This window comes from Pseudophryne corroboree, chromosome 2 (genome assembly GCF_028390025.1).
Source record: "Pseudophryne corroboree isolate aPseCor3 chromosome 2, aPseCor3.hap2, whole genome shotgun sequence".
In the NCBI taxonomy this organism is placed as follows: Eukaryota; Metazoa; Chordata; class Amphibia; order Anura; family Myobatrachidae; genus Pseudophryne; species Pseudophryne corroboree.
In genome coordinates this window covers 997,339,970-997,412,058 of record NC_086445.1, presented here as the reverse complement: position 1 = coordinate 997,412,058, position 72,089 = coordinate 997,339,970, and positions in this window count along the sequence as shown.

Genomic DNA, 72,089 nt, shown 5'->3' with positions numbered 1-72,089 from the left:
TGCTACCAGATCGTTTTCTGATACTCGCCTTTGCTTGGTGATTATGTTGTTCTTGGAAATCTACGCCTCCATCTCTGTCATCAGAACCCATTCCAGAACCCCTCTCGACCTCCATGGTACTCTCGCCGGAACAGACTGCTCTGGTCAACATCATGGTCAACAGGAAAATCCGGATCACAGTCTCTTGGGGCAAGTCCATCTTATAGGAGGAAATGGAGAAAAATGAGAAGGGGGAAAGAAATAATTGAGGGAGATGGGATGGGAGGTGGAGAAAAACAATAAAAGGGAACAGGGGATCGACAACTGCCTCCGATCTTATTATTCTCAATGCTCAGGTGCCGTCTCAATCTTCCTGAAACAGACACTCCAGTGATACAACTTCCTCTACCGTCTGTTCTTTATCACGAGACCTCTCTGGATCAGCAACCTTCTTACAATGGGACGAGTGAACCCAAGTCTCTCTCTCGGCAACCTTCAATGCTGTTGTGCTAATCAATAAGACTTGGTATGGTCCTTCCCATCTGTCAATGAGGCAACCTGAGCGTAGAAAATTCTGTATCATTACATAATCCCCAGGTTCAATGTCATGACAATTACTATCTGGCAGATCAGGAATCACCAACTTCAAATTATCATTCTGATTCCTTAGCTGTTTACTCATCTTAACCAAGTAATTTACAGTCACTTCATTGTTACACTTCAAATCATCCTGAGGGTTAATCATAACATGCGGTTGTCGACCAAACAGAATTTCAAAGGGGGACAGATTAAGAGGGGACCTGGGAGTGGTTCTGATGCTGTATAGTACAATGGGTAAAGCTTCTGGCCATGTCAATCCTGTTTCTGCCATAACTTTGCTCAATTTATTTTTAATAGTGCTGTTCACTCTTTCTACCTTCGCACTCGCCTGGGGGCGGTACGGAGTGTGCAGCTTACTATTAATTCCCATCAACTTACACATTCCTTGAAAGACATCACCTGTAAAATGGGTACCCCTATCACTTTCAATTATTCTAGGGATACCGTATCTACACACAAATTCCTGCACAATTTTCTTAGCAGTAAACATAGCGGTATTTGTGGCCGCAGGAAATGCTTCGACCCAATTTGAAAAAAAATCTATACAAACTAGTACATACTTCAAATTTCGACAAGGGGGTAATAGTATGAAATCAATCTGTATTACTTGAAAAGGGCCGTCTGTTGGTGGGATATGAGATGGTTCTGTTGGTATTGCTTTCCCGATATTCTTCCTCAAGCAGGTGAGGCATGTCATTGCTTTCTTACCTGCATGGGAAGAAAATCCTGGGGCGCACCAATAAGCTCTTACTAGCTTACACATCCCTTCTTTGCCCAGATGAGTCAGCCCGTGTGCTGCTTCCGCTAGACTTGGAAGGTATGCTCTTGGTGCCACTGGTTTACCCTGTCCATCTGTCTAGAGTCCTGAGGACTCCTGGCCATATCCTTTTAACCTCCAGACTGCCTTTTCCTGTGGGGAACACAAATTTTGCATTTCACACAATTTCTGTGTGTTAACAGTATTAAATACCATCAGTTGTGTGATGTCTGTCTGTATGGGGGTACCAGCTGCTAACTTAGCAGCTTCGTCTGCTCGGCTGTTACCAAGTGATACCGGGTCTTGGCTATATGTATGTGCTTTACACTTGATAACAGCCACTCTGTCGGGTTCCTGTATCGCTGTTAGAAGCCTTTTGATGTGAGCTGCATGCGCTACCGGTGTACCAGCTGCCGTCATGAAATTTCTGAGGCGCCATAGGGCTCCGAAATCATGGACTACCCCGAAGGCGTATCTAGAATCGGTATAGATATTGGCTGACTTTCCCTTAGCCAATTCACATGCTCTGGTTAGGGCAACCAGTTCAGCAACCTGGGCTGAGTGAGGTGGGCCTAGCGGTTCTGCTTCTATGGTGCCTTGGTCATCTACGACTGCGTATCCAGTACACAAGTCTCCCGAGTCCGTCTGTCTGTGACAACTACCGTCAGTGTAGAAAGTAAAATCTACATCTTCTAGTGGGTTGTCACTGATGTCAGGCCTTGCCGTGAAATTTTGGGTCAAATATTCCATACAATCATGCATGTCTTTTCCTGTGCTAAATCCTCCTTCACCATTACTCTCATCCTCCACCCTTTGTGCCTGTCCAGGCACACCTGGGAGATACGTTGCAGGATTTAATGCGCTGCATCTCTTTATGGTGATGTTTACGGGGGCCATCAATGCCAATTCCCATCTTGTAAACCGCGCTGATGAGACGTGTCTGGTTTGGGCAGAATTTAGCAAGGCTGACACTGCATGTGGCGTGTGGATTGTGAGGTTGTGTCCTAGCACTACATCTTCGCTTTTTGTTACTAGCAATGCTATCGCAGCAACACTTCGCAAGCATGTGGGGAGGGATCGCGCTACCGTGTCTAGCTGAGCGCTGTAGTATGCTACCGGCCTGCTGGCATCACCGTGCTTTTGGGTTAGGACGCCTGTCGCGCAACCAGCACTTTCTGTTCCGTACAGCTCAAAGGGTTTCCCATAGTCTGGCATACCTAATGCTGGTGCCTGCGTTAGGCACTGTTTAAGTCTCTCAAATGCCATCTCAGATTCGTCTGTATGCGAAATCCAATCAGGTTTGTTTGATGAGACCATCTCCTGTAAAGGTAAGGCCAGTATGGAAAAACCTGGGATCCAGTTACGGCAATACCCACACATTCCTAAAAACGTTCTGATCTGTTGCTGGGTTTGTGGCAGAGTCATGTCTCGAATTGCTTGAATTCTATCAGCGGTCAGGTGTCTCAGTCCTTGTGTCAGACAGTGTCCCAAATATTTTACCTTAGTCTGGCATAATTGCAACTTATCTTTTGAAACCTTGTGTCCGGTTTCTGAGAGATGAATCAGGAGTTGTTTCGTATCTCTCAGGGACGATTCGAGTGAATCAGAACACAGAAGTAGATCGTCTACATACTGTATTAATATTGATCCACTCTCAGGTTGAAAAGACTGTAAACAATCATGTAAGGCTTGTGAGAAAATACTTGGACTGTCAATGAAACCTTGTGGTAAGCGAGTCCAGGTGTATTGAACTCCTCTGTATGTGAACGCAAACAAATATTGGCTGTCAGGGTGCAGAGGTACCGAGAAGAAGGCGGAGCAGAGGTCAATTACAGTGAAAAATTTCGCAGTGGGAGGGATTTGCATAAGGATGACAGCTGGATTTGGCACTACGGGGAACTGACTCTCAACTATTTTGTTAATCCCCCTTAGATCCAGCACTAGCCTGTAACCCCTCCCCCCACTCTTTTTAACAGGGAAGATGGGACTATTGGCAGTGCTGGATGTTCTTACCAGAATGCCCTGTTGTAGCAAGCGCTCTATTACGGGGTACACTCCTAACTCCACCTCTGGCTTCAGAGGGTATTGTGGGATTTTTGGAGCTATCCTACCATCTTTTACTTGCACAACTACTGGAGCTACGTTTGCCATTAATCCAGTGTCTTGTCCATCTTTAGTCCAAAGTGACTCTGGTATTTGGGATGTCATTTCTTCTACCTGGGATGGACTCCTATTTATCATAACAGTATGTGACATTAATTTTGATGGGGAGTCTAGCATATCTTGTACTTCCTGAGCGTGGTTCTCAGGTATGTCTAGGAATACACCTTCAGGAGTACAATATATGACGCACCCCATTTTACACAATAAATCTCTTCCCAGGAGATTAGTTGGTGCCGATGCAGCCAGCAAAAAGGAATGCTTGGTATGCAAAGGCCCTATTGTAATCTCTGCTGGTTTGCTAACAGGGTAGTGCTGTACTACTCCCGTTACTCCCATGGCTGGAATTGTCTTACCAGTGGTTCTCATGCCCACTGTCGAATTTATCACTGATTTGGCCGCCCCCGTATCTACAAGGAAATTTAATGGTTTACCAGCTACATCAATTGTGACCTCGGGTTCACTTCCAAGACTCGCAATTAATTTCACTGGCTGCAGATTACAGGTATGGCCACACCCCTATTGGGTATGGTGACCCCCCTGAATCGCACTGGCAGCAATTACTTGTGGTGGGGGTAGATGGGAACTATCAGAGATTTGCCAGTCTCTTCTTGGGGGATACCTTTTTGTTTCCCCTGCATGTGGCTCATAGCTCCGCCTCTGCGGTCCTTGATCCCAATGTCTCGTATCAGGTCGTTGTCTAGGGGGTTGATATGAATTTTGTATTTGTCTTGTTTTACAATCACGTGCCATGTGTCCCTCTCTGTGGCAACCATAACATTTTATACCTCTTGACTTACCCACAGGGGTCACAGTTCTGGGCTGAGGTGGTGGCCCAGTAGTAAGAGCCTGTATGCTTACAGCCATTAACTTATCACTCTGTGACTCCCTGTGTCTGATAATATTCCGATCATGCCCAGCAGCAGCCTCTCCCAATGCATCCACCGACATACCTCTCCAATCAGGCCTAGTGGTTTGTATTCTATTCCTTAAAACCTCTTTTAACCCATCCATTAATACAGAGACAGCTACTTCCCTGTGGTGTACATTAGTTTTAATGTCATCTATACCAGTGTACCTAGCCATATCCTGCAGAGCCCGGTGAAAATACTCTGGTGTGGATTCACCTTCTTTTTGTTTTATTGTAAAGATTTTATTCCACTTTACTACTGCAGGAAAATATACTCCTAACTGTAAGTTGATTCTCTTTACATTATCCTGATTATACTCGTCTGTTAGTGGTACTTCCTCATCTAACTTGCAATCAGCGATAAACTTTAACGAATCAACATTGGGGGGTAAACATGCCCTCAAAACTGTCCTCCAGTCTTTGTTATTTGGCTCTGCAGAATTTCCTAGCTCTCTAATATACTTTTGACATGCAACTAAATCTTTCCTAGGATCAGGGAATTCAGATATCATTGATCTTAATTCTGCTCGGGAAAAGGGACAGTGCATGGCGATGTTCCTGACAGGAGTTGCTCCTGAAGTGTCAGTTTTCCCATTTGGCACTGCTATTACCCTAACTGGATTAAGTCCCACAACATCATTCTGAGTAGATTCTACAACATGTGGTGAAATGGTTTCAGCATAGTGTATGGTGCCGTACTTACCAGTCGATACGATATCACCTGTCCCTCCGCTAGGGGCCTTTGATACTAATCTTACGGGTTGGGTCGTGCCCACGGTTGTTTCTGCTATGGTGGCTGCTAGGGAGAGTGCTGATATTGTTGTGGGCTCATCCTCTTGGTCACAATCCTGGGGAGAGTTCAAAATGGGGTACAACTTGCACGGATTAGTTTTAGCATTAATTACTTTGGTTACATTATCTTTAACTTCTATACATTTATCATAACCCTGTGTGCCATTCTCTGCAACCAATTTCTCTCCAGGTATGTATGGTGGTGGGGGTGCAGTGGCTATCAGTTTCCTGATAGGGTTAGATCCAGTGGCTTGCGCCAACCCCCTTTGTATTTCACCTTCCTGTTGCCACAATGTTAAATAGTCATAATGTCTAATACGCCTTTTTGAAGATTTAATCAGGCAAACTCTTCTCCTTAAATTCTGTAATACTTCTGGGTTAAAACTACCTACCCGGGGAAACTTCTCCCCGTCATGCACAGTCATCCTTTCCCATTCATTGCACAACATCTCTGTGTGATGACCATATTTCTCACACATGATATACCTTGCCGACCCGATTGGTCGGTTTACCAAATCAACCTGAACCTCGGTTGATCGCCCCTTACCTGAACAACTGGCCCCCATCTTTGCAGGTGCTGCTTTCACTACCTCTGACTTCAAATCAGGGTCTTCGGCAACCCTTACAAAAACCAAGATGTCCGGGGTAAGGCTGCGGTGGGGGTTTTGCCTCGAGGTCCGCCCACTTAACTCCGCCCACGCTGGCCAATACGGCGACCAAAGTTCCCAGAGGTTCCGTACCCAACCTAGGGCACCTATGAACGTCTACTTGCTCGGGCGTGTGGGAGTATGTTACCCTCCCCAGCAAGTATCAGTCGTTGGAATGTCCCTGAGTGATCAGGCTAATTCCCTTAAAATAAAAAAATTACACAAATCACGTTAACAATGTGCAAGTAGCGTTCTTATGAATATTCAAGACACGCTAATGCACACAATCACATGCGGTACAATCGTATCTGCACACAAGCAACTAATCTTATGTGCGGAACGATCAGTGGAATCGAAAATTTCGGCTGCGAATTCCTTCAGCAATGAGCTTTGTTGGCCTATATGGGTCTCGCACCAACCCTCTTCGGTTGTGCTCTCTACTTCTAGTCTGCTGTACCTGAACCTCCTGGTCCTTGACCTCCTGGTCTGTTATGTACAGCAGACTCTACTGCTCATTATATGTCGAGACTAACAAGGGACGCCTCCCAAGCCACCCCACGCTATCACTCTCGCTGGTGTACCTCTTTCTAATGGCCTATGGTTCCCACGTCCGTAAAAAGAGAGAAATCTTATATATACACACTCTTACATTCGAACACTCTTATTTCTGTACAGAATTCCTTTCATTCGGTATTAGCCTAACCCAGAAGAATTGCAACAGAGAAGGTTTTTCTTTTAACTTTAACTTTTTTTGGGGGATTTGAGGTAGATTTGCGTTATTATCGCGTTACTTCCTTATCGCCTACTAAAACAATACTATCGTGCGGTTTGTATTATGTGGGCGTATCCGTACGCTCCGTTGCGTAATATACGCTCCGTGCGTCGACCCTTGCGTTGCGTACGCCCTGCCCTTGTAAGGACACGTGTACACAGACCAAGTACGTCCACAGTAACACACTACACGTTTATCAATGTAAATGATCTTTAACTGTAATCATTCACTGGACACCACCCAAATCTCCCTTGTATTTCTAGGCGAGACTGTGTGCGTGCCTTTTACAATTATTCCCTTAAATATTATCTTTTAACTATTAATAACAACAAATCTCTCAGCACGTTATCACAGGTATGTGGCAATCAGGTTAATGATATACGGACAAATACTACTAAACAAGAAATACAGGTGTGTGTGCTTATGCGTACGTACGCAAAACAGAAACTAAACAGTTTTAAAAGACAATAACGTACTGTTCTTACCTTCCGGTTCCGGATTCACTCAGCACTCCTTACTAAGCGAAGCAGACGCTTATCTGGTCAGCACTACGAGGGATACCACCTTCCCGCCCTTTGCTGACCGATAATGTCTGCTAAAGTTACTTAGTGCAGATATGTGAAGAGCGGAGGAGCCCCCAATTGATAAAGCCTATAGATTTACCCTATATTAAACACTATAAAAGGTTAAGAGACACAGTACGCAATTGGCGCACGAGGTAACGTAAGGGTACGCCCTTAGCGTAGCGGACGCTGTATCGGGAGCGAGCCGCTCGAGCGACACAAACGCTCGCGAGAATACGCTGTTGGTATCAAGCACACCATAGGCTGCCGATTACCGTAATGATACGCTACCAGCGTAGCGGACGCTCGAGACCACGAGGAGATCACAAGCGGCGCTGACGCTCACAGAATTAAACCTTAATAACTATACCTTAAAGAATGTACTTATACTGTAAACCTTTATGCAGTGATAATGTGTAGATGCAACGCAATGTAACCTTGTTAGTTTAAAAGCTGTATGAGCGACTGAGATGCTCAGAGAACCCTTAGAAATATAATAAACACTCAAATACCGGTCTAAGGTTCTAACACCTTTAAGAGAGAGAATGAACGTTCAATTGCAAAAGAATATACAGTACAGTTTATACACTACCAGGCTAACATAAATATCTAACAGAATTACTACACGTTAAAATACAATAGCAACACTATTACATTTAAGGGGAAGGAGAGAGAGAATGGCTTACAACAAATAGGAGGTAAAATGGCTGCAGAGAACTTACGCACAAGGGGAAACAATCGCAAGCGCCTTCCTGGATATCCAGCTCCCGATTATCAGTGATGAGAACCGTTGAGAAGAGTAGAGTGGAGCTGGCCCAGGTCGGCTTGTCTTTATATACACTTACACACAGTACAGTACAATGGTCCCTACATTCTTATTGTTCATTGGACACAGGAATCCGTCTCCGCATTATAACAAAAGGTCATAGGTTGGTTCATACAGGTGGGCTGTGACTATTTCAAACTGCTCAGGTGGGAGGGGAACTCAGGTTTCCCGCCGCATGGGTAATAAACTGCAAATATAGTAAATGTCCATAAACTTCTTATAGTCATAACTATACGCACGAGCGATTAATCCGTTTCTAACCAACACCGGAATATTGCTAATTATATACCCTTCCGATGGATACTAAACACCACTGTGTAACCACTGTCTGACCCTTCGTATCAAACAAAGAGGGATCTCTTTGTCTCTGAACATACTACATTAACTAAACTTTCAGATTCTATCAACGGGACCATAATCTACAAAATACATTATATGACTAAAATATGTAACGATTAAGTCGCCCGCTAGACGCACACAAACTCTACCATAAATGCACATACCGTGCGCCTGCGAGTGCACGCGACTGCGAGTATATGCACGCACGGGAGGGCTCATGCACGTGCAGCGGGCACACGCATGAGGTGCATATATGGCAATGTGCAGCGTGATATTTTTCTGACTTTGACACGTTCTATTGTTATCATGTTACGTTCTATTGTTATTATGTGACATTCTATTGTTATCATGTGACGTTCTCTTGTTATCTTGCTATGCACTCTTGTTATCTTGCTACGTTCTCTTGATTTCATGTGACGTTCTATTGATATCATGCTACATTCTATTGTTATCAGGGCCGGCTCCAGGCCTACTAGCACCCTGAGCGAGAAAATGTAAAAGCGCCCCCCCCCCCCCCCCATGCGCGCGTCGAAGGCGCGCGCGCTCCCGGAAAAGTGGGTGTGGCCTCTGGAAAAGTGGGCGTGGCCTCGTAACTTCATATCATCAAACTATAAACATATTTTCACACAATTAGCAGCCTTACACATAGCCACAGTAGTGTTCCTTACACACAATGTCTCCAGTATAGTGCCAGATACACATAATGTGCAGTGCCAGCTACACACGACATGCCCCGCAGCAGTGCCAGCTGCACACGACATGCCCCGCAGCAGTGCCAGCTACACATGACATGCCCCGCAGCAGTGCCAGCTACACATGACATGCCACGCAGCAGTGCCAGCTACACATGACATGCCCCCCAGCAGTGCCAGATACACATGATAGTGTTCACTTTTTAGGGCATGGTGCTGATCACAGGGAGGGCACATTTTTAAGTTAGGAGGGCAAAATGATGTACATAATGCTTGTTGTTCCCATACCTATATGTCAAAGCATGGACAGTGCGCGCCGAAGGTGCGCAGCAAAAATTAAGGGGAGTTACTTCGTGGGGAAGGTACGTGGCCACATAATAGTGGCAATTTGCATTACACCACACAGTAGTGCAGCTAATACACACTGCACCAGGTAGAACCTCCTATACACTTTGCGCCAGGCACAGCACTGAGACACATTGCACCAGGGAGATAACTGAGACACATTGCCTAGCCACAGACGCCTAGCGGGAACACTACATAACATGCTCTCCAGCAGTGCCAGCTACACGTGACATGCCCCCCAGCAGTGCCAGCTACACGTGACATGCCCCCCAGCAGTGCCAGCTACACGTGACATGCCCCCCAGCAGTGCCAGCTACACGCGACATGCCCCCCAGCAGTGCCAGCTACACGCGACATGCCCCCCAGCAGTGCCAGCTACACGCGACATGCTCCCAGCAGTGCCAGCTACACGCGACATGCCCCCCCCAGCAGTGCCAGCTACATGTGACATGCCCCCCCCAGCAGTGCCAGCTAAATAAATGGCCACACAGTGCCAGATATGCACCCACAGTTCAGATACATAAATGCCCCCAAAGTGCCAGATACATAAATGCCTCCACAGTGCAGATATGCCCCCCACAGTGCCAGATACATAAATGCCTCCACAGTGCAGATATGCCCCCCACAGTGCCAGATACATAAGTGCCCACACAGTGCCAGATACATAAGTGCCCCCACAGTGCCAGATATAAAAATGCCCACACAGTGCCAGATATGTCCCCACAGTGCCATATATAAAAATGCCCCCACAGTGCCAGATATGCCCCCACAGGGCCAGATACATAAATGCCCCCAGTGCTAGATACATAAATGCACACACATTGCCAGATGCATAAATGCCCCCAGTGCCAGATGCATAAGTGCCCACACAGTGCCAGATGCATTATTGCCCCCCACAGTGTCAGATACATTAATGCCCCCACAGTGCCAGATACATTAATGCCCCCAGTGCCAGATATGCCCCCACAGTGCCAGATAAATAAATGCCCCCCACAGTGCCAGATAAATAAATGCCCCCACAGTGCCAGATAAATAAATGCCCCCAGTGCCAGATAAATAAGTGCCCCCACAGTGCAGATATACCCCCACAGTGCCAGATACATAAATACCCCCACAGTGCCGATATGCCCCCCCAGTGCCAGATACAGAAATGCCCCCACAGTGCCAGATACATACATGCCCCCACAGTGCAGATACATAAATGCCCCCACAGCGCAGATATGCCCCCACAGTGCCAGAAATGCCCCCACAGTGCCAGATACATTAATGCCCCCTCACAGTGCACAGATAAATGTCCCGTCCCCCCGCAGTGCCAGATAAATGAATGCCCCCCACAGTGCCAGATAAATGAATGCCCCCCACAGTGCCAGATAAATGAATGCCCCCCACAGTGCCAGATAAATGCCCCCACAGTGCCAGATAAATGCCACCCACAGTGCCAGATAAATGCCCCCCACAGTGCCAGATAAATGCCCCCACAGTGCCAGATAAATGCCACCCACAGTGCCAGATAAATGCCCCCCACAGTGCCAGATAAATGCCCCCCACAGTGCCAGATAAATGCCCCCCACAGTGCCACATATGACCCCAGTACCTGCTGTGCCGAGGGAGGGGGAGTGCTGCTGTGCGCGCCCGCTGTCTGTGCTCTCTGCGCGCGCTGAGCGGCGCCGGTGTCTGACATCAGACGCCGGCGCCGCATAGCGCACACAGCGGCGGTGCACACAGCAGTGTCAGCCGGGACAGCAGGGGAGATCAGGGCCGGCTCCAGGCTCCGACATGGCGGCGCCAGCGCACGGCGCCCATTAAGGGTGGCGACCTGCGCGGCCGCTCGAGTCGAACATGCCTCGAGCCGGCCCTGATTGTTATGCTACATTCTAATTTTATCATGCTATGTTCTGTTATCATGCTACTATTGAAGGGGAGCTTCTGTCACCCCTCGATTCTTCAAGTCACAGCAAGCAGTGAGTCATTCAGATCAGCATACGTCTGTACGCCGGGGGAGTGAATGCATACGACAACAGGCTTTGTGTGTTTCCAAACTCACTCTCAAGTGTTTACTGTGTGTAAGGGGTTTATCCACGCTCATCTTGGCCTCTCTGCTGCGCATAGGCACACCATGGTTTAATAACATAAGCCATTCGTCTATTGTTCACAGCTGCAATACAATACAGAGAACAATACATCAGGGGATTAAGGGGGTCATCCCGAGTTGATCGCTCACTAGCAGTTTTAGCAGCCGTGCAAACGCATTGTCGCCGCCCACCGGCGAGTGTATATCTCTTTGCAGAAGTGCGAACGCCTGTGCAGCAGAGCGCCTGCAAAAACATTTTGTGCAAAACAAGACCAGCCCTGTAGTTACTTATCCTGTGCGTTGATTCTAACGACAGAGGGGCGGCTTTTGACGTCACACACCCGCCCACCGTTCACCCAGCCACATCTGCATTTTCCCCGACACACCTGCGTTTTTATAAGCACTCCCTGAAAATGGTCAGTTGACACCCAGAAACGCCCTCTTTCTGTCAATCTCCTTGCGGCCGTCTGTGCGATTGGAATCGTCGCTAGAACCAGTGCAAAACCACAATGGACTTTGTACCCATATGATGCGCGTGCACATTGCAGTGCCTACGCATGCGCAGATTAGTCATTTTTTATACTGATCGCTGAGCAGCAAACAACGGCAGGTAGCGATCAACTTGGAATGACCCCCTAAATCCTTACAGCAGGGGATTAAATCCAACTGCCCTGGCTCAATTAATCCAATTAAAGGCCAAGATAAAGGTTCACCCATCTGTAGCCTTCTCATTTGGTTGTCTGATTTCATACTATACATGCGGTCACTATTTAAGCATTACATACATCAACAGTAGAGGGCAGTATTGCCTAATACTATCTCCTATATAATAGCCCAGAGTGACTGTGTGTATAACACTGGGCGTGGCTAGGAGCTCTCATTGGGTTAGCAGCAGATCTATCACACCCAGTCCACGCCCCTTTTCCTATATTTTCAAAGGAAATTTGGAGAGCCAAAAATCAGTACAGACCATAAAAAAAAGGTACTGTACCTGCCAAAAAGGTACAGGTGAAGGGTATGCCACTGCATCTGCAGCAAGTCTCTGTGCTGTAGATAGGGGGGGAAAATAATTTTACTGCAGCGTCTGTAAAATTGTTTTACTTTAGATGCGTCCTCCACCCTTTGTTGTTAGACCAAAGTCTGTTAGGCCCTGCAAGTCCGCGAGTATGAGGTGAACTGGACAGAGCCCCCAACAGTAAAGTTCAATTATTTTACAAGGAAAAGAAATACCTAATCACACTGTGGTTCGGGCTGGTTCGGCCGTTAAACATAAGCAAATAACCGCTAAGATATTTATGCACGTTGCGTATACACGCCGACATGCTATGCACACAATGCGGCGACACATGTGGCTGAATACACCTTATCCCCAAACAAGAATGGAATGCGACACCAGTAGTTAAATGTAATGTTGTGGTCCAACGCATCAACAGTATTTACTCAAAAGATACAGATAAAAGATACAACAATATTACAAAGAAGAGCTACAACCAATAATACATATGTTTGTTCGCGAGCGCTCCTGGACCCAGGACTCAGTCAGTCTTAGCAAGGTGACCTTCAGAGAATAGACTGTGCCTGGTCAGGAAGCCTCACTTTTATACAATGGGTCCAAATACAGTACAATGGAAAATGTAAGCTCTTCTTCCATAGGTCAAGGGGCAGGTCATTTACAGTACAGGAGGGGTCATAGGTTGGTTTGAATGAATGGGCGATGCTTGGTCCAGGTGTACTGCAGGTGTTCGCCACTGGGTTCCCGCCGAATATCCTGAGTACAGTATCATAACAGTTTGCTAATATTATATATCTGCGTATATCTACATGCAGAAACATGCGATCAACTGCAAATAGCAACCGGAATGTAGATCACAAAATACTGCACATCTGGATACCAAACACTAAGGGGGTAATGCCAAGTCGATCGCAGCAGGAATTTTGTTAGCAGTTGGGCAAAACCATGTGCACTGCAGGGGAGGCAGATATAACATGTGCAGAGAGAGTTACATTTGGGCGGGTTATTTTGTTTCTGTGCAGGGTAAATACTGGCTGCTTTATTTTTACACTGCAATTTAGATTGCAGATTGAACACACCCCACCCAAATCTAACTCTCTCTGCACATGTTATATTTGCCCCCCCCCCTGCAGTGCACATGGTTTTGCCCAACTGCTAACAAAGTTCCCGCTGCGATCAACTCAGAATTACCCCCTAAATCCTAATCTTGCTCTGTCCCCTCACATCCTGTAAAGCTGAATAACTCTATTGTTCTACCTTTTAAGTGTATGTAAGTTGCTGGCAACGTGTATGGTGACTATGTGTAAATTATGCACTATATAAATAGAATATTGAATATTGTCTTTGTGGCTTTTCTGTGCGAATGTGTGTGCTACCATATATACTCATACCACGCACCAATACGCAAGGCTCGTGAACCAGTGTACATAGCGTGCGGGTATGCATACGCACGGCGATTATGCACACGCACAGAGGCCACTCTGTTTTGGTGTTTGCATGTGGTGTGTATGTAATATTTTGGACTTCGACAGTCCTATGTCCTGCTGCCAGTCCGCCTGCCCCCTCCGGCATCAACAATACCCACTCCCTAGCCATGGCGCAGGTGGAACAAAAGCTGCTGTGGCCATCGGCATAGATGTGTATGAAAGCGGCGCAGCGGAAGGATTTCATAGCCCTCCCTGCGCCGCATACTCTCTGAGCCCTGGAGCCTCCTCTGCGCGTGATGTCACATAAGTGTGTCCCCACCACACCTGCTCCCAGATACCCAGAGGCCCTGACTCTGCAACACAGCACCTGGGCTGCCGGCCTGGAAACCCAGAGATGGCTAATGTAACGGATAGAGTGGGTGATATCACGGAGGGTAATGTCTGGATGCTGAATCAATGTAAAAGGTGACAGTGCTGTGTAGTGCAGTGGGTGTGCAATGTCACTGACACTGCACAGCACTCTCACCTTTTACATTGATTCAGCCAGTCAGTCAGTTCTGCCAGCCAGTCACTATTGTTAGCGCCATGAGGCATGTGCGGTGGGTGCGACCTGCACCCGGTTGTTACCCTTCAATGGGGTGACACCAAGCAAGAGCCGCAATCGCACTTCCTGTGCCATGGCGGAGTCTTCTTGTTGCAGGCGGGGGTGTATGATTTTGAGTTGGCGGGGGTGCAAACCTAGCTGCAGTGCTCTATTTGCCGTCCGGCACCAAGCACTACAGTTAGGATCGCACCCCCACCGACTCAAAATCATACACCCCCGCCTGCAACAGAAAGACTCCGCCGTGGCACAGTTATGATTGCATACCCCCCGCTGGAAGAGGAAGACTCCGCCGCGGCCGGGTCTGTACGTCATCACGCTGCTTGCACTGCTGGGACTCTAGGAGGCTCTTGCAGTTTGTTATTCTCCTCACCACCACCAGCCACGTTCTGCACATCACCGCCGCCCACGTCCTCCACTGCCCAGGACTTCAACTCCGCACCACTGCCGACTACACCCCTCTCCGCTGCTCAGGTACTCTTACCCTGCTTCCCTATGTCCCTGTCCCTCTCTCTGTCCCTGCTGTCCCTCTCTCTATCCCTGCTGTCACTCTCCCTGTCCCTGAATTGTGGATCCTACTGTGTGGCATATTGTGAATTTTGTCTTCATCTGTGTGACGTAATGTGAATTTCTGCTCATACCGAGTGCTATAATGTGAATTTCGTCTCATACCATGTGCTATATTGTGAATTTTGGCTCATTCTGTGTGCTATATTGTGAATTTTGGCTCATACTGTGTGGCGTAATGGGAATTTCGGCTCATACCATGTGCTATATTGTGAATTTTGGCTCATTTTGTGTGCAATAATGTGAATTTTGGCTCATACTGTGTGGTATAATGTCACCCAGCTCCATAGCAGTGCATACTAATATGGACGAGATTGTCCATATTGGCCTGCATGCATAAGCGATAAACGATCGCGGGGCCGCGCATTCTTGATGCCTACATATTGAACAATATGAACTAGTTCTCGTTCATTAATGAATTAAACGTTCATATCGTGCAGTTATATCGCCTAATGTGTAGGGCCCATTAGTTGTTTATGGACCTAATTCTGGTCGCATTTCACTTTAGCAATAATCGAGCGATTTTTGCTAAAATGCACCACGGTAACAGTGCGCATGCAATCAAAGTGCACATGCATCCCTGAAGGATGCGACTACACTTTCATTGACAGCGGCGGGCAGTGCCGTAACTACGTGTGTGCATGGCACACAGTGAAGTCGCCCTGGGGGGCGCAACGGTCCCCATTCCCTAAAGTCAGTGGCTTGTAATGAGTCAAATTGACTCATTACAAGCCACCTGCACCGGAGGAGGAAAGGAGCAGTAGCGGGGGCAGCAGAGAAGGAAGAGGAGGGAGCCGCAGCAGCACTATGTAATTGGTGGCAGCACCGTTGCAGCTGTCTCTCTCCTTCCACATAAGTTGGCTGATGCTGCTGTGAATGCTGGGATGCGCTTCCCTCATCCCAGCACTCACAGCTGTGGCGGCCAGCCAATGCGGAAGGAGAGGGACAGCTGCAGCGGTGCCGCCGGCAATTACGGTGTGCTGCTGCGGCTCCCTCCCTCCTCCCCCTCCCTGCTCTTCCTTCTCCCCTGCCTCAGGAGCTGCCAGCACCGAGGAGCCTGACTGCCTGAGCCAGTGGAGAAATGGTAAGTATAATCTATTCTGTTTTTCTATCTATCTATTTATCTCTCTAATGTATAAAACGGGGACTCTGTCTGCCATAATGTGTAAAAGGGGGAATTTGTCTGCCATAATGTGTAAAAAGGGGACGCTGTCTGCCATAATGTGCAAAAGTGGGACTCTGTCTGCCGTAATGTGTAAAAAGGGGACGCTGTCTGCCTTAATGTGTAATAGGGGGACGCTGTCTGCTTTAATGTGTAAAAAGGGGACGCTATCTGCCATAATGTGTAAAAAGGGGGACTGTCTGCCGTAATGTGTAAAGAGGGGACGCTGTCTGCCGTAATGTGTAAAAGGGGGACTCTGCCATAATGTGTAAAAAGGGGATGCTGTCTGCTGTAATGTGTAAAAGGGGGACTCTGCCATAATGTGTAAAAAGGGGACGCTGTCTGCCGTAATGTGTAAAATGTGGAATCTGTCTGCCGTAATGTGTAAAAAGGGGACACTGTCTGCCGTAATGTGTAAAAGAGGGACTCTGTCTGCCGAAATGTGTAAAAAGCGGACGCTGTCTGCCATAATGTGTAAAAAGGGGATGCTGTCTGCCGTAATGTGTAAAAGGTAGAATCTGCCTGCCGTAATGTGTAAAAATGGGACGCTGCCTGCCGTAATATGTAAAAAGGGGACGCTGTCTACCATAATGTGTAAAATGGGGACTCTGTCTGCCGTAATGTGTAAAAAGGGGATGCTGTCAACCGTAAGGTGTAAAAGGGGGACTCTTTCTGCCGTAATGTGTAAAAAGGAGACGCTGTCTGCCGTAATGTGTAAAAGGTGGAATCTGTCTGCCGTAATGTGTAAAAAGGGGATGCTGTCTGCCATAATGTGTAATAGGGGGACGCTGTCTGCTTTAATGTGTAAAAAGGGGACGCTATCTGCCATAATGTGTAAAAAGGGGGACTGTCTGCCGTAATGTGTAAAGAGGGGACGCTGTCTGCCGTAATGTGTAAAAGGGGACTCTGCCGTAATGTGTAAAAAGGGGACACTGTCTGCTGTAATGTGTAAAAGGGGGACTCTGCCATAATGTGTAAAAAGGGGACGCTGTCTGCCGTAATGTGTATAATGTGGAATCTGTCTGCCGTAATGTGTAAAAAGGGGATGCTGTCTGCCGTAATGTGTAAAAGAGGGACTCTGTCTGCCGTAATGTGTAAAAAGGGGACGCTGTCTGCCATAATGTGTAAAAAGGGGACGCTGTCTGCCGTAATGTGTACAAGGTGGAATCTGCCTGCCATAATGTGTAAAAATGGGACGCTGCCTGCCATAATATGTAAAAAGAGGACGCTGTCTGCCATAATGTGTAAAAGGGGACTCCTTCTGCCGTAATGTGTAAAAAGGGGATGCTGTCAACCGTAATGTGTAAAAGGGGGACTCTTTCTGCCGTAATGTGTAAAAAGGAGACGCTGTCTGCCGTAATGTGTAAAAGGGGGAATCTGTCTGCCGTAATGTGTAAAAAGGGGATGATGTCTGCCATAATGTGTAAAAGGTGGAATCTGTCTGCCGTAATGTGTAAAAAGGGGACGCTGTCTGCCATAATGTGTAATAGGGGGATGCTGTCTGCTGTAATGTGTAAAAAGGGGACGCTGTCTGCCATAATGTGTAAAAAAGAGGGACTGTCTGCCGTAATGTGTAAAGAGGGGAAGCTGTCTGCCGTAATGTGTAAAAAGGGGATGCTGTCTGCCGTAATGTGTAAAAAGGGAACACTGTCTGCCGTAATGTGTAAAAGGGGGACGCTGTCTGCCATAATGTGTAAAAAAGGGACGCTGTCTGCCGTAATGTGTAAAAAGGGGACGCTGTCTGCCGTAATGTGTAAAAGGGGGACTCTGTCTGCCGTAATGTGTAAAAAGGGGATGCTGTCTGCCGTAATGTGTAAAAAGGGGAATCTGCGTGCTGTAATGTGTTAAAGGGGCTCTACCTGGTGTAATGGCGTTACTGTGAGGTGTAATTTGAATAATGGAGACTACTGTACCAATATGAATTGGTATTATTTTGTGGCCACATCCCTTACCCATGAAGCCACGCCCCTATATTTTTTGCACGCAACTAAGGCGCGCACTGCCCCTATTTTATGTAATGGGGGCGTTGATGCCCTATCTTGCACACAGCGCTAAAATGTCTAGTTACGGCACTGGCAGTGGGCATTGGGGGCAGGAGTAGCAGGCGTGGTTGTGAAAGGGGGTCAGAGCTTTTTTGGGGCAGCTACGTGACATCACATGTGCCCACTGCAACCCAAAAATTGGCGGTGCATCGCCTGCATACGCAGCCTAGCTACATCTGCAGGGGGTCGTCCTTAGTTTCTGTTTCAGCGATGGGATCTTAATTATTTTGCGATCGCATCGCTGGATGCCAATTAGCATGCTGGACGGCCCCCAGCATGCTACAGAAATGATTGAGGATTCTGCTTTTTAGCAGAATATGCAAACCAACCTGAATAGGGTCCTATGTCACTACTATTGCCATCGCATTCAGTGATATACAGGAATTATGATTTACAAGTAAAACTAGTACAAAAACATTACTAACATTACTAAGGATTCCGTGTGATGTGATATGGGAGGAAGTCCATGGGGGGTGACACCATGAGTTACCACACCGGGTGACACCAACCCTAGTGACGCCTCTGGTTAGTGCCGGTGTCCCAATGCGCCGCATTACAGGGAAGTAGACACACTGAATAAACTACAGCTCCCAGCAGCCCTTAGCGCCGAAGCATTACAGCCAGGGCCGGTGCTAGGGAGTTTGGCGCCCCCATGCAAACTATAAATTTCCCGCCTTCCCTTCAATACTTTACAAAGGGATAGTGCGCGCCTTAGACGTGCATTGCAAAAAAAGGGGTGTGGTCTCACAAGGAAGGGGCATAGCCACACAATAGTACCTACATTTCAAATGATGCCACACAGTAGCACAATCTTATTCATATGACACAACAGTATTGTCCCTTATTCACATTACAACACACAGTATATACCACACAACACACACGTTATGCCACATAATATTGCCCCTTCTACACAATGGCCACAGTAGTAGTGCCTTTTAGACATAATGGTCACAGTAGTGTCGCTTATACACATAATTCCCATAGTAGTAGTGTCCCTTATACATACTGTATACTGCCCGCAGGAGGGTTGTGTGTGCAATGAGGTGGGGGTTCCCAGCACATGTGCAAACAGGAGCATGCCAAAGCAAAGCCCTGCACCACCTCCCCCTGCTGCCTTTCACCTGCATTCAGAGCCTCCGAGCTACGGACTCACTGGGGTGGCTGTTGCTCTCTGGGCCTGGCTGCTATTGGCTGGGGGTAGGCACTGATCAGGAGCCAGTCGGCAAATACATGCAGACAGGAGCAGACGAAGCTCAGCACTTGGCAGCAGGGGTGGATTGGTATATAAATGAAGCCCAGAACCCATCCTCCCCTTTATCACCCTGCTCCTGCTCTCACCCTAAAGCCACATCATCTCATCCATCACCCTGCTCATTCCTTCACAATCTGGCCATATCCTCTCCGTGCATTATTAAGTGAAGAGCACAAACCACCACCCAATTGTAAACACATTAAATATATATATACTAGGTGCTTCATCGCGCCCTACGGGCGCTCTTCACACCGTCGGAAGGGGCTACGCCCCTTTAACCCCTGCACGCCTTTCTGGGGTTCAATATATGGAGTATTCCCTGCATTCCTAGTTTTGTTAGTGTTTGAATATTGCACAATGAAAGGCCTTCCGATGGTGAAGGGGGCGTAGTCCCTTGCAACAGGAAGGGGTTTGGGGAGTGGGGACCGCGGATGGGGGAGGGGGTATGAAGGCGCTGTGGGTGGGGTAGGAGCAGGGGTGTCGCAGGTGGGGGATGGCAGCTGCAGGGCTGTTGCGGATGGAGGAGGGGTTCCGAAGGCGCTGCAGATGGGGAAGGGGTGGGTGCGGGTGTGCAGTGGATGGGGGAGGTGTCCAGGGGGCGCGGTGGGTGGGGGAGGGGTGGATGCGGGGGTAACGTGGGTGGGGAAGTGGCGGGTGCGGTGCTGTTGCGAATGGTGTAGGCGATGCGGATTGGGAAGGGCCTGCTGCGTGGGTGGGGTAGGGGATCCAAAGGTGCAGCGGGCGGGGGAGAGCCAGATGCGGGGTGTGGCGGATGGGGGAGGGGGTCCGGAGGTGATGTAGGTGGTGGAGGGGCGGGTGGCATAGGGGGTCTGGAGGCGCCGCGGGTGGGTACCGGGCGAGGGGGCCGGGGGGGCGTTGTGTGTGGGGGAGGGGCAGGTGGGGGAGGGGCAGATGCTGGGCTGGATGGGGGAGGGGTTCCAGAGGTACTGCGGGTGGGAAAGGGTGTGGCGGGTGGGTAGGAGGTGTGGAGGCGTTGCGGGTGGGAGAGGGGGGGTGCAGTGAATGGGGTTAGGGGTCCGGAGGAGGGAGGGTCCGTGTGTGTTGAGGTGTGGGGTCCGTAGGCGCTGTGGGTGGGGGTGCCACGGGTGGTGGAGGGACAGGTGTGTGGATTTGCGGTGGATGGGGGAGGAGGTCTGGAGGTGCTGCAGGTGGTGGAGGGGTGTGTGCGCGGGTGGGATAGGGGGTGGGTGCGGGGGTGCAGCGGATGGTGGAGGTGGTCCGGGACTGTGGGAGAGGTGAGTTGCTGTGGGTGGGGGAGAGGCGGGTGAGGGGCTGTTGCAGATGAGGGAGGGGTTCCGGAGGCGCTGCAGGGTGGAAGGGTGCAGGTGTTGCTGGTGAGGTAGGGGGCCTGGAGGCGCTGCGGGTGGGGGTGCGGTGGATGGGGAGGGGCTGCAGGTGGTGGAGGAGCGGGTGGTGTAGGAGGTCCGGAGGTGCAGTGGGTGGTGGAGGGGTGGGTGCTGAGGGTGGGGTAGTGGGTCCGAAGGTGTTGCGGTTGCTGGAGAGGTGGGGGTGTAGGGGATGGGTCAGTGGGTGCAGCGGATGGGGGAGGGGTGAGTGCGGGGGTTCAGCGGATGGGGAGGGGGTCAGGGGATGCGGGAGGGGTGGGGGTGCTGTGGGTGGGGGAGGCGGGGGAGGGGCTGTTGCGGATGGTGGAGGGGTTCCGGAGGCGCTGATGGTGGAGAAGGGTGCAGGTGTTGCGGGTGAGGTAGGGGGCCTGGAGGCGCTGCGGGTGCGGTGGATCGGGAGGGGCTGTAGGTGGTGGAGGAGCAGGTGGTGTAGGGGGTCCGCAGGTGGAGTGGTTGGTGGTGGGGTGAGTGCTGCGGGTGGGGTAGTGGGACCGAAAGTGTTGCGGTTGCTGGAGGGGTGGGGGTGCAGGGGATGGGTCCGGGGGTGCAGCGGATGGGGGAGGGGCTGCTGCAGATGGGGGAGGGGTTTGGAAGACACTGCGGGTGGTTTAGGGAGTCCGAAGGCGCAGTGGGTGGGGGTGCCATGGGTGGTGGAGGGGCAGGTGCGGGGGTTTGCGGGGGATGGGGAGGGGTCCAGGGGTGCTGCAGGTGGTGGAGGGGCAGATATCAGTGCACATAGTCTCTGTGGTAGTTAGTGAGGGTTGGTGATGGTGTAAGAGGGGTGAAGGCCAGTACACAGACAGGCAGTTAGAGAGCAGGATGAGGGTGACAGGGCATAGTGACTGGGAGTACTTAGCAGATATAGGGGTGGGCTACAGGTGTGATGTCACAGTGTGTGTACCTTTGCTGTCATGTGTGAGGTATGTGAGGTATATGTGAGGTATGTGTGAGGTATGTGTGAGGTAAGGATGTGCGGGTCGTGGTGGCCACTAACCTCCAGGCTGCTGCTGTGAGATGGTGACTGCAGAGGGAGGGAACTCCGACCCAGCAGCAATGGGTCGTGGTCAGCATTCCTTCCTGGCCCCGTTCCGCCCCACACTGTCCGCCCCGTCTGACGGGCGTCATTCCTCCATCCTGCATGGCAGCGTCAGCTGCTGTGATCGCGGAGCATAGGTAAGCGTCCGGAGCCCTGTGGGCGGGCAGGCATGGTGTTTCCCTGGAGAGGTGCGGCGAGCGTCCTTAGGCTGCAGACGGAGGGAGCTCCGGCCCAGCAGCAATGTTGATTAGTGCGTGTCCCGTCCTGGCGCTGTCCCGCTGCACATGCTCCGCACCGCTTGCCGCTGAGCATGGCAGCCCTTGTGTGTATGCTGCAGATGCTGATCTAGCGGTGCCTGAGCTAGCGCCCTCTCCCTGGGGTGTGGGTGTCAGGCGGCAGGTATGGTGTGTAGGTGGGAGAGGAGCTGCGGGCGGCGACTCGCTGCCTGCAAGTACCCTCCATATCAGCGCTGTTCCCCTCCCTGCAGATAGTGTCAGTGGCCGTGGTGTACTTTTGCTACTGGTGGCCTGTGCCGGTGCTAGGGTGTTCGGCGCCCCCCTGCAAACTATGAATTTTGCGCCCTCCCATATTCCTTTGTTGTGCATCGGGAAAAGTGGTGTGGTCTCACAACTAAGGGGCATGGCCACACAATAGTACCCCCATTTAAAATTACGCCACAATGTAGCACAATCTTATTCATCTTATACGTAATGCCCCACCCGTAGTAGTAGCGTCCTTATACGTAACGCCCCACCCGTAGTAGTAGCGTCCTTATACGTAATGCCCCCCCAATAGTAGTAGTGTCCTTATACATAATGCCCCCCCAGTAGTAGTAGCAGTTATATGTAATGCTCCCCAACAGTAATAGTAGCATCCTTATACGTAATGCCCCACCCGTAGTAGTAGCGTCCTTATACGTAATGCCCCCCAGTAGTAGTAGCGTCCTTATACATAATGCCCCCCCAATAGTAGTAGTGTCCTTATACATAATTCCCCCCCAGTAGTAGTAGCAGTTATATGTAATGCCCCACAACAGTAATAGTAGCATCCTTATACGTAATGCCCCACCCGTAGTAGTAGCGTCCTTATACGTAATGCCCCCCCAGTAGTAGTAGCAGTTATATGTAATGCCCCCCAACAGTAATAGTAGCGTCCTTATACGTAATGCCACCCCTGTAGTAGTAGCATCCTTATACATAATGTGCCCCCAGTAGTAGTACCGTCCTTATACATAATGCCTTTCCAGTAGTAGTAGCATCCTTACATGTAATGCCCTCCCAGTAGTAGCGTCCTTATATGTAATGCCCCCCAGTATTAGTAGCCTCCTTATACGTAATGCCCCCCTATGGTAGTAGCGTCCTTATACGTAATGCCCCCCCATAGTAGTAGCGTCCTTATACGTAATGCCCCCCCTATAGTAGTAGCATCCTTATACGTAATGCCCCCCTATAGTAGTAGCATCCTTATACGTAATGCCCCCCTATAGTAGTAGCGTCCTTATACGTAATGCCCCCCCTATATTAGTAGCGTCCTTATACGTAATGCCCCCTATAGTAGTAGCGTCCTTATACGTAATGCCCCCCCTATATTAGTAGCGTCCTTATACGTAATGCCCCCCATATAGTAGTAGCGTCCTTATACGTAATGCCCCCCCCTATATTAGTAGCGTCCTTATACGTAATGCCCCCCCTATATTAGTAGCGTCCTTGCATGTAATGGCCCCCCCAGCAGTGGCGTCCATAAAGTGCGCACACACAGACATACCTCACACACACACAATTCACACATATATACAAACACACACACCCCACCATATATACACACACACACACGCACATACACACCCCCCCACTATATACACACACACACACACACACACACACACACACACGCACATTTCTCTCTCACCCTCCACCTACCAAGTCTGGCTGGCCGTCACTACAATGCTGATTCCACCACTGTTCAGCTGTCTGGTCCCGTGTAGCTCCGCCCCTCTAATCCGTGTAGCTCCTCCCCTTCGTGACGCCGTAGCTCCGCCCCCTTTTCTGTGTCCGCACAGCACACAGCCCGCTGTCACAGGTGATTGGGGGGGGAGGACAGGCACAGCAGCCGGCAGCTAGTGGCCATCCTCACCTCCTATACTGTAAGGTAGGGTCTTGCACCTGACTGCTGCTGGCGCTGGGTATGGGGTAGCTCCCTGCAGCAGATGCAGTTGACTCCGCCCAGCTCTGTGACTCCGCCCAGCGTTACGGGCACAGAGTCACAGATTAAGGCAAATATATAGGAGATATATATATATATATATCTTTATTGAATAAGTATTGTTATGTTAGTGCATTAGAATGCTTAATATTTGTAGACACTCCCTTACTAATACGTATAAGCCTGAATCTTCAGTGATGGTCCCTAGGACCAGAGGGATGCTGGGAAGTGGGTGGTCCAGTGTGCAGTGTGTCTGGAGTTGGTGATGGAATAAAACAGCACAGTAGTGAACTCACATGTCTCTGTATCCTTATGACTGGATTTACAAACATATGAACAAAACATGGTGTCAGAAGAAGTTTAACTTGGACTGCTAGTGCTCTCAGAGTGTGAAAGAATCCTGCAGCAGTAAGGCTGTGATACTCAGTGTCTGCAAAGCCTGCCATGTGCTCCTCTCTTCAAACAGTGAGTAACCATGGATAAACTGGCTCCTCCAACCGGCATGCTGATGTCTGGTAACTTGTCTGAAAACTGGAAAAGATTTAAGCAAAGGTTTAATATATATTTTGCTGCATGTGGAGCTGATATAGAGGCTGACAAAACTAAGGCATCCATTTTCCTCCATGTGATAGGAGAGGATGTGCTGGACATTTATAATAGTTTTCAGTTTGATGAGGGGCAGAATATGGTGCTATCTTCTATAATGCAAAAGTTTGAAGATTACTTTGTGCCAAGGAAAAATGTGACATATGAAAGATATAAGTTTTTCACATGTGATCAGAAGTCTGGAGATGGATTTGATCAGTATGTTACAGAGCTGCAATCACTCACTAAAACCTGTGAGTTTGGTGATTTAAAGGATTCACTGATTAGAGATCATATTGTCTGTGGAATACCTGATAATGGACTCAGAGAGAGAGACTGCTGAGAGAGCAAGACCTAAAATAGATAAGGCAGTGACTATGTGCAGATCTGCAGAAATAACTAGATTTCAAGCCAAAACGTTACACAAGGAAGTTGATGGTGCTGTACATGTAGTGCAGAAAACAGCGCCAAGCAAACCTCCATTCTCAAGAATGAAGCCGTCTAAGCCACAGTCTAATAAGGAAATTTGTAGTAGACGTGGAAATGCTCACAATCCTAAAATGTGCCCTGCTTATGGTAAAACCTGCATGAAATGTGGTAGACTAAATCACTTTGCCAAATGCTGTAAAATGAAAAGTGAAACAACCAAAGTGCATGCTGTTAAACAAACAGAGGAATTCTTTGTGGATTGCATTGAACTTTGCAGTGCAGATAAGAAAGAATGGATTGTCCCTTTAACTGTGAATGAGATTGTCATTCCCTTTAAGCTTGATACTGGCGCACAGGTGAATTTAATATCATTTCAAGACTATAAGACTTTTAGAGTAAAACCTAAAATTCATCCAGCCAAAGTGAAAGTTACAGGGTACACTGGGGAGGAAATTCCTCTAGACATACTTAGTGACACTGAAATATAAGGGACAACAGTTTAAAACATCTCTACTGATTGTGGATAAAAATGTGCAACCGATTCTAGGATTAAGTTCCTGTGAGAAACTAAGCTTGCTAAAGAAAGTTTTTATGGTGACATCACAAGTAGAAGATGACTGCAAATCGATGTTTACAGAATGCAGAGACTTGTTTGAAGGTCTAGGTTGTTTGCCTGGAGAGCATAAAATAAATATAGACACGCAATTTTCTTCAGTGATACACCCCTGTAGAAAAGTGCCGTTTGTGCTGAGAGAAAAACTGAAACAAGAGTTAAATCGCATGGAAGCCTTGGGTGTGATACAGAAAGTTGATGAGCCTACTGAATGGGTAAGCTCCTTAGTAATTGTTGAAAAGAAAAATGGACAACTCAGAATATGTCTAGACCCCAGAGATTTAAACAAAGTTATTAAATGAGAACATTTCAAACTACCAACCAGAGATGAAATCATGTTGCAATTTGCGGGAGCAAAATGATTCAGTAAATTGGACGCATCTTCAGGATTCTGGCAAATGAAGCTAGATGAGGCCAGCTCAAAGCTTTGTACATTTAATACACCAGAAGGTCGATACAGATTTCTTCGACTACCATATGGAATATTGTCTGCTCCAGAAGTACATCACAAAAAGATACACATGATTTTTGAACATATTCCAGGTGTTGAAACAATGATGGATGACATTATTGTCTGGGGATCTACAAAGGAAGAACATGATTCTAGATTGAGACAAGTAATGGAACTTGTCAAGAAAGTGAATCTAAAGCTAAACAAGGACAAATGTGAATTTGGCATGAATACACTTACCTTTATGGGTGACGTGGTCTCGGATCAAGGTGTAAAACCAGACCCAAGGAAAATATCAGCCATAGTGAACATGGAACGTCCTAACAACAAAGACGACGTCAGAAGATTCCTAGGAATGATTACTTACTTAGGAAAGTTTATTTCTCAACTCTCTGAACGAACAGCCTCTCTTAGATGGTTGTTGGACAAAGATAACGAGTGGATGTGGTCACATGAACAAGAAGAAAGTTGGCAAAACTTGAAACGGATCATTACAGAGCAACCAGTGCTAAAATTCTTTGATCCTGCGAAAAGAATAAGAATTTCAGCAGATGCTTCGCAATTTGGCCTAGGCTCGGTGTTGTTACAAGAACATGAGGATACATGGCAACCAGTTATCTATGCATCAAGAGCACTGACAAGTGCTGAAACAAGGTATGCTCAGATAGAAAAAGAACTTCTAGCGATCACATATGCATGTGAGCGATTTCATCAGTTTGTGTATGATCAAACATTTACAGTGGAAACTGACCACAAGCCATTGGTAGCTATCATGACTAAATCATTACATGACTGTCCCATGAGAATTCAACGAATGCTTATCAGACTACAGAAATATGATGTACACTTGCTGTACTGTCCAGTTAAATATATGTACATTGCTGATACACTTTCTTGTGCTGTGAACAGAAGTGAAGGTTCCAAAAGTCTGATGGATGAAGAGATCGAATCCTATGTTAATTTGATCGTAGCTTCTCTACCAGTGTCTCTTGCAAGACAAGAACAGATTAGGAAAGAAACTGAGACAGATGACACAATGAAAGTGTTGAAAGATATAATTCTAAAAGGTTGGCCTGCAGAAAAAAATGTGTGCCCGCTGTCTATTCATGATTATTGGATGTACCGCAGTGACCTTACAGTTGTCGATGGTATTATTTACAAAGGCAATAGGTTTGTCCTACCTGCACGACTAAGAAAAACTATGCTGTGCAAGATACATGAAGGCCACTTAGGAGAAGAAAAATGTAAGCGGAGAGCGCGTGAAGTTATGTATTGGCCAAGAATGAACCAAGACATAGCACAGACTACAGCTACATGTGAATTATGTCTTACGTATAGACCGAAACAACAAGTCGAGTCCTCATGCAGTGCCAGAGAGACCATACCAGAAAGTTGGCGCAGATTTGTTTGATTGTAATGGGAAAACGTACATTGGGGGTCATTCCGAGTTGTTCGCTCGCTAGCTGATTTTAGCAGCATTGCACACGCTAGGCCGCCGCCCTCTGGGAGTGTATCTTAGCATAGCAGAATTGCGAACGAAAGATTAGCAGAATTGCGAATAGAAAATTCTTAGCAGTTTCTGAGTAGCTCGAGACTTACTCCTACACTGCGATCAGCTCAGGCCGTTTCGTTCCTGGTCCTCAGTTTTTCAGTGCTGAATTTAGACAATTTGCTAATGAGTGGGGATTTGTCCATACTACGTCAAGTCCCCACTATCCACGCTCAAATGGGTTGGTGGAAAGTTCAGTAAAAACTGTAAAGGGTTTCATGAAAAAAGCTCAAGAAGGTAAAGATTTCTACAAAAGTCTTTTATTCTACCACAGTACACCTTTACAGAATGGACTTTCTCCTGCACAAATGTTGATGGGAAGGAGGATTAGAGCAAATCTCCCGATACATGATGAACTGCTTAATACACATAACTCAGAGTTGGTCAGACTGAGTAAGGAACGTCAACAGGCGAAACAGAAACTGTTCTATGACAGGCGAGCAAAAAGCTAATGTCTGATCTAAAATCGGGTGACCAAGTCCGTCTCAGAGATCATGAGAAAGGTATTTGGGTGCAGAAAGGTATTGTGCAAGCACATGTAGCACCAAGATCTTATACTATAAGTACAGAGCGTGGAACGGAAGTAAGAAGAAATCGGGTGGATTTAAGATCTCAACCTAACCATAATGAAGACAACATGACTGAAGAATACCCTTCATCTGCCATGTATGATGATCCTGATAATGGTGAACAAACCACGATTCTAGAAAGGTCCAACATGGTCGATGAAACACAGACTGTGTATGAAAGACCCAAAAGGGAAATACGCAGATATGAGAGACTCATTGAAACATGTTAGATGATGTTCTCAATATGATGTTGTTAATTGTTGCATTGACGCATACAGGGTTTATGTTTAAAGAAATGAGGATATTATGTGCATTAGAATGCTTAATATTTGTAGACACTCCCTTACTAATTTGTATAAGCCTGAATCTTCAGTGATGGTCCCTAGGACCAGAGGGATGCTGGGAAGTGGGTGGTCCAGTGTGCAGTGTGTCTGGAGTTGGTGATGGAATAAAACAGCACAGCAGTGAACTCACATGTCTCTGTGTCCTTATGACTGGATTTACAAATATATGAACAAAACAAGTATATCTACGGGGTCTTCGTTCTGCTGCCTAGCTCTGAAATTCATTTATTCTGGCCAATAAATATGTGCAGGTAAAGAGGAAACCTTGTACTAGCTGTCGGAGTGCATGGCCAGGATGTGCGCATTTAAGAGCCGCAATTAAAAAAAAAATATATATATGTATATATATATATTACACTGACCATATCTGCATTTAACAAGTTGTCTCCCTGAGTGCCGTTTTTCTCTACTTGGATATACATACACACACACACATATGTATAAGACCCCACATAGGCGGCACTCACGAGAGAGAGCAATAAATGCACGCTGACAGCATTACTGGCAATCCAACATTTCAGATTCTTTCTAATCTTTTTTCACGGATACAGCAAGAATAAAACCAACAATCTAAAAGCCTGTACACACTAGGTGATTTTGTAAGCAATATCGCTAATTTTGACCCTCCTGAGCGATATTGTTTACCATATCGCCCAGGGTGTATGCTGCTGACGACGGCCACTGCGTGCTCCCGGCTTTGTCGTCTGTACATGCAGCTCAATCTGACGATATCGTCAGAGGCGGCATGTTCGGGCCGGCCACGGCATAATGTCACTGTGCGATATCGCTAGCGATATCGCACACTATCGGCGGCCCGGCCTGGGAGGTGAAACACTAGGCGATATCACTCCTGGACTGAATCGCCCAGTGTGTATGGGCCTTACTCTTTATTAGAAACATGAGAGTGCACAAGGGCGTATCTCCCCACAGCATGCCGTCCTAATATGGTAGTTCGCAAGGACACTTCTGTACTTAAAGGAACAACTGGTGGGCTTTTTCTGAAATGTAAAATTGTCTGTTTCAAATGTTTAGGATGTCCAACATGTGGCTAACTGGAGACAGGGCATACATTTGCTCATATAGGGGCCCATTTATCAAACAGTATTTGCAGCTATGTCCCTGAAAACACCCATTTTCAGGGGTTAGCTGCAAGTACTATGTATCCCTGGAATGAATGAAGCAGATTGCTGCCCATAGAGACATTCCCCTTGGGTTTCTACGGGGATGCGATGCAGCCCAATGTAACAATATTGAGAATGCTTTGCATTCCCAATATTGGCTCCAGCTGCCACCGCAATTGCAGTAGCCCATTGTAGGCTATGAGCTACACACTGCAGGATGTAGCTATGGGCGGGTTCCCTGGAAATGGCCCATGTGCACTGCGGAGAGGCTACCGCACATGTGCAGAGGCCTGGACACCCTGCTCAGTACATGGCAGGGACGGGCTCCAGCCCTTGTCTCTGCATGTACTGGATGATACATCCCACTGATAGGATTGCATATTGCAATGCAATCCTGGGCGGTTAGATCCCGCCCAGATCGCATGCAATATGCGATCTATGATAAATGCCCCCCATAATGACTTACTAAAAGCCATTGCTGTAAAGACCAAATTTCAGATATTCTACTTGCTGTGTGCCACTAGCAGGGAGCAACTGTGCAGGACTGAGGGTGTTCTTCTTTGTATTTATCTACTGATGTGGTCTGGATGGCTGGCTCCGGTCAGTCAGGACCCTCTCCTCTGCTGCTAGGTCTAGGATAGTTTGCAATGCATTTTGTTCGGCCCCACCTCCTTCCTCCCATCATTCTGTGCGGTGTCTGCGGCCAGATACAGTCAGTGGAATGGGAGCCTGCACACTATACAGTACAGTAGATACTGCAGCGCCACGCCACCCTGCCTTCCGCTGCGGCTCCTACCCAGCTGACGCCCTTCTCCCTGTCTCTAGCTTCCGCTTCCAGCAAGGAGGAGGCACGGAGGGCGAGCTGCTTTTCACGCTGCCGGCGCCGCTGCCAGGGAGAGACGCTTTTCACGCTACCGACGCCGCTGCCTGTCACTCAATTGACAGGCGCAGCGGCAGCCGACACCAACAGCACAAGTACACAGCAGCATGGATGCAGAGCAGGGAGAGCGCCTCTCTAGCCTGGCGCCTCCCTGCTTTGCATCCCTTCGCTGAGCTCTGATTCCGGCGCTAAGGCCTGCTGGGACCTGTAGTTTATTGGGTGCATCTTCTTTCCTTTAATGCGGCGCGTTGGAACACCAGCGCTAACAATAGTGACTGGTTACTGTGTGAGTCTCCAGGAGAGACATTGCCAAAGGGAGGACAGCAGCTTAGCTGCTGACAGGAGGAGAAGCAGGAGAAGCATTACCTGCCCCTCCCCCACTCACAGTACCTCCGGGCCCCATCCGCGGCACCCCCATACACCCCCCTCCACCACCCGCGGTGGCTGAGACCCCCTACCCGCAGCACCCCCGCACCCACCCCTCCCCCACCCACGCACACACCCCTCCCCCACCCGTGGCACCACCGCAACCATCCCACCAGTGGCGTAAGTTTGTCACAGTCGCCCGGAGGCAAGATAAATATTGGTGCCCCCCTATCTCCTATATAATAGCCCTATTCTGTGACCTTGTGATTCATTTGCTAACGCTGGGCGGAGTTACAACAGTGGGCGGAGTTAGTCAAATGAGTCACAGAGATCTGGCCAAATCTACAGGAGACTAGGAGCAGAAGCAGATAGCATGGGCATTGGGCATGGCACAGGCAGGGGTGCAGACCTCCCAGCTTTCTGCAGGAGCTTTATCCAGGCAGAAGGAGGGACACACACACACACTCAGCGAAAAGGGGGCGTGGCTTCACGGGAGGGTCCCCGTTTTCGTCAGTGAGGGAGCATGCCCAGCGCTCTGTGAGCTGCTGGCATGCTCCCAGGGGCTGATTATGAGTCCGGGGGGCCCAGGGCACTTGTGACAGGCGAGCCCTATCTCATTGCTGTGCCTGCTGTGGGTTGGGGGCGTGGCCTAATCGCGGCCCGCGCGACCACGCCCCCTTATGCAAATTTCGATTTTTATTTTTATTTTTTTGATGGGATTTTGGCCCCTCAGCTAGGGCTAAATCCAGAGGAGGTGGTCGCTCCCCCCCCTACACACCCGCACAGGCAGAAGAAAGCAGGGAAACTGCTGCCTCCCTGCAACACCACAGACCTGCCTACACGTAGCAGCGTGCGCTGACTGTAGCACAATGCTGCCGCTGTTACTGGCAGGACGGGGGGGTAGCTTCTGAGCTGGGACAGAGCTACTCCAGCCGGGGGGTCCCCTAAAACTGTGGGGCCAACGGTACGTATCCCCTGCCCCCCCCACACCTTAATCCGGCTCTGCTGCTGGAACCCCCCCATTAATCCGTACCCCCTGATGCCCCCTCTCCCTCTGTCTCCACTATTCACCGCTGCTCTGCTAAGCAGAACAGCGAGTACAGGAGCTTTCCAACTGCCCCCCCCCCCCCCCACCGTCGGACACTGCGACCCGCGGGTGGGACAGCGGGACAGACCCCAAAAAATGGGACTGTCCCGCGAAAATCGGGACATTTGGGCGGTATGGGGGTGTGTGAGGGGTATGTCATACAGACAGACGGGCACCGGCTCACTGCGTGCTTGACCCCCCACATCGGCATACTCAGCAGGGTCTCTCTGATGCGGAGGAGCGTCACATTCTGGCACACTCCACGCTTCTTAGCTGCAGTTTAGTAGGGCACCTGCCGCTGTGCAGGTTCCGTACTGCCTCTGTTATCTCCAGCCCCGGCAACCCCACCGCTAGCTGCAGCGCTGCCACCCGCAGTGGAGTGCGCCCAGCTCATTCACACACTTTAGCTGGCGGGTAGCGCTGCAGAAATCCGAGCTGCTCGCAGGCTCTGACCCACTCCTCCCTCCAGCCGCAGCGTCTCCTGGGAGCTAACCAGTCACTCCCAGTCTCCCCTTACCACAGTGCCCGGAAGCCGTGAGGTCCGCGCCACGTGCATGCTATGACCCCCTCCTCCCTCCAGCCGCAGCATCTCCTGGGGGCTAACCAGTCATTTCCAGTCTCACCTTACCACAGTGCCCGGCAGCTGCGCGAGGTCTGCGGTGTGTGACTGAGGAGGGGGGGAGGGATGCGGACGGGCAGAGGAAGCAGGACTCCAGCCTGAGAGAGTCAGCCATGCCAAGTCTCCAGCAGCAGCAGATCCCAACAGGTTGGAGTGGAACAGCAGCAGCCAGCAGCAGTGACTCCGGTAAGACACATCTGTCTGTCACCACTGTTTTGTCCCTAATACCAATCTCTCCCGTGCCCTGTGTTCTGTCATGTCCCTGTCACCCCTGGCCTTGCCCTGCCACACTTATCCTGGCCCTTTCACCCTTATCCTGGCCCTGTCACCCTTATCCTGTCCCTATCATTTCTGTCCTGGCCCCGTCACCCCTGTCCTGGCCCCGTCACCCCTGTCCTGGCCCCGTCAACCCTGTACTGACCCTGTCACCCCTGTCCTGGCTCTGTTACTGCATACCCTCCAACTACCTTTTATGGCATGTACAGTACCCGCAGCGCCTCCAGACCTCTCCCCAATGCACCACACCTCCCCCTCCACCACATGCGGCACTCCACCCCTCCCCCACATGCTGTGCCTCCAGACCCCCTACACCACCTGTGGCTCCCACTCCTCCACCCCTTCACCACCCACAGCACCTCCAGGCCCCTTCCACCATTCACCCCCCTTATATGTCTCCCCCAACACCTGCTCCCCTCCACCCGCAGCATCTGCAGACACCCTCATCCATCAGCGGTCCCCCCCTCACCCACCCCTCCCCCACCAATGGCACCCCCGCACCTGCCCCTCCACCACCTGCAGCACCTCCGGACCTCCTTTCCCATCTGCCGCAACACCCGTACCTGCCCCTACCCTACCCATGGTGCCTGCGGTCCCCTACCCAACCCCCTTCATCCATCCACAACATCCCCACACCTGCCCCTCTCCCACCCGTGGCACCCCTGCCCCTCCCCCACCTTCAGTGCCTCCGGACCCCTCCCCCATCTGCATCCCCCACTCCTCTGCCCCTCCCCCACGCGCAGCACCTCCCGAACCTTCCCCATCCGGGCCCCACCCCCACTTCTGCTTCCCTCCACCCGCAGGATCTACAGACACCATCCGCAGTCCCCCCCACACCCGCTACATTCTGTACATCGTGCCCTGCAGGTGCTGTTCACGCCGTCGCAAGGGGCTGCGCCTCCTTCACCATCGCACGCCCTTTCATTGTGCAATATTTAACAACTAACAAAGGAATGCAGGTAATACTCCATATAATACAAATATTAAACCCCAGAAAGGCATGCAAGGGTTAAGGGGGCGTAGCCCCTTGCGACGGTGTGAAGAGCGCCCGTAGGGCGCGATGAAGCACCTAGTTTCCTATATTAAGATAAATATATGTATGTTTGTGTGCGCGTGTATGTGTGTGTGTGTGTGTGTGTGTGTGTGTGTGTGTATGCAGTGTTCTGAAAAAAAAATTATATACTGTATTTATACATTTAATTGTCTTTTATTTGAAATCACAAATTTCTTAGCAGTCATACCCAGGATTAGAACCCATGACCTGTTACACTAACAGCAGACACTTTACTGATGGAGTTATTTGCTCCTGTAGAGGAAGCATGAGAATTCTACCTATATGAAGTTATGTGTAATTGTCAGAGAAGTATCTTCATATAGTTAAAATTCTCATGTTTCCTATACAGGAGCAAACAGCTTCATCAGTAAGGTGTCTGCTTCCAGTGTAATAGGTCGTGGTTTCTAATCCTGGGTGTGATACTTGTAAAATGTGTATATTCAGTATAATAAAGAGGGTGTGATGTGTAAGTTGCAGGGACCAGTGAGGAAGTCGGTCACTGAAAAGACAGCGACAGATATCAATTAACTTAATTCAATGGTGTCACAGAATGGGAGGAGAGGTGCCCCCCTTCAGAGCAGGAGCCCGGCGGCAGATGACTCCGTTGCCTCCCAGAGTTCTGCCTCTGCGTCCCACCCATGGCAACCCCGGACCTCTCCCCCATCCATGTCTCTCCCGCACCCGCCACTCCCCCAACCACAGCACTTACTAGGTGATTCATCAGGACCTGCGTGTGCTGTTCACGCCTTTGCAAGGGGCTACAACCCCTTAACCATTGCACGCCCTTTGTCCGTGCAATATTTAACCACTCACACAATTATGATTGGAGGTAATACTCCATTTAATAAAAATATTGCACGCCACAAGGGTGTGCAAGGGTTAAGGGGGCGTAGCCCCTTACGACGGTGTGAAGAGCGCCCATAGGGCATTATGAATCACCTAGTATATATATAGTTATATAGATATATAAATATATCTATATATGCAAAAGCCCTCACTCACTCACTGACTATAATGTAACATAGGTCTTCTGCAGGTGGGAAAAAGGAGAACTACGTAATTAGAATTTTAATAAACCTCCCCTAAGGGGATGAAAAGGGGGTTGGCATAATGCTTTTGCACCGGTGCGGGGAGAAGGGCCTGACATGTGGGGCGGACTATCCCTGTGCTGGGCGTCCCCCGCATGTCTGAGAATATGATCGTAGATGATCTGCAATCAGCTCTGAATCACCCCCAAAGTTTTGGCCATTAGTGTGCTTTTTTGGTTTGCTAACAAACCTGAATAAACCCCATAGTCAGGAGACCGAAGCTGGAATCCGGCAGCTAGTGCAGCGTGTCCGCTCACCACGAATCACCACGTAAATATTGATTACATTTGTATAAAGAAGTGACAAAATATATGTCTGTATTCTCAACCTATCCATAGTCCCTAGTGCTTTATGTATGCAGTACCACACGGTGGCGCCACAGGACTGCATCTGAAAGGCTTCCCTTACACATGGCTGAGTGCAGAAATCGGTGTGACATACACTATGGCTGTAGCAAATCACTTTATTCTGTAGCTATATACAAAATGTATTTTCCATTCTATGTCTAGTTCTATTAAAAGTGTTTAGTTGTAGATTTTTATAAGGAACACTTTTTACAATTGTCGATCAAAGAAAACGTTGCACAGAAATAAAGTAGGATATGTTATGTTCGCCTCACAATGGGGGTAATTCCAAGTTGATCGCAGCAGGAAATTTTTTAGCAGTTGGGCAAAACCATGTGCACTGCAGGGGAGGCAGATATAACATGTGCAGAGAGAGATAGATTTGGGTGTGGTGAGTTCAATCTGCAATCTAAATTGCAGTGTAAAAATAAAGCAGCCAGTATTTACCCTGCACAGAAACAAAATAACCCACCCAAATCTAACTCTCTCTGCACATGTTATATCTGCCTCCCCTGCAGTGCACATGGTTTTGCCCAACTGCTAAAAAATGACCTGCTGCGATCAAATTGGAATTACCTCCAATGTCCCTGATTCAGAGGTGGATGCAATGTCGATTTGACAGCACTCCAGCAAAGTCTTGCTACTGCTCATGCGACAAATCTTAAGGAGCAGCAACACCGGACAGAGAGGATTTCTTCTCATAGTGGGTGGAATGTATGAAAGTAAAAATTTGGTAATTTTGGGGGATTTTAATACATTCCATATGTACTAAGCCCTTGATTACTGAGCTTCAGTGCGGAGGGTAATGCCAGCTTTTGCTGAAGGTACCCTATAGACGAGTGCCAGACTGGGCCCAGGTACTTTGCAAGGGGTGTGGCCTAATCACAGGAGGTGTGGCCATGTACCCTTAGGGGAAAAAACAGAAAAAAAATGTTTTTTAATCACCTCCATGGCCACACTGCAGCCCAGTATGTAAGGATGTGCCCTGTGGGCATATCCATGTTGCTGTCCCTAGCTGGGGACAGCGCTGGGGCAGCTTGTCTGTCCCCAGCGCTTGGTGCGTGGCGGCGGGTGTCCGGTGCAGGGATTACCTTTTTCCCTGCACCGGACCAGAGACTGCAGGGGCGTTTGAATCTTGGCGCCCTCCGGGAGCCAATCGGAGAGTGACGCGGCGAGCCAATCGGCGCTCACCGCGTCATAGGCCCCGCCCCCGGCGTCTGACGTCAGACACCGGGCGGGAGCCTGAAGAAAAGGCCGCGCCGAAGAGCGGCGAGGAGAAGAAGGAAGACGACGGGCGGGGGAAGGAGAGACCGCGTGCGCGGAAGAGCGCGGAAGACGACGCCGCAGGAAGAAGACGACGACGGCCGCGGGGAGAAGAGCTCCGGTGGCCGCTGAAGAGGCCGGAAGACGTCGGGCCCCGGGAAGGAGATGTCCAGCGGCGGCTGGACGCGGAGCAGCGGAGGCGACGCCGCTGGCCAGGACGGGTCAGCGGCAGAAGAGAGTGCCGGAGACCCCGCGGATCAGGTGAGGCCTCGGTGAGGCAAACTTCACCCCCTCCCCTCTTCCTCCCTCGACCACCAGGGACGGGCATTAGGCCCGAGGGCACAATCCAGGCACTAGGCCTGTGGCGCAGTTAGGAGTTTGGGGGCCCCAATATTTGATTAGGTGGTTTGGGCATTAGGCCCAAGCCACCCTACCCCTGCGGCACCAGTTAGGCGGGCACTGGGCCCGGGGGCATATCAGGCGATAGGCCTGTGCGGCGTTAGAGGGCATTAGGCCCTAGTGTATTGTGGCCGAGTAGGTACATATAAGGTGACCCTGGGCACAAGGCCCAGGTCACCCAACGGGCAGCAAGTTAGGCGGGCGCTAGGCCCGTGGGCGAAGTCAGGCCTCCGGCCTGTGTACAGTTAGGGGGCGCTAGGCCTGGCGAATCAGTGTTTCCTGAGGTGAGTACAGGTGGCCCTGGGCGCTAGGCCCAGGCCACCCCGAGGTATTTAGGAAGGCAGAGGCCCACCTCCTCTATTCGGCTGGTAGGTATTTCAAGGGACAGTGCTGTGTTATGTGTATTCCGATGTGTGTTGTTACCGTGCAGGGCAAATTGCGGTTATAAGGTTTGTGCCTAGTTATGTTGCACCACACCCACAGAGCTAGTTTGAGGGCTCTGCTGTTGTAGATAGTATAGGGTGTGACACTAGGTCAGAGTTAGGCCCTGCACGGCTGTTTTCTTTCTTTTTGCCTCCTTACAGGGACCTGTACTGGAGAAGATCGGAGTTCCGGAGTGTAAGCCGGTGAGTAACCCCGGTCTGAGTGTTTGTGTGTTGCTTTCTATCTCCCTTCCTTCAGGGCAACGGTGAGCCTTGCACGGCTGTGCAAGGCGGAATTTCCACCTGGTGCGAAAGTTCCGATAGGTGAAATTTGGGCTCTGAGGCGGACGCCGGTGATGACCCCCACCTAGCCCGAAGGAGCTATTTCCCTCAGCCCCGTAGGGTGTTGCGGTCCACGGTTTGGGGAACGGTATTCAACGGTCTCCTTCCTCTTAGGTCGTTGGTGCCTGGGTCGTCCGGAAGCGTTTCCAGGACTGTCGAGAGTTTCGGCACCTGCAAGTGAGAGCGTGCGACGTCCGGTAAGTGGTACGCCTACACCTGCACGGCAGCAGGCCCTATACGCCCCGACGTTGCCCTCTCACACTTGGCGTAGTCGGCAGGATAAAAGAGACCGGATCACGGACACGATGTGGAACGCCACCAAGAAGACCTCCCTGCGGACGGCTCCGGAGAAGACTCACCCCCGGACGTGTGCGGACCAGAGCGACTGGGTGACGGTGTCTGGGGCTGACCTCCTGAAGATGGTGCAGCGGTCGGTCCAGCGTGGAAAAGAAGAGCGCCGGGAGAAGGGGCGCAAGAAGGCCGCTGTGACGCCCTGCAAGAACGAGTGTACTTGGCGAGAGACGTCCCCAAAGAAGGTGGTCCAGGAAGCGGACCGAAGACGTCAGAAGGGCCAAGCGAAGGAGTCCTGGTGTTTGCTCTGCGGAAACTACGGGCATGAGCACAACAGTTGTCCCTGGGATGAAGAGTTGAGCGAAGACGAGGTTGATTCCCGGTGTGAAAGCTGTGGAGATCCCCGACATCGGCTCCTGGAATGTCCATGGACGGAAGACAGGACGGACTACGAGGCCACGGTGAAGCAGATGACGGAGTCTCGTCAGCAGCTTTGGGACCGGGTGGCTGCAGAGCCTGTGTGTGCGCTCTGCGAGGCGAGAGGACATGCGCTTCCCGATTGTCCGTGGAATGAAGACCGGATGATTGCGGATGGTCGCGCCCAGAGATGGGAGGAGGAAACCAGGGAAATGGAGCGGAAGGCCTTGCTTAAAGTTAGTTCGCAGGTGCCCATTTCCTCTGAGCCAGAACCAACGGGTGAAGATTCCCCAGTGAAGAAGGTGGACCAGGAACCCGTCTTGGAGAAGGTGGCCCTCCCTTGTTGGAAGTGTCGGCGACCAGGACATGCGGCCAGTGAGTGCCCCTGGGAAGATGCCGAGGATCTACTCTGTCCCAAGAAAGTGACCCCAGTAAGGCAGATTCCTTTCCCGCATGAGGCGGAGGTGGACGACTGGGAGGTGAAGAGACCACGCTGCGAAGAAAAGCGTGAAGACCCAGTGACGGCGACGTCCGGAATCTCCCCACGATGGAACCGTCCACGACCAGGACGTGCGGAACAGGAGTGTCCTGGGTACCAAGAGATGCCAGCGGAAGCGCAGGAGTACGCTGAGGAAGAAAAGGATCCAGCGGAAGCGAAGGAGTACGCTGAGGAAACAGAGGTGCCAGCGGAGAGGACTAGGTACGCTGAGGAGGAAAATAATACCCCAGTCCAGATATCGGAGGAAGACTCGGACTACGGTGAGCTGTCCGCCGACGAATCCCTCCCAGAACGGATGGAGGACGACTCTGGCATCGGAAGCGCCGACGAGAGTGACTGTCAGGATCGGGTGCAGTCATGCTCCCAGTTGAATGCCCTCCGTGAAGAGGAGGAGATAGTCCTGGAGCAAGAGTACCTGCCGGGAGTGCCGAAATGGACGGATGTACGGGGACAGGATCGTGATGCCGTGGGAGGACCCGTTCCAGAGGAAGACACAGGACCTTTGGAGATGCCCCACGAGGAAATGCAACATATGGTGGCTGTTGCCCAGGAGGAAACGGATGCCCCGGAGGATTCCGCTGTTGGGTGGTGGTCGATACCACACCCGGAAGACAGGGACAAAGCCACAGACGATATCGGAGGTCAAGAGTGGGTGACTGTTGTCCCCGTGGAGGAAGATTCCCCTTGGTGGCCAACGTCGAGCGACCGTGAGGAGATGCCACTCCCCCAGAGGATCCGCCGATGGAGGTCAGGACGTAAGAGGAACCCGGCGCTGGAGGAGGAAGGGTGTGGGGTCACGGCCGGTCCAGGCTGGGCCCTCGAACACAACCTCGCCGGAGGGACCTCGGAATTCCCTGACCCGCGGACAATGGAAGTCGTGAGGAACTTTGTAGGGACTACAAAGGAAAAAGGGGGGGGAAATGTAAGGATGTGCCCTGTGGGCACATCCATGTTGCTGTCCCTAGCTGGGGACAGCGCTGGGGCAGCTTGTCTGTCCCCAGCGCTTGGTGCGTGGCGGCGGGTGTCCGGTGCAGGGATTACCTTTTTCCCTGCACCGGACCAGAGACTGCAGGGGCGTTTGAATCTTGGCGCCCTCCGGGAGCCAATCGCGGCTCCCGGAGCGGCAGCCAATCGGAGAGTGACGTGGCGAGCCAATCGGCGCTCGCCGCGTCATAGGCCCCGCCCCCGGCGTCTGACGTCAGACGCCGGGCGGGAGCCTGAAGAAAAGGCCGCGCCGAAGAGCGGCGAGGAGAAGAAGGAAGACGACGGGCGGGGGAAGGAGAGACCGCGTGCGCGGAAGAGCGCGGAAGACGACGCCGCAGGAAGAAGACGACGACGGCCGCGGGGAGAAGAGCTCCGGTGGCCGCTGAAGAGGCCGGAAGACGTCGGGCCCCGGGAAGGAGATGTCCAGCGGCGGCTGGACGTGGAGCAGCGGAGGCGACGCCGCTGGCCAGGACGGGTCAGCGGCAGAAGAGAGTGCCGGAGACCCCGCGGATCAGGTGAGGCCTCGGTGAGGCGAACTTCACCCCCTCCCCTCTTCCTCCCTCGACCACCAGGGACGGGCATTAGGCCCGAGGGCACAATCCAGGCACTAGGCCTGTGGCGCAGTTAGGAGTTTGGGGGCCCCAATATTTGATTAGGTGGTTTGGGCATTAGGCCCAAGCCACCCTACCCCTGCGGCACCAGTTAGGCGGGCACTGGGCCCGGGGGCATATCAGGCGGTAGGCCTGTGCGGCGTTAGAGGGCATTAGGCCCTAGTGTATTGTGGCCGAGTAGGTACATATAAGGTGACCCTGGGCACAAGGCCCAGGTCACCCAACGGGCAGCAAGTTAGGCGGGCGCTAGGCCCGTGGGCGAAGTCAGGCCTCCGGCCTGTGTACAGTTAGGGGGCGCTAGGCCTGGCGAATCAGTGTTTCCTGAGGTGAGTACAGGTGGCCCTGGGCGCTAGGCCCAGGCCACCCCGAGGTATTTAGGAAGGCAGAGGCCCACCTCCTCTATTCGGCTGGTAGGTATTTCAAGGGACAGTGCTGTGTTATGTGTATTCCGATGTGTGTTGTTACCGTGCAGGGCAAATTGCGGTTATAAGGTTTGTGCCTAGTTATGTTGCACCACACCCACAGAGCTAGTTTGAGGGCTCTGCTGTTGTAGATAGTATAGGGTGTGACACTAGGTCAGAGTTAGGCCCTGCACGGCTGTTTTCTTTCTTTTTGCCTCCTTACAGGGACCTGTACTGGAGAAGATCGGAGTACCGGAGTGTAAGCCGGTGAGTAACCCCGGTCTGAGTGTTTGTGTGTTGCTTTCTATCTCCCTTCCTTCAGGGCAACGGTGAGCCTTGCACGGCTGTGCAAGGCGGAATTTCCACCTGGTGCGAAAGTGCCGATAGGTGAAATTCGGGCTCTGAGGCGGACGCCGGTGATGACCCCCACCTAGCCCGAAGGAGCTATTTCCCTCAGCCCCGTAGGGTGTTGCGGTCCACGGTTTGGGGAACGGTATTCAACGGTCTCCTTCCTCTTAGGTCGTTGGTGCCTGGGTCGTCCGGAAGCGTTTCCAGGACTGTCGAGAGTTTCGGCACCTGCAAGTGAGAGCGTGCGACGTCCGGTAAGTGGTACGCCTACACCTGCACGGCAGCAGGCCCTATACGCCCCGACGTTGCCCTCTCACAAGTACACAGCAGAGTGTGCTGGGCTTAGGAGAAGAGCTGCAGCTGCTACTGCCAGGTAAGAGGAAGAGGGCCTGGGACCCTACTGGACCCTCATTGGGCCCCTCAATCAGACCTGGACCCCCCCCCCACCCCCACCTCTCTTGGCACCACTGCCTATAGAAGTCTATAGGTTTTCTTCCAATTGGATCACTCCCAGCAGTCTCCGTGGCCGCAGCATCACTCTGCGGATGCGCAAACAGACTCCAGGAAATCCAGTGACCGGTGCCGAATGCAAAGAGCAGCTCTTATCGGGAGAGCTGTCCTTTTTAATACATATGCAATTAGTATCAATGCAATGTGCGGCGGGAGAACGGCAAATGCTTAGTACATCCCGCCCAGTGAGTGACAGGTAGCCAGTACCGGGGGGAGGTAGCTAGAAAAACGCAGGCATGTCAGGGCCATTTTCTGGGCATGCCCTAGTGTTACACTGACAATTTGTACGCAACTGGAAAGTGCCTGGCATCATATCTAAGAGGCACACTCTGAGGCAGCAAATATATTCGATGGTGCACCGATGTGTGGCCGATGTTCACAAAGTTCTGTCTTTTTTTTCAATATTATCAATGTTTATTTGCAGTCACATACTTACACGTACAATAAATTCTTCAATACAATTACGGTGATCTGAGTCCTCAGTTGGTGCTCTGGACCTGAGAGTAGCTCCCAGGAAGAAGAGACCGGAGCCTTACCATGAGGTGGGAGAATGTGTGCTTGGAAAGTGCAGCACTGATTCTATTATGTTTGTGTATTTATTTATTATGGAATGTTTAACCTATTCCTGACCACTTACTTATATTATTTAAATATGTTTGATACAGCCTATAGTAAGGCCATCTTGTGTTAAATAATAACACTGTATTCCATAAAGTATCCAGTGTATAAAAAGACCAATTTGTACGTTAATGTCCACGGTCATTACTGGGTTCTTCTGTAGCTCCCACAGTGACGAAATCGGGGTTGTGGCGTGCGATTGCGGTATTCTCGCAAAGCCATGCCTCTTTTTGAACGTGTTAGAGGTACTGGATGTTGGGGGGGGGTGCAGTATGGTAAACACAGCAAATATGACATTTTAACATTACAAAGCAATCATAAATCATGGTACTACCTCCTCATATCTTCCTGCCTATCAAGCTGTCCAGCCCCTCTCTAATATTAGGACCCTAGAGTAGTAGTACTCCCATTTAATGGGGAGGGGGCCCGGCAGCCCTCCTTGTTGGGGTAAAGGGTTACAGATAAGAGAGTGGAAGAGGACCAGGGGCGTAGCCAGAACTTTGTGGGCCCCATAGCAACATTTTGAAGGGGCCCCCATCCCAATGCTTCTAGAGACACTTCTCTACAGCAGTTAATTTTATGCCCTATAATAGTGCACTTTTCGTTCATTTTCTGAATTATAGTAGAGCATTATTTAATGTTATGCCGCATAGTAGTGCCTTAGTTTCTTTTATGAATCGCAGTAGTGCTTAAGTTCACCCTATGTTACATTTCAGAGCTGCCAGTACACATTATGCCACACAGTACCCCCAATTCACATTATGATATATAGTGCTCCCCGTTCATATTGTGCCTCATTACAGTGCCCCGGTTCATATTATATAACATTAAAATGCCCTCCAGTTCATTTTATACCACACTACAATGACCAGGTCCAGGGGCATAACTAGATATATTGCAGGCCCCAAGGAAAAAGTTTTAAAGGACCCCTACGTACCATCCAATGGTGAAAAATGTATATAACACATGTAACTTTGACAGGGAAGATGGACCCGCTCAGCTCTGGGCCCCATAGCTGCTGCACTGCCTGCACCTATGGTAGCTACGCCCTTGAAGAGGACTAATTATGGAACTCAGGCTTTAAGCCTGCATGCATGTGGCACCAAGTGACCTGGGCCTAGCACCCAGTTACTAATCACCTGGAGTGGGCACTTACACTAACAGGGCTTAACGCCCTTTACTGTACACCGGCCCACCTACAGTGCCAGAGGCCTAATGCCTGACTATGCCCACATGCCTAGTGCCCAATTCCTGGTAGTCATGGGGATTTATGTGCACACAGGGCCTCACTGAGTGCCTACCCGGTAAGTTGGGAAAGGGCCGTAACTAGCTGTGTGCCAGCAATGCCTTGCCCACAGCGCATATGAACTGTAAGGCGCACCATCTGACAGCACCACTAGCATGGCCATCCGCCTCCTGTATGTAGTGATGTGTATTCAGCTCTTTCTCTGCTGCTGAGTGCACCACTATAGAGGCTTGCAACACCACTTTTCCCCCCGGCTAGGATGCTCCATCCCCCCTGCAGTGTCTCCAGAGAGAGACGTGATGACTTCTCTCCCAGCCCCAGCTGACTCCCACAGTGCCCTGCCCCGCGAGGAGCCCTGCCACAGTATTTGGGGTGGAAGGGGGAGAGGAGGAGGCATTACTGATCACAGTACAGCCTAGCCCAGCCCCTCAAACTCCAGATTCAGACCTCCAGTGACCTTTTGCCCTCAGTCACAGAGCTTGAGGTGGTGAGTAGTGTAATGTTATTTTATATTACTGTAAAAGGGGCTATAACTGGCATTGTAAAAGGGAACTCTACCTGGTGTAACATGTATAAGGGCTCAACCTGGCGCAATGTGTAAAAGGGGGCTCTACCTGGCATTGTAAAAGGGGTCTCTACCTGGTGTAATGTGTAAAAGAAGGCTCTACCTGGTGTAATGTGTATAAGGGCTCTACCTGGCACAATGTGTAAAATGGGGCTCTACCTGGTGCAATATGTCAAAGGGGGCTTTAGCTGGTGCAATGGGTAAAGGGGCTCTGCCTAGCGTAATGTGTATAATGGCTCTACCTGGTGCAGTGTGTAAAGGGGGACTTTACCTGGTGCAGTGTCTAAAAGCGGCTCTACATGGTGACATGTGTAAAAGGGAACTCAACCTGGTGCAATGTGTAAAAGGGGGCTCTACCTGGCACAATGTGTAAAAGGGGCTCTACCTGGCATAATGGTATGCGGTTAAAATAACGCCTGTCGGGATCCCAGCTGTCTCAATATCACCGGGATCCTGACAGGGGTAATATACCACCACCGGAATACCAGCGAAGTAAGTGATTATTCCTTTGTGAGTGTCCATGACACCCATAGAGGGAGAATAGAACTTTTGGCAAGCAAAGCTCTCCACTGAGCCCGTAGCATGGCAAGCGCAGTGAGCCTGCAAGGGGCATTATTGCGCTTGTCCCCCTGCCGCCATTCTAGCACACGGGATGCCAATGTCGGTATACTGCCATTCGGCATCCTGTACTGATCCTGGTATAATGTGTAAAAGAGGGCTCTACCTGGCGCAATGTGCAAAACAGGGCTCTAACTGGCTCAATGTGTTAAATGGGGTTCTACCTGGCACAGTGTATAAAAGGGAGCTCTACCTGGAGCAATGTGTAAAAGGGGCTCTACCTGGCGCAATGTGCAAAACAGGGCTCTAACTGGCGTAATGTGTAAAAAGGGTCTCTACCTGGTGCAATGTGTAAAAGGGTCTCTACCTGGTGTAATGTGTAAAAGGGGCTTTACCTCATGTAATGTATATAAGGGGCTCTACCTGGTGTAATGTGTATAAGTGTCGCTACTGTATGGTGTAATATGAATAATGGAGACTATTGTGCAACGTAACTATGGTGGTCAATCCCGGGATCGGCGGGATCCCGGGATTTAGGGCCAAAAATGGCCGGGATTCAATCCCGGGATTGGAAGCTCCAATCCCAGGGATTGAGGGATCAGCATGGAGCGTTCACAGGTCACTCAGACGCTGCCCGGCTTCCTCCTTCCGGCTCCCCAGTGCAGCGTGAAAGGTCAGCGTGAAAGGTCACTGCCAGCAGTGATCAGAGGATGTTCCCCTCCCGCCCGCCTCTGGTATATGGTTAGTTATATGTGCGGGGCGGGGCGAGGGGGCGGCCACCTAGCTAAAAGCCAATCCCGGGAATCCTGGGATTGGCCATTTTTCAATCTCGATACCCGGGATTGGAAAAATGGCCCGGGATTGGCTTCCCTAAGTGTAACATAAATTGGTATTATTTTGTGACCATGCCCCCTCTCCACGAAGCCACGACCCTGTATTTTGACGCTCGCCTTAGACGCGCACTGTCCCTGTTTTACTTACGGTGAGGGGGGGGGGGTCCCTATTCTATTTCTGGCACAGGGCACCAAAATGTCTAGTTACGGCTCTGTGTCGGGAGAGTCTGCAGTGAGGATCTTTGTTAGCTTGCTTGCATCCCAACACTGGCAGCACTCTCCGGACCTCAGCCATCTTCTTCCACACTCAGCCACTAACTGCCACTGCTTCCATGCTCAGCTGTTGTCTTCTGACTTGATCTCGCTGGCTTCCGGCCTCTTCTGTGGCTGCTGGAACTCTTCCTGTCGTCAGACGGACTGCGTACTTCTGCTCTGCAGCGTCCCATATAAGATGCTGGGAGCTATGACCCCTTCGCATTGCCTGAGAGCCAATTGTGGCTGCCCATCTATGAACTGTGATTGGTTCATGACCGGTGCCCAGCTTAAAACACCTGACCGACGCTGGGAGCCAGCAGGTGATCCCATTGCCGAAATATGCCGCAACCTAACATCCATCACTGATATCTGACACCCGATCCCATCGCCGTGTGCTACAGAGAGACTGCCGGGGCACATCTCCCCACAGCCATATGTTTGTGAACTATTTTGAAACACGGTGGAAGCCGACATTAAAGGGAACTTTTCTCACACAACAAGAAAACATAGATTTAATCTTCCAGCCACAAGGCTGTCCCCATAAGATTTATAAACCTGGCCTGTTTTCTTTTTGCAGAGGAACAAAGCTGATGGCTTAAATGTACAGGGTGTAGCCACTCACAGGCAGACGTGAGAAAATTCTCACACAGATGATCATAGCTTGGAGCAAATAAAGGAGACTGACATGACCTGAAATGTTCTTCTTCTAATGAATATATCTTGTTCATTGAAGTCTAAAGTATATAGTACTGTAGATAACAATCTCTCTCATGGTGACTTGTGCTATTTATATATTCTCCCAGTGATTGCGAGAGCTGCAGGGTTGTTTTCTTCCTGCATAATATACAGAGGCACAAGATGTAATTTCACACAATGCACCTATCTGACCAATGCACGCTCACACAAACTGCACAGCCTCATTGCAATGAGTGCGGCCTCCTTGTATCATTGTGAGAACACTATGGGCCTAATTCAGATCTGATTGCTAGGCAGCGATTTTTGCAGCCCTGCGATCAGATAGTCGCCGCCTACAGGGGAAGTGTATTTTAGCTGTGCAAGTGTGTGAACGCATGTGTAGCAGAGCTGCACAAACTGATTTTGTGCAGTCTCTGCGCAGCCCAGGACTTATTCAGACACTGCAATCACATCAGGTTATTCGGGACCGGATTTTACGTCAGGCACCCTCCCGGAAAACGCTTGAGGCCACCTGCGTTTTTCCAGACACTCCCTGAAAATGGTCAGTTGCCACCCACGAACGCCCTCTTCCTGTCAATTTCCTTGCGAACGCCCGTGCGATTGGATCCTTCACACAGTCCCGTCGCTGACCGGCGATCCCCGTTAAGGCCGTCCATCGCGCCTGCGCATTACGGTGCATACGCATGCGCAGTTCGGATCTGATTGCCCGCTGTGCAAGAAAGCACAGCAGCTATCAGATCTGAATGACCCCCCCATATCCTCCATAACACAAGAAGTCATTTTTGCATGTTTGTCTAAAAACAAAGTATATTCCTGTAATGAGCTAGCAATCAGGTGCAGAGGACCAGTACAGAGTCACATGTAGAACCAAAGGTAATATGTGTACTCACGAACGGGGGAAAAGTCACGTTGAAGACCAAAGTGGCCATAATTGTATTGCCCTAAATATCGAAGCGGTGATAAAGGGAGAAAGTACATTAACTCAATTAATAGCCCTTCCCTAAAGACTGCCGCTGTTTATAATTCCATAAAGTTTCTTTCAGGTGAGACGCGCCCCACATCTCGCCAGTAGGTCCTGGGCCTGCCAGGTGCATTAAGGACGTTTGCCTCATCCGGTCAATTACCTATTGTCCTTAGTAATTAAGCAATCGATACCTGATTTGTATTATTATAATATAACATAGTAACATAGTAAATAAGGTTGAAAAAAGACAATAGTCCATCGAGTTCAACCTATTTGTGGTCTCCTATGCAGTCTTATTATAGGACTAGTTATTTTTATGTTAGGACTAGTTATATTAACTATAATGCGTGCCTACGCACCATAACCCTGAATATCTTTATCCAATAGGAATTTATCTAACCCATTCTTAAAGGTGTTGACAGATTCCGCCATTACTACTCTCTCAGGCAGGAAATTCCAAACACGTATTGTCCTTACTGTGAAAAAACCTTTTCGCCTCAATGTGCGGAAACTCCACTCCTCTAACCTAAGCGAGTGACCACGTGTTCTCTGTGCTGATCTTATAGAAAACAGGTCCCTCCCAAGCTCTGTGTATTGACCCCTTATATATTTGTAGATGTTGATCATGTCCCCTCTTAGTCTCCTCTTTTCCAATGTAGACATGCCTAGCCTTGCAAGCCTTTCCTCGTATTCCAGCGTCTCCATGCCCTTGATTAGTTTGGTTGCCCACCTCTGAACCTTTTCTAGCTCCAGGATATCCTTTTTGTAATATGGTGCCCAAAATTGCACACAGTATTCAAGATGAGGCCTCACTAGTGATTTATATAATGGGAGTATAATACTGTCGTCCCTTGCATCAATTCCCCATTTTATGTATCTATGTGAAACCCTAAGTCTTTTTCCAGTACAGAATTCCCTAATATTACCCCATTTAGTATGTAGGTGTTATTTTTGGTCTTGCCCCCACACTGCATTACCTTACACTTGTCTGTGTTGAATCTCATTCTCCATTTTGCTGCCCATGCTTCCATTTTAATTAAGTCATTCTGAAGAGACTCAGCATCCCCCTCCATATTTATAACCTTACACAATTTGGTATCGTCTGCGAAAATTGATACCATGCTCTCTAGACCTACTGTTAGGTCGTTGATGAAAATGTTGAACAAAAGTGGTCCAAGTACAAACCCTTGTGGCACACCACTTAGTACTTTAGTCCAATTTGAAAATGATCCATTGACCACTGTAAAAGTCATTTTGCTTTCTAACAAATATTTAAGATGCCAGCTCTATTATATACTGTGGACGGCTGCACATCTTATTACCATGTGCTATGAATGTGCGCTATACATCGCAAAACACTGCATCCCATAAGAGAAAACAATACACCCACACATTATCTGAGTTCCAAAGCTCATTGATGTATATATTTGTTATTAAAAGGATATATATTCAATATATCACAATGTACAGTTTATATATATAGTTACATGGTTACAATTTACACAGTAAGCAGTTATTACAAACTAATTCAAATACATACATGGCCAGCAATACATCACCATATTTTGCTCAAATAAAGTCTCCACTCCATATCACTCTCTCTCTCAGTAAAATCATGCAGCCACTGGACAGTCAGCATCTCCACCATCATCTGGGACAAAGAGGAAAAGCAGCCGGCTCTGTATGTGATCACCTATACACTGAGTCTCTTGGGGGCGTATCCAGATCTCTTGTTACTTGGTCTAGTGGAGGGAACTTTCTCATTCATGATGAGTCATTGGTCAGTTCATATGCAAGCCTTGAAGACATCAAAAGGGCTGGCCTGAGTTTCCTGTCCATCACATGCTTTGAATGGAATCCTTTTGTTCTCATCAGAATTGTGGCTTTATATTCCTACATTCAATCATAACTACTTGTTGCAATGAGCTACAACTTAATAACAGGTATCAAATTGATATACACATTAATCTGGTTGCTTTGATACCAAGCACGACATGTCCATCTTGCTTCGTTCCAATAATACACATACATGACGTTACTCCATTATATAATTTAAAACCTTTTGATGTCTGGCGCTTGATATGTTCAAATTATGTGCTGTATGAAATATGTGTTGAATATATATTTGTAGCATGTCTGTGTAAATGCATATGTTACCATATTTGCTGTGCTCGCTGCGCGTATTTGCAAGCATAGTGACTCATAATGTGTGGAATCTGTATGTTCTCTCTGTCAGATTTTTGACTTCGACAGTCCACCCTTTGGCAGTAAACAATAACTGACCTAAATTATTAACATAAGAAAAATATTTCAGACAATAATCGGTGACCTAGACACACGTATGTATTCATTTCACAAATCAGACACTTGACTATATTTGGGGAAGACAGGGAGGAAGACGAGACATCTTCTATATGCACTCGGCGGTCACGGGACCACTGGTTGGGTGTGGGACAACATTCAACCTATAGAGTATGCTGGGACAGTGCTTTGGTTTATAATGTCTGATTTGAATGAACATTTCACACATACATGTACCTACGTCTTCGTACACTGATGTTCGGATTCGATTGAGGTTCTGCTGGGTAGAGGGAGAAAACACAAACAAATCCTGAAAGTGACATTAAATTTTCATGATTTACATATTCCTATCATTTTCTGAACATTGTTTCCATTTCTGGAACGTATGCTAGATCTGTTTAATAATTGAACAAGGGTTATAAGTCGTGTCCTTCCTAAATAACATAAACCTTCGTAGTTCGGGGAGAGACACTCATAAACCTTTCTTACACACATATTAATGAGCTCTTTATCTGCAATGTGTGAATAGCCATTGTCTGATTGTTCCTGATTACCTCCCAGTTTCCTGAAATTGATGAGATTTAAACATACCAAGGATTTATCTATGGTACTGATGGATCTTAAGACTAGGGGGTCTAGTTATATTATATTCTTTGTCCACCGGTCCCCGCCCCCTTCCGTGTAAGTCAAGTACCTCAGCTAACTGTAATAAAATATGGCACTAATCCTGCATCTTTTCGTTTTAGAGGTACCTGTTAGCAAATCCAACATTCCATTTGGTTTAAGACCTTACCCACTAGTGAGTGGTAATCACTCAAGGGATGTCTGTCACCTTATTGCTAGACTGACATCTCTGGATACTCTCATCTTCAAATATGGGGTCACAATAACTACAAAATACAGTATTCCTCAGACAATAGCCTATCACGTTACCTCCAAACTCCGTAACTACTAGACCTTTGATTTTTCTCTGGCTTTAACAAACTGATCGGCTAATCCTGGGAACCTATAAGGAAATCACTCCTTCCTCCAGAACCAGTTCCAGTCCCACACTCGACTCCTCATGAAAAACCTCGCAAAAATAGAATGTCCTGAAAAAAATGTTTGTCAGCGGGAAAGAGAGAAAAGAGAAATAGAACAAAACAAATCTTGTCCATAGCAAATCAATTACAACGACTGGTCTTTCTGTAATCCTTTAGCATGGTCAGGTAGTGTTCAACAGTGCCGCCTCTCAGTCTTCACGAAACAGACTCTCTGGTGATACTTTTGCGATCTCACTCCATTTACGAGTTCCTTCCGGACTACCGACTTTCCTGCAATGGGAATCGTGGACCCAAGTCTCTCTCTCGGCTACTTTCACTGGGATCGTGCTGTCAACAAAACTTGGTACGGTCCTTCCCACCTGGCTGTTAGGCAACCTGAGCGTAAGAACAATCACACAGTCTCTTGGTTCACAATCAAGACAGTTAGTATTTGGCATACCAGGAATCAACAGTTTCAAGTTCTTTTGTCAAGTTCTCAAATGCTGGCTCATCTCGATAAGGTACTGTACTGTCACCTCATTGGTGTATGTCTGATCATTGTGCGGATCAATCATGACATGAGGTTGTCTTCCAAAAAAACAAAAAACAAAAAAAAAAATTCGAAGAAGGTGATTCGTTAAGTGAAGATCTGGGAGTGGTTCCGATGCTACATAATACTAGTGGCAATGTCTATGACCACTGTCAAAGTCAAAAAATATTGCAGTACACACATCACGTACAAAATACACACAGATGGCCTCTGTGCGTGTACTTGTTCTGCCGTGCGTGCAGATATCCGCAATTTGCGTATGGTCGCTCCCGCGGTCCTGCGCATCAGCGCGTGGTATGGGTATTTACGGTAGAGTTTGTGAACGCATGTAGAGCTATCAAAACACATTACATTTTTAATCCAAATAGTGCACAATGTACACATAGTCCCCCTGCACCACATATGAAATTAACAGCAGTTTAAATGGTTTCAGAACAAAGGGATTTGCCTTTACAGAATAGGAGGGGACAGAACAAGGTCATAAGGTGGTGTTTGGTATCCAGCTGTAGGGTATTTTAAGGGTAACATTCCGGTGTTGGTTTGAGGAAGATCGCATGTTCCTGCGGATAGTTATGTGCAGAAGCATAATATAGATATAAACTGTATTTACTGTACATTATGTATGAGGCGGGAAGCCAGAGGAGACCACCCACCAGAGCAGTTGGAATGGACATCGCCCACCTATTCAAACCGACCTATGACCTCTCCTGTACTGTAAAAGTGCATTCCTGTGTCCAATGGACAAAGGGATTACAGTATCTATTGTATTGCTTTTGGAAGAAGTGTATAAAGAGAGCCTGCTTCTGGCCTGGTCAGACACAAGACTCACAAAGTTATCTATTTGAGGACCGGGCCGGGAAGCACAAGCGAATCTACTCAAGTATGTACCATTGAATGTAGCCATATACTCTGTTATATTGTATTATTTGTATTGTAACCCCCTTTCAGCAATAGTACGCTGTGGTTTCGGACCCAGCAGTTAAATCACAATCTGGTGTCGTGTCTTCATTGCCCTGCTAAGGTTTAAAGTGTTTTATCATTGCATTGCATTACTGTAAAGGTTTAAAGTGTATCTCTGGGTGTGTGCGTGCTGTGTGTACTTTGTACCCCCAGCGCGGCGTTTATACGCAAAGTCCATACAGTGATACGGGACTCCGTACGCAAACAGTGTATAAAGTACGTAGCGTGTGTACTAAGTTTAGCGGCCGCAGCGGCTCCATGGTAAAGTGTATTCTAAGTGTGTATAAGGTATAGCTTTCATTCCTGTAAGATAATCAGCATTATCACCACAATAGTCCAATTTCACTTTGCTCCTACTTCTAGGGGTACCATTATCTACACACAAATTTCTGCACAATTTTTCTTTGCGGTAAACACAGCAGCATCCGTGGCGGCAGGAAATGCCTCTACCCAGTTTGAGAAAACATCAGTGCACACCAATACATAACAATAATTCCTAAAGGGTGTTAACTGTACGAAGTCGATTTGTATTACCTGAAAAGGTCCATCTGCAGGAGGGATATGGGATGGCTCTGTTGGTATTGCCTTACCAATATTCTTCCTCAAGCAAGTAAGACATGTCATTGCTTTCTTACCTGCATGAGAAGAGAACCCTGGTGAACTCCAGTTGGCTCTTATCAGCTTGCACATACTGTACCTTCTTTACCTAGATGAGTCAGACCGTGTGCCGCCTCAGCTATTCTTGTGAGATATGCTCTGGGGGCCACTGGCTTACCGTATCCATCTGTCCAAAGTCCTGAGGACTCCTGACCATATCCCTTCGCCTTCCAGACCTCCTTTTCCTGTAGGGAACACAAATTTGTATCTTAATTTAACTGTTGTGTATTTGCAATGTAGAGTACCATGAACATAACTGAAAAAATAAAAAATAAAATACCTAGAGGAGAGAAAGAAGAAAATATCAGGTCTGCGTTCACCAACGGGCATATCAGTGTCTATACAAAATTTCCCTTCACCAGTATTCTCATCCTTCCTCCACCCTTTGTGCCTGACAAGGCACACTGCAGTAATACTGGTGTTATCATGCTGGTGAGATATACTGGGTTCAGGCAGAAATCTGAAGGACCAATTAGGCATTTAGTGTTTGAACTGTAATCTGGTCCATGTACTGTACCACCCTGTGTGAACGCAAAAGATGAAGAGAAAACTGTGGAGAAACAGAATAGAGGTTGGTGACAGATAAGTTTGTAGAGGTGGAGAAGATTTTATTAAAATGACAACTGGATTGGGCACTACGGGGAATTGACTCTCAACTATCTTGTTTATCCCCCTTAGATCCTGCACTAGCCTGTAACCCCTCTCCCCACTCTTTTTCACAGGGAAGATGGGACTATTGGCTGTGCTGGACGTCCTGACTAGGATGCCCTGCTGTAGCAGCCGCTGTATGACGGGGTACACTCCTAATTCTACCTCTGGCTTTAGAGGATACTGAGGGATTTTTGGAGCTATCCTGCCACCTTTTATTTGTACTTATACTGGGGCTACATTCGCCATCAATCCAGTGTCCTGTCCATCTTTGGTCCAAAGGGAACCCGGTATTTGTGAGATAATTTCCTCTACCTGTGATGGACATGAATCTAGAACAGTGTAATGCAACATTAGTCTTTGAGGGTATCTAACATACCTTGTACTTCCTGAGCGGGAGTACAATATATGTATTTCACATTTAACAAAATCTCTGTTACGTTAGTCAGGGGCCATTTCTGTTAGGAAAAAGAAGGAAAGGGTTTAGCATTGTAGGGGCCCAATCGTAACTTCAGCAGGTTTTTGTCAAAGGTTAATGTTGCACTTCTTTCGTTCCTCCTATTTGCCGAATTAGTGTTTTCCAGTGATCTTATCCAGACGGTGAATTTTCTATTACTGCAAAAGACAAAAAAAAAAAAAAAAATTAACAAGCTTCTAGGTCATGCAAAGTATTCATTCAATCCTTCTCATCCCGTATTAAGGGTCTGTACATGGTCCAGCAAACATTTCCGAGCTCATCTTGACTAGGGGCATTACTAGGAATGAATACTTCTTATATGGTAACTAAAAGAAATATCCTGGGGTTACCCTATCTCTGTCCACTTTCCTACTGGCAAATACTAATGGCCCTCATTCCGAGTTGTTTGCTCACTAGCTGCTTTTAGCAGCTTTGCACACGCTAAGCCGCCGCCCTCTGGGAGTGAATCTTAGCTTTGCAGAACTGCGAACGAAAGATTAGCAGAATTGCGAAAAGAAATTTCTTTGCAGTTTCTGAGTAGCTCGAGACTTACTCTGCCACTGCGATCAGTTCAGTCAGTTTCGTTCCTGGTTTGATGTCACAAACACACCCAGCGTTCGCCCAGACACTCCCCCGTTTCTCCAGCCACTGCCGCGTTTTTCCCAGAAACGGCAGCGTTTTTTCACACACACCCATAAAACGGACAGTTTCCGCCCAGAAACACCCACTTCCTGTCAATCACACTCCGATCACCAGAACGAAGAAATTTCTTCATTAAGCCATGAGTAAAATACCAAACTTTTTTGCAAATTTACTTGACGCAGACGCACTGTGAACATTGCGCATGCGCAGTTTGCGACAAATCGCTCCGTTGCGGAAAAAAAACTAACGAGCGAACAACTCGGAATGAGGGCCTATGTGCGGACAGGTTTTTCTCCATTTCTGACGTTGCTTTCTTGATTTTTATTTCTTTTTTTTGGTTTTACTATATATGTATACGACTGACACCATACTTACCAGTTCCACTGGTCTCAGCCACTTCCCCTGCAGGCTACTGCTCTTCTTTTACTGGTTGGATACTCCTCTGAGTGCATGAGAAATGTCTGAAACCAGTCAGGTCGCTTTCTCCTCCTAAATAAAACTTCGACATTCATTAGTACATATATAGGTTATATTCATATTTTTCATATTTTTATTATTTTCTATAGTTTGTATGCTGGCCGTAACTGCTTCCACATCTACATATGGCGGTGTACTTGCTTTCTCTTTTTCTTACTACTTGTTTATTGTTGCTACAAGTTCAAACAGTTCTTATATTTCTGTTCTTGTCTTATTATGCCTTTGGTTAGACATACTACCTACAATACCTTAGGATCAAACTCACCAACCCCAGGGAATGATGCCCTATCATCAGCAGTCATACGTACCCATTCATTGCAATAAGCCTCTGCGTGTGGACCATATTTCCCACACATAATAAACCTTGCTGACCCTCTCGGCCGCAATTCTCCAGCCTGAACCCTGCATACTGAACGTCTCTCACTTGAGCAACTGGCTCCCATATTTGTGGGCCTTTTCCCACAAACACCAAAATACTCAATGCAAGCAGATGGTGAAAGTTCACTGAGCGCTCTTCACCCGCTCTCGCCACGTTGGCCAGTACAACCATACACTGTCGATAGTGGATCGCAATGTACCCAACCTAGGGCCCTATCAGAGCTTACAGCACCGTAATTTCTTTCGGTGGAGGTTCTGTTGGAATCTTTTCCTGAGAGGCAGTATCTTTCCACTGGAATTTTTGTAGGGTGAAAAAACAGTTGCCTAATAACTTTTGCTCACCCTTTACAGTGGAAGCCCACCAGGGAGATTTCCCGATGTTATCAAAGAAAAACCCCTTTCTCTTTCCTTTTACACAATCACGTCTGCATATGCTCTCCACGGCGCATATGACACACTAATATCACTTTGTGCTGTGTAAAACACACGGACGTGCGGTTCAATCGCACAGCCTATAGATACTAGTTATCTATATGCCCTACGATCGCGGGAGTCGAATTCACAAGCTGCGCTCCTCAGCCGGAGCATAACAAAAAAAAAATCTATACGTTTGAGATTCACCTTTACTTCAATTCACAATTTCTATACTTCTCAATGCACAATTCCTTATTACGCTCCTGTGCAAGTCTCCTCATGACTTGCGTATTTCTCTCTTTATGTTCACGTAAGGTAGCGAACCTTACGCCACTGGGCCTCTACTAACCCAGTGTTCCCACGGGACCTGAATTTCCGGGGTTCAGCTCCACTCACTCCTGCTTTCACTCACTAAGATACACCTTGTTTTTCTTTTCTGTACAGAAAATACCACTCCTTTCGATTGATGGTTTTAACCTAAAGGCAGTACCGTTTAAACAGAGTCTTACACTAATCTGCTTTTGAAATCGGATAGTTATGTGCTATTGTATTAAACGTATACTATCCCGCCTTTAATTGTACAACTATCGTGTGGTTTTACTTTGACCCGCAATCCTACGCAACCTTACGTAACCACGCAACCGTGCGTGTCTTTACATCACGTGTGTGACCCTGTGCCACGTGCAAGCTCCTGTACTTTGTCCGTACGTGTACAAACGTGCATTCGCAACTCAATAAACCACACAATCTCTATAAATGTGAGCAATACAAACTATTATCGCTCACTAACACAACCCACACTTGTTCTGTATAAACCTTTACGACCAGGCCAGAACTGCATTTTGTGTTTTTTATAATTACTCCCTTAACACACTAATTCAAATATATATATATATATATATATATATATATAGAGAGCAAATAAATGTATCTGATTTCACACAGATCTAAAATGACTAATAACCTATGATTTAAACGATATGATTCAGATTGGATAGCTATCTGGCAGAACATACACTGATATAAATATACACATAATTATAATAATATTATAATAAGAATTTACTCACCGGTAATTCTATTTCTCGTAGTCCGTAGTGGATGCTGGGAACTCCGAAAGGACCATGGGGAATAGCGGGCTCCGAAGGGGGCTGGGCACTCTAGAAAGATTTAGGACTACCTGGTGTGCACTGGCTCCTCCCACTATGACCCTCCTCCAAGCCTCAGTTAGGACACTGTGCCCGGACGAGCGTACACAATAAGGAAGGATTTTGAATCCCGGGTAAGACTCATACCAGCCACACCAATCACACCGTATAACTCGTGATATTATACCCAGTTAATAGTATGAAACAACTGAGCCTCTCAACAGATGGCTCAACAATAACCCGATTTAGTTAACAATAACTATGTACAAGTATTGCAGATAAACCGCACTTGGGATGGGCGCCCAGCATCCACTACGGACTACGAGAAATAGAATTACCGGTGAGTAAATTCTTATTTTCTCTGACGTCCTAGTGGATGCTGGGAACTCTGAAAGGACCATGGGGATTATACCAAAGCTCCCAAACGGGCGGGAGAGTGCGGATGACTCTGCAGCACCGAATGAGAGAACTCCAGGTCCTCCTTAGCCAGGGTATCAAATTTGTAGAATTTTGCAAACGTGTTTGCCCCTGACCAAGTAGCTGCTCGGCAAAGTTGTAAAGCCGAGACCCCTCGGGCAGCCGCCCAAGATGAGCCCACCTTCCTAGTGGAATGGGCATTTACAGATTTTGGCTGTGGCAGGCCTGCCACAGAATGAGCAAGCTGAATTGTACTACAAATCCAGCGAGCAATAGTCTGCTTAGAAGCAGGAGCACCCAGCTTGTTGGGTGCATACAGGATAAACAGCGAGTCAGATTTTCTGACTCCAGCCGTCCTGGAAACATATATTTTCAGGGCCCTGACAACGTCTAGCAACTTGGAGTCCTCCAAGTCCCTAGTAGCCGCAGGCACTACAATAGGCTGGTTCAGGTGAAACGCTGACACCACCTTTGGGAGAAATTGGGGACGAGTCCTCAATTCTGCCCTATCCATATGGAAAATCAGATAAGGGCTTTTACATGATAAAGCCGCCAATTCTGACACACGCCTGGCTGAAGCCAAAGCCAATAACATGACCACTTTCCACGTGAGATATTTCAGATCCACGGTTTTTAGTGGCTCAAACCAATGTGATTTTAAGAAACTCAACATCACGTTGAGATCCCAAGTTTTGAAAGAAAATCGACAGAGCCGAGATCTGTACTTTAATGGAGCCTAGTTTTAGGCCCATATTAACTCCTGCTTGCAGGAAATGCAGAAATCGACCTAGTTGAAATTCCTCTGTTGGGGCCTTTTCGGCCTCACACCATGCAGCATACTTCCGCCATATGCGGTGATAATGATTTGCTGTAACCTCTTTCCTAGCTTTAATAAGCGTAGGAATGACTTCCTCCGGCATGCCCTTTTCCTTCAGGATCCGGCGTTCAACCGCCATGCCGTCAAACGCAGCCACGGTAAGTCTTGGAACAGACAGGGCCCCTGCTGTAGCAGGTCTTGTCTGAGCGGCAGAGACCACGGGTCCTCTGAGATCATCTCTTGAAGTTCCGGGTACCACGCTCTTCTTGGCCAATCCGGAACCACGAGAATTGTGTTTACACCTCGCTTTCTTATTATTCTCAATACCTTTGGTATAAGAGGTAGAGGAGGGAACACATAAACTGACTGGTACACTCACGGTGTCACTAGAGCGTCCACAGCTATCGCCTGAGGGTCTCTTGACCTGGCGCAATACCTCTCTAGTTTTTTGTTTAGGCGGGACGCCATCATGTCCACCTGTGGACGACCCCACTGATTTACAATCATTTGGAAGACTTCTGGATGAAGTCCCCACTCTCCCGGGTGGAGGTCGTGCCTGCTGAGAAAGTCTGCTTCCCAGTTGTCCACTCCCGGGATGAACACTGCTGACAGTGCTAGTACATGATTTTCCGCCCATCGGAGAATCCTTGTGGCTTCTGCCATTGCTATCCTGCTTCTTGTGCCACCCTGTCGATTCACATGGGCGACTGCCGTGATGTTGTCTGACTGGATCAGCACCGGCTGGTGTAGGAGCAGGGATTTTGCTTGATTTAGGGCATTGTAAATGGCCCTTAGTTCCAGAATATTTATGTGAAGGGAAGTCTCCTGACTTGACCATAGTCCTTGGAAGTTTCTTCCCTTTGTGACTGCCCCCCAGCCTCGTAGGCTGGCATCCGTGGTCACCAGGACCCAGTCCTGTATGCCGAATCTGCGGCCCTCCAAAAGATGAGCACTCTGCAGCCACCACAGAAGAGACACCCTGGTTCTTGGGGACAGGGTTATCAAGCGATGCATCTGAAGATGCGATCCGGACCACTTGTCCAACAGGTCCCACTGAAAAATCCTGGCATGGAACCTGCCGAATGGAATTGCTTCGTAAGAAGCTACCATCTTTCCCAGGACCCGCGTGCAGTGATGCACCGATACCTGTTTTGGTTTTAGGAGGTCTCTGACTAGAGAAGACAACTCCCTGGCTTTCTCCTCCGGGAGAAACACTTTTTTCTGGACTGTGTCCAGAATCATTCCCAGGAACATTAGACGTGTCGTCGGGACCAGCTGTGACTTTGGGATATTCAGAATCCAGCCGTGCTGGCGCAGCACTTCCTGAGATAGTGCTACTCCCACTAACAACTGTTCCTTGGATCGTGCCTTTATTAGGAGATCGTCCAAGTATGGGATAATTAAAACTCCCTTTTTTCGAAGGAGTATCATCATTTCCGCCATAACCTTGGTAAATACCCTCGGTGCCGTGGAGAGTCCAAACGGCCGCGTCTGGAATTGGTAATGGCAATCTTGTACCACTAATCTGAGGTACTCATGGTGAGGATGGTAAATGGGGACATGCAGGTAAGCATCCTTGATGTCCAGGGATACCATGTAATCCCCCTCCTCCAGGCTTGCAATAACCACCCTGAGCGATTCCATCTTGAACTTGAATTTTTTTATGTGTTCAAGGATTTCAAATTTAAAATGGGTCTCACCGAACCGTCCGGTTTCGGCACCACAAATAGTGTGGAATAGTAACCCCGGCCTTGTTGAAGTAGGGGTACCTTGATTATCACCTGCTGGGAATACAGCTTGTGAATCGCTGCTAGCACCGCCTCCCTGTCTGAGGGAGCAATCGGCAAGGCAGATTTTAGGAACCGGTGGGGTGGAGCCGCCTCGAATTCCAGCTTGTACCCCTGAGATACTATTTGAAGGATCCAGGGATCCACCTGTGAGCGAGCCCACTGATCGCTGAAATTCATGAGGCGGGCCCCCACCGTACCTGGCTCCGCCTGTGGAGCCCCACCGTCATGCGGCGGACTTGTCAATATTTTCTGACAGTTTATCCGACCACGCAGCGGCAGCACTGCACATCCATGCTGACGCAATAGCTGGTCTAAGTATAATGCCTGAGTGTGTATATACAGACTTCAGTATCGCCTCCTGCTTTCTATCAGCAGGTTCCTTAAGGGCGGCCGTATCCTGAGACGGTAGTGCCACCTTTTTAGACAAACGTGTGAGCGCTTTATCCACCCTAGGAGGTGTTTCCCAACGTAACCTATCCTCTGGCGGGAAAGGGAACGCCATTAGTACCTTCTTAGGAATTACCAATTTCTTATCAGGGGAAGCCCACGCTTCTTCACACACTTCATTTAATTCATCTGACGGGGGAAAAACTACAGGTAGTTTTTTCTCCCCAAACATAATACCCTTTTTTGTGGTACCTGGATGTAAATCAGAGATATTTAACACCTCTTTCATTGCCTCAATCATGCAGTGAATGGCCTTAATGGGCATTAAATTTGACTCATCGTCGTCGACACTGGTGTCAGTATCCGTGTCGACATCTACTTGTGCCATCTGAGATAGCGGGCGTTTCAGAGCCCCTGATGACTTTTGAGACACCTGGACAGGCACGAGCTGAGAACTCGGCTGTCCCACAGTCGGCATGTCGTCAAATTTCTTATGTAATGAGTCTATACGTGCACTCATTTCTTTCCATAAGCACATCCACTCAGGTGTCTGCCCCCCAGGGGGTGACATCCCTTCTAAAGGCATCTGCTCCGCCTCCACCTCATTATCCTCATCAAACATGTCGACACAGCCGTACCGACACACTCCACACACACAGGGAATGCTCTATATAGAGGACAGGACCCACAAAAGCCCTTTGGGGGGACAGAGTGAGAGTATGCCAGCACACACCAGAGCGCTATATAATGCAGGGACTAACTGAGTTATGTCCCTTATAGCTGCTTTTTAATATAAACTATATACTGCGCCAAATTAAATGCCCCCCCTCTCTCTTTTTTACCCTTTTCTGTAGAGTAGTCTGCAGGGGAGAGCCAGGGAGCTTCCTTCCAGCGGAACTGTGAGGGAAAATGGCGCCCAGTGTGCTGAGGGAGATAGCTCCGCCCCTTTTCCGCGGCCTATTCTCCCGCTTTTTTATGGAATCTGGCAGGGGTATTTACCTCATATATAGCCCCTGGGGCTATATATTGAGGTATTTTTGCCAGCCAAGGTGTTTTTATTGCTGCCTCATGGCGCCCCCCCCCCCAGCGCCCTGCACCCTCAGTGACCGGAGTGTGAAGTGTGAGAGGAGCAATGGCGCACAGCTGCAGTGCTGTGCGCTACCTTGGTGAAGACTGATGTCTTCATGCCGCCGATTTTCCGGACCATCTTCTTGCTTCTGGCTCTGTAAGGGGGACGGCGGCGCGGCTCCGGGACCGAACATCAAGGCTGGGCCTGCGGTCGATCCCTCTGGAGCTAATGGTGTCCAGTAGCCTAAGAAGCCCAATCCGGCTGCAAGCAGGCGAGTTTGCTTCTTCTCCCCTTAGTCCTTCGCTGCAGTGAGCCTGTTGCCAGCAGGTCTCACTGAAAATAATAAACCTAAGACTATCTTTCTTCTAAGAGCTCAGGAGAGCCCCTAGTGTGCATCCAACCTCGGCCGGGCACAAAATCTAACTGAGGCTTGGAGGAGGGTCATAGTGGGAGGAGCCAGTGCACACCAGGTAGTCCTAAATCTTTCTAGAGTGCCCAGCCTCCTTCGGAGCCCGCTATTCCCCATGGTCCTTTCGGAGTTCCCAGCATCCACTAGGACGTCAGAGAAATATATATATATATATATATATATATATACACACCATTTACTGCACACTTCTATGAGACACCTCACCTCTTCACTGCCTCTAATTTGCATATCAAAGATATTTGCTTTGCCTTTACTAAAAAAAAGTAGTTACACAAGTTAATTTGCATTTCAATGGCTATCCTACCCTCGTAAACAGACTCCACAAATCTTGGAAGAAAAGAAAAAAAACAAAACCTCTTTCCTTTTTCTATCTGTGTGCAACCCCCCACTTGATGTAAGGTAATTACACACAGAGAAGAAAAAAAAACATTCACTTACCTCACCATTTACTCTCACTAGGCCCAATTGAAACTATTTGTAATTGATTATGGCATGGGTTAAATAAATTCATTGGTAACTCACAAATGGTGCTGGATTTGTAGATATGTGGAAACTTTGTGACAAAGGAACTGATTTGTTCTAACCAGACTGAAAATCAGCTATTTAGAAAGTGGCCTTCCTAAAATGGCCACTGCTCCTCCCCCTTCCACATCCATGAGGCTTACACAAGATGGTGGACAGGCCATGTGGCTAGGTCAAAATGGAGGACAGACCATGCGGCTCCTTTGTCACAAAGAAATCACACTCTATACAGGCACCAAGAGTTACTTTAGGCCTGAGTTTAAAAGTATACACATTTTCTCAGCATGCTAACACAGCTATATTATGGCTATGCAGCAACTTTTAAATGTACTTTAAATCTACTTAACAGATAAACAATCCAATCTGAATCAAACACAATATCACTTATTTGAACTTTGTTTTGCAACAATAAAAATACGCTGTAGCATCTTAAATATTATGAGAAACACACTGTCCCTGGAATTTCATATCAGCGCCTTACTGGTAACACAACAGAACACACGGATGTGATTCATCAGCGTCGCGATGCGTCCACCGTTAGCTGGTCGATCACAATGGCACCTGTATAGTGCATCATCAAGAACATATCGCGGACGCGCCCCCATCTGTAAAAGTCAATTTGCTTTCTAACAAATATTTAAGATGCCAGCTCTATTATATACTGTGGACGCCTGCGCATCTTATTACCATGTGCTATGAATGTGTGCTATACATCGCAAAACACTGCATCCCATAAGAGAAAACAATACACCCACACATTATCTGAGTTCCAAAGCTCATTGATGTATATATTTGTTATTAAAAGGATATGTATTCAATATATCACAATGTACAGTTTATATATATAGTTACATGGTTACAATTTACACAGTAAGCAGTTATTACAAACTAATTCAAATACATACATGGCCAGCAATACATCACCATATTTTACTCAAATAAAGTCTCCACTCCATATCACTCTCTCTCTCTCTCTCTCTCAGTAAAATCATGCAGCCACTGGACAGTCAGCATCTCCACCATCATCTGGGACAAAGAGGAAAAGCAGCCGGTTCTGTGTGTGATCACCTATACACTGAGTCTCTTGGGGGCGTATCCAGATCTCTTGTTACTTGGTCTAGTGGAGGGAACTTTCTCATTCATGATGAGTCATTGGTCAGTTCATATGCAAGCCTTGAAGACATCAAAAGGGCTGGCCTGAGTTTCCTGTCCATCACATGCTTTGAATGGAATCCTTTTGTTCTCATCAGAATTGTGGCTTTATATTCCTACATTCAATCATAACTACTTGTTGCAATGAGCTACAACTTAATAACAGGTATCAAATTGATATACACATTAATCTGGTTGCTTTGATACCAAGCACGACATGTCCATCTTGCTTCGTTCCAATAATACACATACATGACGTTACTCCATTATATAATTTAAAACCTTATGATGTCTGGCGCTTCATATGTTCAAATTATGTGCTGTATGAAATATGTGTTGAATATATCTTTGTGGCATGTCTGTGTAAATGCATATGTTACCATATTTGCTGTGCTCGCTGCGCGTATTTGCAAGCATAGTGACTCATAATGTGTGGAGTCTGTATGTTCTCTCTATGTAATATTTTTGACTTCGACACCACAACGCGCTGCTCCCTCTTATCTAACCAATTACTGACCCAAGTGCATATTGTGCTCCCTAGCCCTATTTCCTGTAGCTTGTAGATAAGACGCATGTGTGGTACAGTGTCGAAAGCTTTGGCAAAGTCTAAAAAGATTATATCCACCTCCTTACCCTGATCCAGGTTCGCACTTACTGTTTCATAAAAGCCAAGTAAGTTGGTCTGATATGATCTGTCCTTCACAAATCCATGTTGGTTCCTTTTAATGACCTTATTTGCTTCAAGTAACTTTTGAATACTGTCCCTTAGAATACCTTCAATACTTTCCCCACTATAGATGTAAGACTAACTGGTCTATAATTACCTGGTTCAGCTTTGCTCCCCTTTTTAAATATCGGCACTACCTCCGCTATACGCCAGTCTTTGGGAACCATACCCGATTTAACCGAATCCATGAAGATCAAAAATAGAGGTCTTGCTAGTTCAGCGTGCAGCTCCATAAGAACCCTCGGGTGAATTCCATCGGGACCAGGTGACTTAGTAATCTTTAACTTTTTTAATCCGTCACAGACTACCTCCTCACATAAATAAGCATTTAGCAGTGGGACATTATCTTTGTTGAGATTTTGTGTTAGACCCAGCATTTGGTCCTCTCTGGTAAATACAGCTGAAAAAAACTTGTTTAGTTGTTTTGCTATGTCATTATCATTTTTGATTAAGACTCCCCTCTTGTCCTTTAAAGGGCCTATACTCTTCTTCTTTAGTCTTTTGCTATTGCTGTGCTTAAAAAAAAATTGGGATTCGCTTTGCTTTCCTTTGCTACTAGTTTTTCAGTTTCTACTTTATCCGCTCTTATTCCTTTTTTTCATATTTGTTACAGTCCTTATAGTCAGAGTCGGCCATAGGCATAGGCAAACTAGGCAATTGCCTAGGGCATTTGATATGCCTAGGGGCATCAGCAGCTTCTGCTGATTAAAATGATATGTGGCATGCCTATATTCTGTGTGTAGCATTTCATATGCAGAACAGCCACAGTCTCACACAGTATATAGGCATGCTGCATATCATTTTAATCAACAGAAGCTGCTTGTGCATCCTAGCCACATAGCAATGCAGATAAGATGCATTTTCATTAAAAAAATGAGCCCGACATTAGCATTGAGGCAAGATTTATGAGGACACATCTGTACCCAAGCAGAGGCAGAGGTCACAGTGGTAGTGGCAGTGTGAGTGCTGTGTGCATGTGAGTGGGTTGGTTGTGCAGTAGTGTTCGGAATATGTGTAAGGAGCATTATGTGTGTCATGTAAAAATGCATTAATAATGTGCAACATATGTTTAAGAGGCGCTATGCGTGTCATTATGTGTATAAGGGCATTAATAATGTGCGGCATATGTGTAACAGGGTACTACTGTATGTGTGTCATTATGTGTATAGGGACACTAATAAAGTGCAGCAAATGTGTAGGGGGCACTATGTGTGTCATTATGTGTATAAGGGCATTAATAATGTGCAGCATATGTGTAAGGGACATTATGTGTAAAAGGGCATTAATAAAGGTTTTCATAATGTGTAAGGCGCATTATGTTTATATGGACATTAATAATGTGTCTCATGTGTGTAAGGGGCATTACTGTGTGGCATTATGTTTATAAGGTGCTCTACTATGTGGCATTGCGTATAGAAGGGACACTACTGTGTCATCTAATGTGAATAAAGAGCAATAGGGTGTGGTGTAATGTGAATAAGGAGCAATTCAGTGTGATGTAATGTGATTAAGTGGCTCTACTGTGAGGAGTAACGTTTATAAGGTAAAGTGAGATACTACTGTGGGATGTAATATGAATTATGGACACTATTGCATGATCAAATGTGAATAAAGTTGCAGTACTGTGTGGCGTAATTGGAATTGGGGTTACTATTGTGTGGCCATGCCCCTTGCCAGCAAGAACACACCCCTTTTTGGGCTGTGCGCCAAACATGCAAACTGTTCCTATTTAAAATATAGGGGGTACAAACACCAAAATAAGGACTGCTGTGGATGAGGGGTGGTGGTGATGGGAAAGAAGTACAAGGTCAGAGGCGGAACCAGCGGTGGTGCTAGGGGGCACCAGCCAAAATCTTGCCTAGGGCATCATATTGGTTAGGGCCGGCTCTGCTTATAGTGTTGAAATTACTCCGCATCCCCCTCAGATTTGTATTTTTTAAATGCTCGTCTTTTTTTGTCCATTAATTTCTTTATATTTTTGTTAAACCAATAACAAGATGAACATTATTAATTATGTAAATACAAAAAGTTTATAAGCTTTATGGGCTACACGTTGTCTGTCATCTGTCTATACTAAGTGATCTTACCGTTGTCCCACATTCTAGTACAACAGGAATGTGTCTAGCTAATTAACACAGATAGTATACTTCATCAACAGAATGAAATATTGTTACTTACACATTTCCCATGCACGTTCCCATAGTTATCTGGTCTAGGTAGCTGATATCAACAGCCGGTTTTGTGACCTTGGCATTTACGGAATAAACCGTATTTTGTTATTTAATTAAGTTGAAGTCAGAAGAAAAATTGGTTCTAAGCCATAAAGCAAAATCAAGAGAAGGATGATCCTAGTAAAAAATCTAAAGCACCATACACACTAGCCGAGCCCCCGCCGACTATATTGGTGGCAGTGGGGACCCGGCGAGGTGCATACGCACTTGCCGATGCCAGCGGGGAAGGTAGCGATGGCGGGGGAGGGGGGGGGTGCGGCAGGGGGAACAACACCCATGCTGTATCTGCAGCATGGCTTTCGTTAACGAGGACCTCCCATGTTCGTACATGTTCAGACGAGGGAGGGGTTTGTTAACGATGCTCGGGGGAGCGCATCGTTAACGACATTGAGTGTACACACTAGACGAGATTGTAAAAGATCTCGCTCAGATTGGCCCTTCTGAGCGAGATCTTTCACTTTCTCGTCTAGTGTGTATGGGGCTTAAGATTGTACATTATAGACGATTAATGTGTAGGGGTAAATTTACTAAAGAACTGTTTTTAGATTGACTTTAAAATCAGTTTAAATAGACAAACTCTGACGTTGTGTTCCAGGGTCTAAAGTACATATTTAGTAATGTGACACCCCTAGTGGTAGGGGCTCGTGTTTAGTGTGGATCATACCTGGTCCCTGGAGGCTCTTCTTTCTGATACGGCATAACAAAGAAACAGAGGGGCAGATTTATTAAGCTCGGTGAAGTGATAAATTGGAAGGTGATAAAGGACCAGCCAGTCAGCTCCTAACTGTCATTTTTCAAACCCAGCCTGTATCTTGGAAGTTAGGAACTGATTGGCTGGTCCTTTATCACCTTCCACTTTATCACTTTACCGAGCTTAATAAATCTGCCCCACAGAACCCCTAAATCCCCAACACATTATTACACTTTATTTATATGGGGCATAGGTAGTCCACAGCGCCGTACAAAGGCAAACAGTAAGACACAACAGGGTAAAACAGAACATTACAGTAGTTAAAAGAAAAACAGGACACAAGTAATATCTAGCACCAGAGTTCTCAGTACACAATACAGCTGGTAAGTAGGTGAGCGGCTATGTCATCAATCGCCATTGCAACACTAGAACTTTAAGAGCCAGTGAATGGGATGAACAACTACAAGTGAGCGGAATTCCAGAAGACAGCCTTTGTGTAGGACTGCAGGAGGGAGGAGGACACTGCTCCTAGGAGCTTACAATCTAAAGAAAGGGGAGATAGAGAGAAGACATGAGGCATGAGCAAGTCAATGGGGACCTGAGGGCAGGAAGGTAGAGAGATAGCGATGGATGGGGAAGGAGGAAGGGATAGAGATAGCGATGGATGGGGAAGGAGGAAGGGATAGAGATAGCGATGGATGGGGAAGGAGGAAGGGATAGAGATAGCGATGGATGGGGAAGGAGCAAGGTAGAGAGATAGCGATGGATGGGGAAGCAGGAAGGGATAGAGATAGCGATGGATGGGGAAGGAGGAAGGTAGAGAGATAGCGATGGATGGGGAAGGAGGAAGGTAGAGAGATAGCGATGGATGGGGAAGGAGGAAGGGATAGAGATAGCGATGGATGGGGAAGGAGGAAGGGATAGAGATAGCGATGGATGGGGAAGGAGGAAGGGATAGAGATAGCGATGGATGGGGAAGGAGGAAGGGATAGAGATAGCGATGGATGGGGAAGGAGGAAGGTAGAGAGATAGCGATGGATGGGGAAGGAGGAAGGTAGAGAGATAGCGATGGATGGGGAAGGAGGAAGGTAGAGAGATAGCGATGGATGGGGAAGGAGGAAGAAATAGAGATAGCGATGGATGGGGAAGGAGGAAGGTAGAGAGATAGCGATGGATGGGGAAGAAGGAAGGTAGAGAGATAGCGATGGATGGGGAAGGAGGAAGGTAGAGACATAGCGATGGATGGGGAAGGAGGAAGGTAGAGAGATAGCGATGGATGGGGAAGGAGGAAGGGATAGAGATAGCAATGGATGGGGAAGGAGAAAGGGATAGAGATAGCGATGGATGGGGAAGGAGGAAGGTAGAGAGATAGCGATGGATGGGGAAGAAGGAAGGTAGAGAGATAGGTAGAGAGATAGCGATGGATGGGGAAGGAGGAAGGTAGAGAGATAGCGATGGATGGGGAAGGAGGAAGGGATAGAGATAGCGATGGATGGGGAAGGAGGAAGGGATAGAGATAGCGATGGATGGGGAAGGAGGAAGGGATAGAGATAGCGATGGATGGGGAAGGAGGAAGGGATAGAGATAGCGATGGATGGGGAAGGAGGAAGGGATAGAGATAGCGATGGATGGGGAAGGAGGAAGGTAGAGAGATAGCGATGGATGGGGAAGGAGGAAGGAATAGAGATAGCGATGGATGGGGAAGGAGGAAGGTAGAGAGATAGCGATGGATGGGGAAGGAGGAAGGTAGAGAGATAGCGATGGATGGGGAAGGAGGAAGGGATAGAGATAGCGATGGATGGGGAAGGAGGAAGGTAGAGAGATAGCGATGGATGGGGAAGGAGGAAGGAATAGAGATAGCGATGGATGGGGAAGGAGGAAGGTAGAGAGATAGCAATGGATGGGGAAGGAGAAAGGTAGAGAGATAGCAATGGTTGGGGAAGGAGGAAGGTAGAGAGATAGCGATGGATGGGGAAGGAGGAAGGTAGAGAGATAGCGATGGATGGGGAAAAAGGAAAGGATAGAGATAGCGATGGATGGGGAAGGAGGAAGGGATAGAGATAGCGATGGATGGGGAAGGAGGAAGGGATAGAGATAGCGATGGATGGGGAAGGAGGAAGGGATAGAGATAGCGATGGATGGGGAAGGAGGAAGGGCTAGAGATAGCGATGGATGGGGAAGGAGGAAGGTAGAGAGATAGCGATGGATGGGGAAGGAGGAAGGTAGAGAGATAACGATGGATGGGGAAGGAGGAAGGTAGAGAGATAGCGATGGATGGGGAAGGAGGAAGGGATAGAGATAGCGATGGATGGGAAAGGAGGAAGGGATAGAGATAGCGATGGATGGGGAAGGAGGAAGGTAGAGAGATAGCGATGGATGGGGAAGGAGGAAGGTAGAGAGATAGCGATGGATGGGGAAGGAGGAAGGTAGAGAGATAGCGATGGATGGGGAAGGAGGAAGGGATAGAGATAGCGATGGATGGGGAAGGAGGAAGGGATAGAGATAGCGATGGATGGGGAAGGAGGAAGGGATAGAGATAGCGATGGATGGGGAAGGAGGAAGGTAGAGAGATAGCGATGGATGGGGAAGGAGGAAGGTAGTAAGATTGAGATGGCTTGGGCAGGAATGTGAGGCGAGCCACCAGGCAGATTGGTTATGAGCTGGATGAATACGCTGTGATGAACACCAAAAGTAAATTGACGTTTGATTTTATGAAACAGGATTACTCTGTCACTATGGATCTGTTTAGGTAGAAAGGGGTCAATAACATATACAGTATAATATAAAATTAAATTGTCTGGGACTAATATGGGTATCAATAACAATAACCCTTTAGAACACTGGACTTTGGTAACTGCTATTGGCAACACTATAGGACCTTAATGTTAATATAAACCGTGCACTATCAATATCACAACCTGTGAATACTCTTGTATAGAGATGAGCGGGTTTGGTATCCTAAGAACTGAACCCTACCGACCTTCACTACCTGAGCCCCGATCCGAGTCCGGCTCGGGTTTTCCTGCCTGACTCGGAAATCAGAACAAGGCAAAACGTCATCATCCCGCTGTCGGATTCTTGCGGGGTTTGGATTCCATATAAGGAGCAGTATGTCGCCGCCATTTTCACTCTGGCATTGGAGAGTGTAGAGAGAGAGGACGTGTCTCCGTCCTCAGTGTCCTGCATCAGTTCAATGGTAGTGTCTTGTGCTGCATCAGTCCAGTCACAGTGGTGGTGTCCTCTGCTGCCATATGTCCAGTGCTGCTGTATAAGACTATATTGATCATACAGAATAATAGAAGTGATACTGTGCAGCTGTCACATACAGATAGTAGGAACATGTATCTGCAGTATAATTACACTGATCATACAGAATGAGAGAACTGATACTGTGCAGATGTCACATACATATAGGAACGTATATTTGTAGTATAAGTGCATTGATAATACAGAATGAGAGAAGTGATACTGTGCAGGTGTCACATACAGATAGTAGGAACATGTATCTGCAGTATAATTACACTGATCATACAGAATGAGAGAAGTGATACTGTGCAGCCGTCACATATAGATAGTAGAAACATGTATCTGCAGTATAATTACACTGATCATACAGAATGAGAGAAGTGATACTGTGCAGCCGTCACATATAGATAGTAGAAACATGTATCTGCAGTATAATTACACTGATCATACAGAATAATAGAAGTGATACTGTGCAGGTGTCACATACAGATAGTAGGAACATGTATCTGCAGTATAATTACACTGATAATACAGAATGAGAGAAGTGATACTGTGCAGGTGTCACATACAGATAGTAGGAACATGTATCTGCAGTATAATTACACTGATCATACAGAATGAGAGAAGTGATACTGTGCAGGTATCACATACAGATAGTAGGAACACGTATCTGCAGTATAATTACACTGATAATACAGAATGAGAGAAGTGATACTGTGCAGCCGTCACATATAGATAGTAGAAACATGTATCTGCAGTATAATTACACTGATCATACAGAATGAGAGAAGTGATACTGTGCAGCCGTCACATATAGATAGTAGAAACATGTATCTGCAGTATAATTACACTGATCATACAGAATAATAGAAGTGATACTGTGCAGCTGTCACATATAGATAGTAGAAACATGTATCTGCAGTATAATTACACTGATAATACAGAATGAGAGAAGTGATACTGTGCAGCCGTCACATATAGATAGTAGAAACATGTATCTGCAGTATAATTACATTGATCGTACAGAATGATAGAAGTGATACTGTGCAGGTATCACATACAGATAGTAGGAACATGTATCTGCAGTATAATTACATTGATCGTACAGAATGAGAGAAGTGATACTGTGTAGCTGTCACATACAGATAGTAGGAACATGTATCTGCAGTATAATTACACTGATCATACAGAATAATAGAAGTGATACTGTGCAGGTGTCACATACAGATAGTAGG